This window comes from Apium graveolens, chromosome 6, assembly GCF_009905375.1.
Source record: "Apium graveolens cultivar Ventura chromosome 6, ASM990537v1, whole genome shotgun sequence".
Lineage (NCBI taxonomy): Eukaryota > Viridiplantae > Streptophyta > Magnoliopsida > Apiales > Apiaceae > Apium > Apium graveolens.
Genome location: NC_133652.1, coordinates 13,034,852 through 13,106,940, shown reverse-complemented (window position 1 = coordinate 13,106,940; position 72,089 = coordinate 13,034,852). Strand labels below are relative to the sequence as shown.

The 72,089-nt window shown below is 34.2% G+C and overlaps 2 protein-coding genes and 1 non-coding gene across 5 annotated transcripts; 1 reads left to right on the top strand and 2 right to left on the bottom strand.

Moving 5' to 3' along the window:
* The first annotated feature begins 32,540 nt into the window (after positions 1-32,540).
* TRNAD-GUC (transfer RNA aspartic acid (anticodon GUC)) lies at positions 32,541-32,612 on the top strand. Its single transcript has one exon. It is a non-coding gene; the product is annotated as a tRNA-Asp (tRNA).
* An 834-nt stretch (positions 32,613-33,446) lies between these two features.
* LOC141666410 (putative 6-phosphogluconolactonase 2) lies at positions 33,447-37,740 on the bottom strand. Of its 2 annotated transcripts, none has more exons than XM_074472397.1 (4): positions 37,594-37,740; positions 36,816-37,019; positions 36,592-36,727; positions 33,447-34,224 (listed from the first exon to the last, which is right to left on the bottom strand). In XM_074472397.1, exons 2-4 carry the CDS (start codon positions 36,986-36,988, stop codon positions 33,730-33,732), a joined length of 804 nt encoding a protein of 267 aa, XP_074328498.1. In that variant the 5' UTR covers positions 36,989-37,019; positions 37,594-37,740; the 3' UTR covers positions 33,447-33,729. The 2 variants fall into 2 exon arrangements, with proteins under 2 accessions (XP_074328498.1, XP_074328497.1); XM_074472396.1 differs by having other exon boundaries at positions 33,448-34,224; positions 36,816-37,026.
* A 1,146-nt stretch (positions 37,741-38,886) lies between these two features.
* On the bottom strand, positions 38,887-50,285 carry LOC141666409 (serine/threonine-protein kinase 1). 2 transcript variants are annotated; one of them, XM_074472394.1, is made up of 18 exons: positions 49,567-50,285; positions 48,953-49,041; positions 48,760-48,867; positions 48,538-48,645; positions 48,194-48,284; positions 46,828-46,880; positions 45,555-45,617; positions 45,275-45,319; positions 44,934-44,969; positions 44,143-44,198; positions 43,342-43,423; positions 42,201-42,335; positions 41,951-42,095; positions 40,995-41,139; positions 39,889-40,093; positions 39,461-39,655; positions 39,288-39,373; positions 38,887-39,138 (listed from the first exon to the last, which is right to left on the bottom strand). In XM_074472394.1, exons 1-18 carry the CDS (start codon positions 50,231-50,233, stop codon positions 39,039-39,041), a joined length of 2,409 nt encoding a protein of 802 aa, XP_074328495.1. In that variant the 5' UTR covers positions 50,234-50,285; the 3' UTR covers positions 38,887-39,038. The 2 variants fall into 2 exon arrangements, with proteins under 2 accessions (XP_074328495.1, XP_074328496.1); XM_074472395.1 differs by having other exon boundaries at positions 48,953-49,055; positions 49,567-49,690.
* Between the last annotated feature and the right edge of the window lie 21,804 nt (positions 50,286-72,089).

Here is a 72,089-nt window from a genome sequence, read left to right as displayed (position 1 = left end):
GCTCATTACTGTTGAACCAGCTCTCAATATCAGTCATTTGTTCAGTGTCAGGTTGCTGTGAACACATAAATATGATGATAGATTAGTACAATGGGTAAAAAACTCTCTAACTCGGTGCAGGGGCAATAAACCTAATTAGTTTACTATGCACAGGTGACCTAGTGTGAGGTGTTTTAATTGATTTCAATATTTATGTGGTAATAGATATTTAAAAAAGTATCAAACCACTGTAAGAAATTACACAAGAGTTCAAATTTTGGAGGTGGTGCAGTTAAAATGATTCACCGTCGTGTTTGAAGTAGAATCAAGTTATAATACATACCTGTGCATTCATAACTGAAGGATTCCCGGTTTGATTTGCATTGTAGACATTACTACTGCTTTGTCCACCCACATTGATTGATGGCTGGGAGTAAAAGTTATAAGGTAACGGAGCAGTACCAGATAAAGGTGCAACATTGTTGCCAAAAGGCGTGCTGCTACTCCCGACGTTTTCATTATAAGCGTTTGACATAGTAGCATTACCCAGCCCATTTAAAGTTACATTCTTAGAAGAATTTGGCCCTGTGGAAGGACAAGTATATCTTTGTAAATTACATAATTCTGAAATAAATATTGTAGTTGCTTTATGTTAATAAGTAGCTCACCAGTTCCGTTATATGGTGGCAATGGTCTGCATCGATAGGATGAGGATCCATCGGGAGCTCGAACATTAATTTTAATGTTGTGGTGCTTAGGTGATGGTAGAGGAAGGCCAGCAGCCCATTTCCCATTTCTCTGGTCTTCTCTCAGCTGATTAAGCAGCAATAAGTCTGGATTTCCCGAAACAATATCTGAGTGATAATTAAGATCTACCCAGTTGTTATAATCGAAATATGTTTTTCCATCCAAAACGTCTTGCAGGAGCTTTCGATATTTCTACAATTACATTATAACGAACCATAAGAAGTAATTCATATCTACGACAAATACTTGCAAGCAAGTTTATACTTTCATTAGAATTGATTAGCATGTAACTGTCCTAAGAAGATATAGATGTGTCAAACTTAGACTCCATATACAGGCAAAATATATAGTCAGGCCGGTAACAAAACAACATTATTAGAAACCTGTATATGACTTGCTACTTGTTCTTTAGATATTCCGGGGACGTTCATGACTTCCACAATTTTTCCAGGAATGGCTTCTGCAAAAAATTATTTTAAACATCATGTACATGACATACATATATATACATAGTTAGAAGTAGAAATTGACAAAAGAGACTAATTAAGACACATTATAGTGTTCCAATTTAAATGTTATATAGTATAGACCTGCATTTAAATAGTGCACTTGAAATAGGCATAAGAAAACTTACCATAATAACCGATAACTAAAATAGCTTCAACAAAACGGCTGTGGAGTTGAGCCGTCCAAATAAGTTTCTTCTTCCTTTTCCCTGTGTCAAAAACAACAAATCGTTGTAAATTAAATAGTAACTGTATTGTGCACTCTTACATATATATTATCATCTCTAACTGCCAAGTTCTTACCCGTTGTATCATCTGGAGGAGTACTTATACTACCAGAAGATGACGCCTCTCCATCATTAATATTATCCTGGTGGCCGTTGTGCTGATTAGCCATTTGTACATCTCCCTGAAAGCTTTCATTCCTTTCTGTGCTGATGGAAGTGACGTTTCTCTTAGTTTTCTTCCACCATAAAGCGTATTGCCATATATGTTTCAGGTCATTAGCCTCTATAGGTTTTACCAAGAAGCTTTGAGCACCCTGCGCTATTCCCGTAATTTTTGCACGGCTATCAGCAGATATCACTGCGTTTCATAAATTCAGTTTAAATTAGTACATTAACAATCAACTTAATTCAATATATAAGGACTTACAAATAACTGGCAAATGAAATTCTTGATCGATCTGTCTAAGAAGTTGAAGTCCATTGAAATCTGGCAGATGTACATCTGATACAACCAGATCATAAGATCCACTTCTGAGCATGTCTAAAGCCTCTCTTGCATGCTTGGCCGTTGTAACTGAAAATAATAACAAAAACCATTAAGGAACAGTTAACATCTATGACACAGACGATACTAATACAATTTACATTTAGACCATTCAGATTCTTACATGAGAAAATAGGTACGACACATATAAAAATTTAGATAAATTTGTCACGTGTAAATGAATTGAAGTGTTGAAGAGTTACCTTCATATATATTCCATTTTTTAAGCTGAGCTTTTAGAAGAGTGAGACATACAGCATCGTCATCAACCACCAAAACTCTATACATCTCATTTTGTGACATCCTTACTGAGATATGAGAAAACTAAATAGTAAAATTGATATTAGCTCCGAGATGTCTGAGTATGAGATGTGTGCTTTATATGAGTACAAGTTTGTTTATATATATACATACAATGATATCACAATATTAAAAAAATCTAAAGGAAATCCAAATATATTTAAATCTTTTTATTTTTTAAAGATATCTAATTGAAATCCGCATAACTTTTCAATATCTTTGCCTTAAATCTAAAAGGAATCCAAATATTTTTGTCAAATCTTTTTAATATATTCCAGTATCTTATTACATAAATTTAAAAAATATTGAAAGTCAAATCTTATATTCATGTAAAATTTCATTTGATTTAATTAGAGTAGTATTTTGACAACCTGCAGTATTCTTTTTTTTCCTAATCTATATCATGATATGAATAATGTAAAGAAAACATATCATACGCATGATGTAAAGATTATTAGAATTATATATATGATGTAAGAACGACTATTTTATAATCATATGCACGATGTAAATAATATAATAGAAATAGATTATTAAAATTATATATACATGATGTAAAGATAGGATTACTTGAACTATCATATGAAAGATGTAAATAACAGCTTCCGAGTGATATTTCAGAAGAAATTCAGTTAAATTTAACCGAATTTTTTTGGTCAAATTTAGCTAAATTTGATCAACTTTGAACTAAAATAGCTATTTTCGACCAACCAGTTGTTGGTCGAACAAAGCCTAGTCGAAAATAAGGGGTGCGGTCAGATTTAGCTATATTCGATCGTACTAAATTCGACCGAATAAATTTGACCAATTCGAACGAAATTCATTGCAAAAATTCATCCCAACATTTTTTTTTACCAAATTTCAAATTTTTGGCAAAAATTCAAAAATCCTGCCAAAGATACTAAATTCGACCAAATCTGATCGAAATTACTACGGTCGACCAAATCTGGTCGAAATAAGTATCTAAAATTCGACCAAATCTGATAGAATTTAATAGACACCAGATTTTTAAAAAACAACAGCATAATGCATTTTGTTCCCCAACAAATTTTTGGAACTTTTTACTAGGTTTGCTATTTTAACGGTCAACAAGTAGTTTCACTAGTATTTCTTACTAGTGTTTATTCCTATATTGATGTTTCAATCTTTTTAAAAAATATTTATGAATGATCCAACCATACGGATGTCAAGATCTATATATTTTGGTGATATAACAAAAGTATTAGAAAAAAATAAATTAATTTTATTTGTTATTTTAACAATCAACCAATAGTTTGAATAGTACTTCTAACTAATGTTTAGTCCCACATTGATATTTCAATTTTTTTTAAAAATACATATGAATAATCCAACCATGCGAATATCAAAATCTATATATTTTAGTGATATCACAAAATTTTTAGAAAAATACAAATTTATATGGTTTGCTATTTTAACAGTCAACCAGTAGTTTGACCAGTATTTCTTACTAGTGTTTAATCTTATATTGATATTTCGATTTTTTTAAAATATTTATGAATTATCCAATCATACAGATGTCAAGATCTATATATTTTAGTGATATGACAAAAGTTTTAGAAAAAACTTAATTGATTTTGTTTAATATTTTAACAATCAACCAATAATTTGAATAATACTTTAACTAGTGTTTAGTCCCATTTTGATGTTTCAGTTTTTTTAAAAAATATATATGAATAATCCAACCATATAGATGTTAAGATCTATATATTTTAGTGATATCACAAAAATTTTAGAAAATATAAATTTATTTGATTTACTATTTTAACAGTCAACAAATAGTTTCACTATTATTTCTTACTAGTGTTTAAACTTATATTAATGTTTCAATTTTTTAAAAAATATTTATGAATGATCCAAATATACGAATGTCAATATCTATATATTTTAGTGATATGACAAAAAATTTAGAAAAAAAAATTGATTTTGTTTGTTATTTTAATAATCAACCAATTGTTTGAATAGTATTTCCAACCAGTGTTTAGTCCCATACTGATGTTTAGATTTTTTTAAAAATACATATGAATAATCCAACCATAAGGATGTTAAGATCTATATATTTAATGATTATAAAAATATAAATTTATTTGATTTGCTATTTTAACAATCAACCAGTAATTTAACCAGTAATTCTTACTAGTGTTTAATTCTATATTAATGTTTCGATTTAAAAAAAATATTTATGAATGATACAACCGTACAGATGTCAAGATCTATATATTTTAGTAATATGATAAAAAAAATTAAAAAATAAATTGATTTTGTTTGTTATTTTAACCATTAACCACTTATTTGAATAATCCTTTTAACTAGTGTTTACTCTCATATTAATGTTTCAATTTTTTTTTAATAATATTTTGGAATGATACAATCCTTCTAATTACTATTTTTTTAAAAATATTAATTCTACCATTTTTGGTCGAATTTAGTAAAAAGGTGTTTTTTCTTTGGCGGCAAATTTGTTATTACCATTTATTTTGGAAAAAAAAAACGGAATATTTCCCGCCCAAACCATTTACTAAATTTGACCAAAAATGGATGAATTTATTTTTCAAAATTTAAGTTGTTAGCAGAAAGTTTCCCCCTTTTTTGGCAGAGTACTAAATTTGACCGAATAGAAAATCGGTCGAATTTAGTAGCTAAATTCGACCGAATAAAAAATCGGTTGAATTTAGCTGCTAAATTCGATCGGATGAAAAATTGATTGAATTTAACTACTAAATTCAACCGATTAAAAATGATTGTTCCATAATTCGACTATAAATGGTCGAATTTACCCGTACCCCATTAATTCGACAAATACGGTCAAATTTACTCGCATTAGTTTTTAGTTGGTCGAAATACCCTTTCTTATAGTGTTTAGTATTTAGTTACGATGTAAAAGTAATAAATAAAACATGTAAACAAATACATCACACTTCACTAGTCATTTAGTCATTTATGATGTAAAGGTAACCAAATTAAAATAACGACAACATAAGTTTAATTTATTCCATTAATTTTATATATTTTTTGTAAAAATATAGATATTACGAGGATTTTATAATTGTTTAACTTATTAGATTTTATTTTAAGTTCTTCCATTTACAAATTAATGTGAGAAAAAAATAAATCTGCCTTTTTAGAATGCTATTTTGTTAATTAAATCTCCTCTTGGTAAAAATTGTTACTAATTTATTTGGATTTTCTTATCCTCTCGTTATGATAGTTTTGTGTGTTTTTGGTGTGACTTAATGTCGGGTTATTAGATCTGCGGAATTTTCAAGATTTTGATTTAGTGATAAAAGTTTTTATGAGATTACAATTATGGTCGATAATTTCGTTTATATGGGATTATATTTATGGTCGATAGGTAAAACTGGATGTGACGAAACAGATAAATTTGCATATATCAACTTATAAATTATTTGATTGTATCTCCAAGATGACTGGATTAATCAACGAAATGATCCGTTTTAGATTTGTTTGACTTGATTATTTTTATAGATACTATATGACTTTTTATTTATTAAATTAATCCTTATTCTTAAAAAAAGTTAAATCATTGGTCGTTATTACATTTTAATGAGATTAATTTCAAGAATTCATTTTTTTATTAAGCTTGTTAATGTGGTTATTTTTTATCTAACATCTATAACCTATAATAAGACAGTCTTTAAATTTAATATTTTAATATTTTCAATCATTCAAGGAAAAAATTTAATATATTAACATCAATAAACTTAGTTTAAATTTTTGAGCAACTTTTCCTATCAAACTTTATAAATTAAAGAAAATGAATACTATTGAAAACAATATGAGTATATTGTTTCCTGCCAATTAGAATTACCATCACAAGGATAGACAATTTATACCGATCCGATAAATATCTAATCCATCTCAAATCGAATATGAATTTAACCAAAACCTGAAATTTATGGTCCCACGTTTGGATTTTATTTTCAAACCTGAATTGATTTCGTGTATATATAGATTTAAGAGATATGTATAGATAATTAATAACTTGAAAAATAACAGCGGAGATACATATACAACTCTTGCAAAATTTCATTAAAGATTTTTCTAGTGAATATATTTGAGGTCGGGTACATACAATCGCACCGCAGTTTTTATCTGTAACAAGATTTTTTGCGTCACTAATCTGTAGCTTTGTTTACTTTTCGTATAGTCATTCAATTTTTATTTAATTTAAGACACAATCAAATTAACCATACCATTTAACCTACCAATTTTGATAAAACAAACATCTTACCCTAGGTATATAGTTAAAAATTAACAATAATTGTCAAACATATATATATGTATAACCTAGTCTTAACTTTCTACAACTTTCTTTGCTTGTGTTGAAGGACTTCCCCTAGCAAGGTCACTTTCCCTTACCCTGTTGGAACCAAGTTTCTGCACGGACGATTTTCGATTGGACCTGCAAGGACAAGAATACGAGAGTTTATCACCTGATTCACCTCTGATGTGAAAATCAGTTTTTGGACTTTCGTGAGTAAGATGGAACATACAAGTATTGTAATTATACCAAAATAGTGTATGAATTTGTGTCCATTGTATAGAAAATATGGACCAATACTTATAGATGTTCTTCACTCTTCAGTGTTGGTTGCGAGAAACTAGCCTGGTGGACGTTTTGTTAACGTGCACCTTCTTCTTCTCCACAAGCTACGGGACGTTTAGGTTTATTTGGATTGGATCCTTGAGCCTTATTTGGACTGGCCCGAATGAGTTATATGTCCTTGGTCCAATAGACTAATTGGTCATGCAAGACGGGCCTCCAACATGTCCCTGGACTTCGTTCAGATGTCATTTGGACAAAGTTCATTACTTCGGCATGTCTTTGAGATTTCCCTAAGGGCCTGATTCTTCGGGATAACTCATTTTTGAACATCCAAAAAGTCAAATGAAAAGGAAAAGGAGCTTCCAGAAGAATGTTGTTTCGAGGTCGACTACAATCAAGTGATAGGAAGGTTCATATATATAGGGTCAAGAACCCGATTACCCGAGAGAAATTTTCGTATAAACTGCTTGAGGTCTGTTAGGAATATGTGTATTAGTTTGATGATAAGTTAAACAAAACACTTAAGTAGAAATCTAGTATTTGTAGCCTCAACGGATAAGACCATCTTGGTTATCCGTTGAAGGAGTAGCTTTACTTAGCAGTAAGTTTAGTATTGTAGCACATTTCATTCTCTGGATTCAAGTTGTAATTCTTAGATGTTGTAGGAAATTATCAGTCATGTTGACTACTAGTGGATATGCAAATAGGAGGGCTAATTGTAAATATTTCATGCCTTGTAATTTTGTATAAGTGAAGAAGTATCAACGGATATTGAAGACCTTCAACGGATAAGAAACAAATCTTCAACGGATGTCTCTAATGCTTCAACGGATAATATCCATCAACGGATAAGTGCTTCAACGGATAAAGACTTCAACTGATAATGCATCAACGGATAAAGCTTCAACGGATAAAGCCTCAACGGATAAGGCATCAACGGATGAAAGCTTCAACGGATGCTTAGTTCATTAGCAGTTAATAGTGACAATTCACAAGCTGACAGAGGCACATGGGTTGACAGAGACAAACTGGATTGTGGAAGCCTCTTGGAGGAATCAAGAAAATGCAGCATTTCCATTCTGGTGCAAACAAGGAAGTATTCAAAGATTCACAGATTATCCTAGATTGCATTGGATAGAGAAATGAAGAAGAAACATGTGAAGAACCTTTTTAATTGTATTTTACAGTTTTGTCTTCACTTGTAAACTTGGTGATATATATAAACCAAGTAGCAGCTAGTAATTAGATATGAATTTTCCAGAGCTGTTTAGAAATATCCGGAGAGAAAATCATCTAGTTTGTACTAGGAAGCAGCTGTGATTTAATTCTTTGAATCACAGATTTTCTGAAATAACACATCTCTGGTGGAACAACAAATCCACCAGAAAAGTTTTTAAGTTCTTTGTGTTCTTTACATTTGTGTTTGAATATATATCTGTCTGTATTAGCTTCAAGCAATTCACACACTTGTTCTCAAAAACACTTAGCCTTAGAAACTGCTCAAAACTTGAAAAAGTTTTGAGATTTACATTCAACCCCCCTTCTGTAAATCTCATTGTTAGTCCACTGGGAATAACAATTGGTATCAGAGCTTGCTCTTAACATACAAAGAGTTTAAAGATCTGTTTTGCTAACATCATGAGTAAGAAGGATATTGGTGTAAAGATTCCAATCCTGGAAAGAGATAACTATCATCACTGGAAGGTGAAGATGCATTTATATCTTCTCTCTCAAGATGAAAGCTACATCAATTGCATTGAAAATGGTCCTCACATCCCACACAAGGTGGCCACAGCTGCTACTGCAACAGTTGCTGTTGGACAGTCTATTCCCAAGCCAAAGGCAGAATGGACTGTTGAAGATATTGAAGAGGTCCACAAGGACAAGAAAGCCATGAATATTCTGTTTAATGGCCTGGATCAAGATATGTTTGACAATGTCATCAACAGCCAAACTGCTAAGGAAATTTGGGATACTGTGCAGCTTATCTGTGAAGGCACTGAGCAAGTTAGAGAAAACAAAATACAACTTCTCATTCAACAGTATGAATATTTTCACTTTGAAGAAGGAGAATCATTGAATGATACCTTCAACAGATTTCAGAAACTGTTGAATGGATTAAAGCTGTATGGGAGAGTGTACCAAGTTAAGGACTCAAATTTAAAATTTCTAAGGTCTCTACCAAAGGAATGGAAGCCTATGACTGTTTCTCTAAGAAATTCTCAAGATTATAAGGACTTCACACTTGAAAGATTATATGAAATTTTGAAGACATATGAACTTGAGATGGAGCAAGATGAGCTGTTGGAAAAGGGAAAGAGAAAAGGAGGATCAGTTGCACTTGTAGCTGACAGTGAGAAGGTTGAAGCCAGGAATGAGGAAAAGACAATGCCAAGTCTCAAAATTGGCACAAACAAATCAGAATCAAGCAAGGGTAAAGAGCAAGTAGCTGAGGATGAAGACAATTCCAGTCAGGATGACTCTTATGATATTGATGAACATCTGGCTTTTCTGTCCAGGAGGTTTGCAAAGATGAAGTTCAGGAAAAATACAAAATTCACTAAGCCAAACAAAAACATGGTGGACAAATCAAAGTTCAAAGGTTACAACTGTGGCATTAGTGGATACTTTGCAAGTGAGTGTAGGAAGCCAACCTTTGATAAAAAGAAATTTGAGCAAGTTGATTACAAAAAGAAGTATTTTGATTTGCTCAAACAAAAGGAAAGAGCTTTTCTCACTCAAGATGATTGGGCAGCAGATGGGGTCAATGAAGATGATGATATGGAATATGTCAACCTAGCCCTGATGGCTAATTCTGATGAAAATGAAACTAGTTCATCAAGCAACCAGGTAATTAGTACTGATCTCTCTCAGCTTTCTAAACATGAATGCAATGAAGCCATAAATGATATGTCCAATGAATTATATCATTTGCGTGTTTCCCTTAAATCACTAGCTAAAGAAAACACTAGGATCAAAGAGAATAATATGTTTTTAAGTGATAGGAATGCTGTGTTAGAGAATCAGGTAATTGAGCTTGAAAAGATTAAACTTAAATGCTTGACTGTTGAAAGTGAACTAGAAGAAGCTGTTAAGAAAGTAGAAATTCTTTCTAAACAGTTAGAAAGTGAGCAAGAGGTAATCAAGGCCTGGAAAACATCTAGGGATGTTAGTGTTCAGATTGCCAAGGTTCAGGGAATTGAATCATTCTGTGAGAATGCCTGGAAGAAAAACAAAAAAGAGTTAGAATTAATTGATGGATTGTCAACGGATGTGGAATCAACGGATGATGAAAGTTATCCGTTGAAGGAAGAAAAGGAGCATCCGTTGAAGGCTCATCAATTAAAACAGGTAAGTAATTTTAAAAATAAAAATCTCAATAAGATGGATGATTCTGAAAAGAATATGTCCTAAGTCCAATCATGTATGAGGATTTAGAAATAACTTTTATGTAATCTGTTTTGATTTCATTGATATTAATAAAAGACTTGTTTTGTTTTTATTACGGGCTTTATCTATTTAAGTGTTTAAATAAGATATACCATAGTTTAGAGTAAAGCTTTTTATGGATTATGATGAGATCATAATAGTGAGACCCAAAAAGATGATAACTCTAAACTTAAATAGTTTCTGGTCATAGGATTACTAACTGGTAATTAATAATCCCAAGAGATCGGTACATACTATGCTTGCTTCATTATGAAGGATGTCTGTTCTCATAGACATTTATGTGGTGACACTATAGCTAGTATGTAGGTGCTTATTATAGAATAAGTTCACTGAACATGACTCGCACAGCTGAACAACTGATGGAGTTCACTCACGTGTCAGTAGTTGTTCACATAGTGATAGTTGTACAAGTATCCTTAGACTTGAGATCATCATAGTCATCTTGTGTACACTGAACTATGTTTTGGTTTAGTTCTTAGTCTCCAGGGACAATTATTAGGGCTCTACTGGGTATAGGAATCTGTACACGAAGATAGTGTATGATCAATATAGGATCTACCCCTTCCAGTGAAGGAAGCGAATGTTCAAGGCTGATCCACTTATGCTAGTTCAGGAATCTCTGGCCAGAGTGAATGAAATTAGAAAGGAGTTTCTAATTTACATAGAACTACGCATAGCAAATGGTAAGCAAGTGATTGAATTAGATAGGCTTGACACGAGATCCATGTCTTGTATTTAATCAGGACATTGTAGGGTAGAAGGAGTTTATTGTACGGTAACTATTCACTGAATAGGTTCTTGGTATTCTAAGCAGTGAATTCATATTATCCGGATAGTCGCGATATGCTGAGAAGTATCCCTCACGATGTAGAACAAATGTGATTAATTAATTAATCATATTTAATAAATTAGAGAATTTATATAAATAATGATAAAATAGTTTTATTATTATTTATTTCTACTACCGGCTTAATATTGAACCTACAGGGTCACACCATAAAAAGAGAATGATTTAATGGTGGAGGAATTAATTAATAATGGCTAATAATTATTTATTTTTCAAATAAATAATTAATTGGCAAATTTAATAATTGATTAAATGAGATTTAATTGATTATAAATTAATTAAGAAAAGTTCTTAATATTATTAATTAAAGGATTTAATTTTTGGAAATTAAATCAAGAGAGAGAATTATTTCTAAAGTGTTTAGAAAAAGGATTAATAATTAAAAGGTGTTTTAATTATTAATGAGAATAATAAATGGGATAATAATAATAATATTTATGGAAAAATTTCAGCTGAAAATTTTGCCTATAAATACACTATTATAGACCCTATTTTTATTCGAACCACAAAAAACCCAAAAAAGTTTGGAAAACCCAATTCTCTCCACCTCCTTCCTCCTCCTTAACATCGTTTTCTTGGTGGATACCGGTGGAGTGCTTCACACTTGAGGAGCAACTGCTAAGGATCTCTGATCGTTGTCTCCGAATTATTTTAAAGGTTAGATTCGATCCCTCGAATTTTTATTCATGATTTATATGCTTTTATTTGGATTTTATATGTGTAAAAGTGTTTTGCCATGCCCCGCTGCGATTGAAAATCCAACAGATTCAACTTTCAAGAACTTTGTCAAAGAAGGAGCCAGCACATCCAAAGATGCCAGTAAGGTGAATATAGGACACATAACTTTAGATCAGCTGAAAAATAGGCTTAAGTTGGTTGAGGATAAGAAGGAAACTAAAAGAAAATCTAAAAGAAATGGGAAGGTAGGGATTAATAAACATAACAATTACAAACCTGATAGGTATGCTCCTAGAAAAAGCTGTGTGCATTGTAAAAGTGTTATTCACCTATCTGATAATTACAAATCTGTTAAAAATACTCCCATGCCTTCAAATCCCTCCATGCCTAACATGTCTATGTCACCTCTGCATGTCATGCCTGTTATGTCTCATCAGAATCCCCATGCACATTTTGCAAACATGCCATTTATTAATAATCCTTATTTTACTGCATTTAGTATGCCTCAAATGCCATACAATATGCCTATGTGGAATAACATGTTTGCACAATCTATGCCTTATCAAATTCAATCAAATGTGCTAAATGATTCTGTGACTAACCCTACACTTCAACCAACCACATCTGAGATCAAGGTTGACCCAAAGTTACCTAAGTCAAAAGATGCAGGAGGAATGAAGTCTAGAAAAAAGACTAACAAGGCTGGACCCAAGGAAACTTGGGTACCAAAATCAACTTGATTGATTTTGTTGTGTGCAGGGAAAAAGAAGGAATCTTTGGTACTTGGACAGTGGCTGTTCAAGACACATGACAGGAGATTTCACCCTGCTCACAGAGTTTAAGGAGAGAGCTGGCCCTAGCATAACCTTTGGAGATGACATCAAAGGATTCACTATGGGATATGGCTTGATTTCAAAAGAAAATGTCATCATTGATGAAGTTGCATTGGTTGATGGTCTCAAACATAACTTATTGAGCATCATTCAACTATGTGACAGAGGGAATACTGTTTCCTTCAATTCTGAAGCCTGTATTGTCACAAGTAAAAAGGACAATAAAGTGGTTCTAACTGGAGTCAGAAAAGGGAATGTGTACTTAGCTGACTTCAACTCTACAGATGCAGAATTCATTACTTGTCTTTTCAGCAAAGCAGGTGCAGTTGAAAGTTGGCTATGGCACAAGAAGCTGTCCCATTTGAATTTCAAGACAATTAATGATCTAGTCAAAAAGGACTTAGTTAGAGGAATGCCTCTAGTGGAATTCACAAGGGATGGACTGTGTGATGCTTGTCAGAAAGAAAAGCAAAAGAAAGTATCATTCAGTAAGAAGCTTGAATCTGCAATTGATGAACCATTACAACTGCTACACATGGATCTTTTTGGACCAATCAATGTATTGTCAATTTCAAGGAAAAGATATTGCCTAGTGATTGTTGATGATTTATCTAAGTTTTCATGGGTCTATTTTCTTGGATCAAAGGATGAAGCTAGTGAAATCATTATCAATCATATCAAGCAAGTCAACAATCATCCTGATTTCAAAGTAAGGAATATTAGGAGTGACAATGGAACTGAGTTCAAAAATTCAACCATGAAGTTGTTCTGTGAAGAAAATGGGATCATGCATGAGTTCTCAGCTCCAAGGACCCCACAACAAAATGGTGTGGTGGAAAGGAAGAACAGATCACTAATTGAAGCTGCAAGGACAATGCTTGAAGAGTCAAAACTCCCAACTTACTTTTGGGCTGAGGCTGTTAACTGTGCATGTTACACTCAGAATATTTCTCTAATCAATCAGGCAAAAGGCATGACTCCCTATCAATTATTCAAGAGAAGAAAACCAACTTTAAACTTTCTACATGTCTTTGGTTGCAAATGTTACATCTTAAGGAATCAATCTGATCACAAAGGAAAGTTTGATACAAAGGCTGATGAAGGAATATTTGTTGGTTATTCTGCTGGAAAATCATATAGGGTCTACAATTTAAGAACCAACATTGTCATGGAATCTGTGCATGTTGTGTTTGATGATAAAAAGATTGATGGACTAACAGATGAGGGACATCATGAAAGACTCAAATTTAACAACATTGAGATATATTGTGATGATAGTGAAGATGAGAATGATGAAGAAGGCATCTCAAGAAGAATTCAAAATCTGCCTTTGGATAATGCACAGAATGCTGCATCCGTTGAAAGTCATAATTCAGCTTCCGTTGAAAGAAGCAATGCAGCATCCGTTGAAAGACAAAGTGCATCATCCATTGAAGTTCATAATGAAGCATCCGTTGATCACAGTCTGTCAACGGATAATCAATTCACTTCATCAGTTGATAGAGCTCCCAATTCCTTTCAAAGTATCAACAACTCAGGGGGAGTTTCAACCAATCAACATTCTATCTCACATCATGACAATACTGAGGCAACCTCATCTAGAGCTAATCTACCACCTCAAAGGAAATGGACCAAGAATCACCCTTTTGAACTGATCATTGGTGATGCTACATCTAAAGTGCAAACTAGAAGGGCTACTCAAGATGAATGTCTGTATAGTAGCTTTCTATCACAGGAGGAACCTAAGAGAGTGGAAGAAGCTCTATTGGATCCAGATTGGATTTTAGCAATGCAAGAGGAGCTAAACCAATTTGAAAGGAACAAAGTATGGAAGCTGGTACCCAAGCCAAAGAACAAGAGTTCTATTGACATAAAATGGGTATTCAGAAACAAGATGGATGAAAATGGCATTGTCATAAGGAATAAAGCCAGATTGGTTGCTAAAGGCTATTCTCAACAAGAAGGAATAGATTTTGATGAAACATTTGCTCCAGTTGCCAGACTTGAGGCCATCAGAATCTTTCTAGCCTATGCAGCCCATACCAATTTCAAAGTCTATCAAATGGATGTCAAGAGTGCATTTCTAAATGGGGAATTGGAGGAAGAAGTTTATGTAAGCCAACCTCCAGGATTTGAAGATCCAAACTTTCCAGACTATGTGTATTATCTGTTGAAAGCGCTCTATGGACTAAAGCAAGCACCTAGAGCCTGGTATGAGACTTTGTCAAAATTCCTTCTAGATAATCACTTCACAAGAGGTACTGTTGACAAAACTCTCTTCTTTAGAAATGTTAATGGCTCTAAAATACTTGTTCAAATTTATGTAGATGATATTATATTTGGATCTACTGATGATAAGCTTTGTAAAAAGTTTGATAAGTTAATGCAAAGTAAATATGAAATGAGCATGATGGGAGAGCTAACTTATTTTCTTGGTTTACAAGTTAAACAAGTTAGTGGTGGAATTTTCATTAGTCAAACTAAATACATTTATGATCTTTTAAAGAAGTTTGACTTAATGGATTGTTCATCTGCAAAAACTCCCATGGCCACTGCCACCAAGCTTGAACTAAACAAGGCTGAAAAGTCTGTGGATATTTCAAGTTATAGAGGCATGGTTGGCTCACTTTTATATTTAACTGCTAGTAGACCTGATATAATATTTTCTACATGTCTCTGTGCTAGATTTCAAGCTGACCCTAAAGAATCTCACTTAGTGGCTATTAAAAGAATCTTCAGATATCTCAAAGGGACTCCAAATCTAGGAATTTGGTACCCTAGAGAGTCTGGTTTTGATTTAATTGGCTACTCAGATGCAGATTATGCAGGCTGTAAAATAGACAGGAAAAGCACAACTGGCACCTGTCAATTTCTAGGGAACAAGCTTGTGTCATGGTTCAGCAAGAAGCAAAATTTTGTTTCTACATCAACAGCTGAAGCTGAGTACATTGCTGCTGGTAGTTGTTGTGCACAGATACTATGGATGAGGAATCAACTATTTGACTATGGTTTGACTGTTGACAAAATTCCTATATTCTGTGACAACACAAGTGCCATTGCCATTACTGAAAATCCAGTGCAGCACTCAAGAACCAAGCACATTGACATCAAGTACCATTTCATTAGGGAACATGTGATGAAAGGTACAGTGGAACTTCATTTTATTCCAAGTGAAAAGCAGATTGCAGACATATTTACCAAGCCACTTGATGAATCATCATTCACAAGATTAGTAAGTGAGCTAGGTATGCTTAATTATTCATAAATTTATGTCCTCTATATAATCTGTCTTGAAGCCTGAAATGAATTTACTGCAAGAACAAAGTTGGCTTTAAGTAAGACTAATCCTATCAACGAATATTCCCTATCCGTTGAAAGCCAAAATTGTTCTATCAACGGATGTTCAGTATTCATTGAAAGACAAATACACTTCTGGTAATTTTATCCCTCAACGGATAAAATAGTGTTGGTCATCAACGGATAACTATTTACCTTATCCGTTGAAGTGTCACATCAGTTACTTTCAGTAAGTCACAGCCGTTGATTTCTTTACTTAACCGTTGATACAGATATACACTGTTGTATATATTTGTTTTAAAGGCAGTTTAGAATTTCTACAGTTTTATTTATTCATGAACGGCTGTAATTTACTTAAAAGTATCATTTTATTTACGTTTTAATTCAAGAAAGCATAAAATCCCATTGAACTCTTATTTTCACTTTACGCTTTCTTGCAATTTTTATTCTCCTTCTCTCCAAAATTCTCAAGTTTTTCTCTGCAACCTCTACTCACAACAATGGCACCAGTAGTCAAAATTATGTCTCAAACAGGATTTGTTTATGAAAAGAATAATTTCGTAGCCTTGGTTGAAAAGAATGAAGCCCATTCTGATTATCACAAGATGATGGACTTCATCAAAAACTGCAAACTAAGCTATGCAATGCTGGAAGCCCCAACCATCTACTGTGAGGTGATTGAGGAGATTTGGACAACTGCAGAGTTCAACTCCACAGATATGACTATTGCCTTATCTCTCAAAGGTAAGGATTATTGCATTAACTGTGATGATATACAGTCTTGCTTTAAGTTGCCTGAGAATAATGCCATGACACCACACACTGATAAAGATGTATCTGCTATGTTAGATTCCATAGGCTATGCTTTTGATTCTGCTAGTTTAGGTAGTATTAGAAAGAAAGGCCTTAGGAAAGAATGGAGTTTTCTTGGAGATGCCTTTATCAAGGTTTTCTCTGGAAAGATTAGCAATTTTGATGCCATAACTTCATCTCTTGTTAATATACTCTATATCCTAGTTTCTGATAGGTACTTTAATTTTAGCAACTGTGTCATGCTAGAATTAGGTTCTAGATTAGGTAACAAAGCTAATAGACCACATAACATCTACTATGCTAGATTCTTTATGTTATTGGCTAACCATGTTGCTGAAGGATTGGTCATATCAAATGAGAATAATAAACTCAAATGCTGGGCACAAGAGAAAAGGGTCCTTGCAGACCTTGTGAGAATGAACCTCAACAGCCAGGTGTCATTGATATATTTGCCAATCATGAATGCACCACAGGTAAGTGAGGTAAACACTTCTATAACTCCTACTATTTCCAACCCCATTGTTTATTTGCCTTCTAGTGTGGCCATGGAATCTGTGTCTTTGTCCAAACAGGTTCCTACCAAAGCCACCAAAACTAAAGTTTCAAAACTCAAGTCAAAGAAAACTACCTCTGTTGTTTCTCAAAAGACAACAGTTGTAACAACTACCATAAACCCTGAAGGGAGTGAACAGGGTGTGAGTGATGAGGGGAGGGGTGAACATCAAGAAACCCCCCAGGATAAGGTGGGAGAGGTGAGTGGTACCCAAGCCAGCCAAGCCACAGTCTCTCAAAAGACTGTGGTGGTTCAAAAGGAGTCTAACACATCCCTAGTTGCATCCTCCCAAAAGGATGTAACTATTGAAAATAGTCCCCAACCAGGGACACAGAACAAAAGAGGGAGGGACACTAAAGCCACACATTCACCAATTAAAGCCTTTTCAAGGAAGAAGAAGGCCAAGACCCTAGTTTCCATACAAGGGGCACACACAGCACAGATACATCCACCTGTATCTGAGCCTTCTCAAATTCAGCTTGATGTGATTCCAGCAAATGTGGAGTCACAGCCCCATTCTCTCATAATAGAAACACACCAATCATCAAACTCTCCATCACCCTCTCTGGATGTGGATATGATATTCACATCAATTCCTGATTCTCCCTCATTACAACTCAGGGAGGAGCCCAATCAAAACCTGATGATCATCATCTTTTAGATGATTTGTTGGATCATCAGCCAATTCTTTCAGATATAGTTGAAGAATCTGTGTCACCACACTTAAAATCAATTCACACAGATTCAACAATTATGTCACTTTCTATATCTACATCTTTTCCTTCTTCAACGGATATCTCTCATCCGTTGACAAGTGGTTGTTCTTCAACGGATAAGCTTAACAGCAGTTATCCGTTGATACCATCAGTTTCCACTTCAACGGATACTCCCTATCCGTTGATGGTCTTTACACACATAACAGAAACAATTCCAACTGTAGAGGACATGGTTACTGTACAATCACTTTTAGGTTTGAGGGAAGGGAGTGATCTTTTGAGTGAGAGGCTGGGTTGCTCCCAGGCAAAAGGAGAGGTTGAGAGTCACCATATGCATGCTATTTCTTCCAGCATGGCAAAAGTGAGTGAGGGGAGTGCCACCTTAGAAGGTAAGGGTGAGGGTGTGAGGGTGTGTGTGAGCCAGGGGGAGCCCCTGATGCAAGAAAATAGAGAAAATGAGAGAAAGACAGGTACAGAAGCTATAAGGGTGGATCCAGCCATTGCTAGTGAGTCAATGAAAGTGGATGATGCAGAAAAGGAAAGAAAATTTCAGCAACATTACAAAGTTGTAATTGATAACATTTCCTTGGATGCTGACACTTTTACTCATCATGTTTCAGCCTATCAATTATTGGCTGCTCAGGGCAATGTGGAGGCAGAACATACATTAAACATTGTACACACTTCAGATGCTCTTCTCAGAGACAAAGCTGCTGTTAACAGGCTGCCTTCTCAAGCTGGTGAGCCATCTAAAGAATTTGGAGTAAATTTTAATGATGATGACTCTGATTCTTTGGATGAGAGCATGAACTTAGGGGGAGTAGCAGGCCCAAGTTCTGTTCCAGATCTTCCTGAATGGGCATGGGAAAAAGCATCAACACCAGGAGAGTTTGGTGTCACTTTGGTCAGACAAGTCATGACAATTCAGAAGGCCCTTCAGGAGACTACAGATGCTGGTACCAAGGTAATTCTTCAAGCTCATCTGGACTCTCTGCATCTCTTGCAGTTGCAGCAATTCAAACAGAATCTAAGTATGGATGAACTCAAACAGGACATTGCTGATCTGAAATCCTACAATGCTGAGAAGTTGAATTCAGTCATACCTTATGGTACCATGCAAGATTGTTGGGGAGACTGAGGAAAGAATCTGATGCTGACAAGAGGCTGGCCAGATTGGAAACCAGAGTTCAGATCATTGAAGACTTTATGGTCACCATTCTTCAGAATCAACAAACTCAAACAAATCTACTCATGCAGCTGGCAAAAGCACAAGGCTTGACCCCTACCCTTGATGATAAGAAAAAGGGGGAGAATAAAGGGGAAGGGGAAGAAGAGCCATCAACAACAGTTCAAATATCTCAAGTGCTAGTTCCTGCCATCACCATTTCTCCAATTATTCAAATCAAAGGAAAGCTTGATGGAATTGATCTAATCCAGATAGCAGCAGCTGAATTGCAAGTCAAAGAGCAAAGGAAGAAGATTGATGAAAAGATGCAACAAATTTTCGGTTCTACAACTTCTCAATCACAATCTGTGAAGCATAGCACAAAAGTGGAATCAATTATTATGGAGCTCAAGCCAGTATGGAGGAATAAGGTTGGAGAGACTTCTTCCAAGGATCTGAAACCTATGGTTCTCAAGCCCAACAACAGATCCATTAAGGACTCTACAAAGAATCCTCTAAAAGAAGTGGATTTTCCTCTTCCAAAGGCTGATGAGGACAAGCTTTTGGGTAGAAGTATCACAAAGCTCAAAGAGACCATGGATGTGGCTGTAAGGAGGAACATGGCTATTATCTTCAGAGAGGGAAAGAGCATATGTGTGATGCAAGGACATCCCAAATTCTCAATAGCCAAGAGGGAAGAAACCAGAAGGTTGAAGGAAGAAGCCAAACAGCTAAAGGCTGACAAAAGAGCACAAGCAAAGCTTGAAAAATAGCTAAAGTCAAGTCAGGCTGAAGAACAGAAAGAAATTGAAGACAAAAGTGAAGATGAAGCTATGCGGGACATGGTTGATACTGATATGGAAGAGAGAAGTAAGGAAAGAGAAGAATGGCAGAAAGGGAACAGAAAGAAGGCCAATGCAAAGAGAAAGATGGTAGATAAGACTGAAGAAACCCAATCAAAATCCAAACCACTACCTTCTATTCCTGAACCCATTGTGCCTGACCCCTTCATGAACATTCATGGTGAAACAATCATTTCCAAGGAGGAACCAATTGATTGGGACACCATCAAATTGCCCACCTTCCTAACCTCTTCTCCACCATCAAAGAAGCAGAAAAGAAGAATCAAATCAACACCCTCTAAAGCCTCAATCAAATTCACACAGAAGCCTAAGCCTAAGCCTCAAGCCTCTAAGGATGATTATGTTCACATCTGTGATATAAAAGAATTTTCAGACATTGAACTCTATCTGGATGAGCTGGAGGAAGTAAGGGGAATAGCTGCCTACAGACAGCTACCAGAAAGACTAGTGTTCAAATACAAAGGAGATGGGGAAAGAACTTGGCCTCTTTACAGAATTCTGAATGAAGGCTACTCTACCTTTATTAGAGTCTACTCAGCCATACAAAGAGATTCTGGCTTTACCAGGACTGCCAAGACTGAGATTCTCAACAAGATTGCCAACATAAGGAAAACTTGGAGGGAGCCCAATGTCTTGCCTAGAACATTACTAATTCAAGAAAGAGGAATTACAATTCACAAATCACCTCATTGGTTGATGGAGTTTAGAGACAACAAAGGAGTCAGAAGATTTTTCAGAATTGAAGATCAGCTCAAGATTGCCAGTAATGAAACTCTCAAGGATATGCAATCTAAGTTGGACATCAATGAAGAAGATGAAGCTGAATTCTACAGACAACTTCAACTTCAAATAGATGAGAATGATAGGAGGCTAGGAAAGAAAACAAGGAATCAAAGGAAAAGAAACTAATCTGCTCAGGCTAAAGGAGCACCCTTGGAAACAATGTAATTCTTCAATTCCATCTCAGCATACACATTTTTGTAGCACTTTTGAATTTCTGCTTTATTATAGTTTATATATTTATCAAGTGTTTTGTTATCATCAAGCTAAACCCAAATTTATGCCTACAGTTCTAGTAGACATAAATAGGGGGAGATTGTTAGGAATATGTGTATTAGTTTGATGATAAGTTAAACAAAACTCTTAAGTAGAAATCTAGTGTTTGTAGTCTCAACGGATAAGACCATCTTGGCTATCCGTTGAAGGAGTAGCTTTACTTAGCAATAAGTTTAGTATTATAGCACATTTCATTCTCTGGATTCAAGTTGTAATTCTTAGATGTTGTAGAAAATTATCAGTCATGTTGACTACTAGTTGATATGCAAATAGGAGGGCTAATTGTAAATATTTCATGTCTTGTAATTTTGTATAAGTGAAGAAGTATCAACGGATATTGAAGACCTTCAACGGATAAGAAACAAAGCTTCAACGGATGTCTCTAATGCTTCAACGGATAATATCCATCAACGGATAAGTGCTTCAACGGATAAAGACTTCAACTGATAATGTATCAACGGATAAAGCTTCAACGGATAAAGCCTCAACGGATAAGGCATCAACGGATGAAAGCTTCAACGGATGCTTAGTTCATTAGCAGTTGATAGTGACAATTCACAAGCTGACAGAGGCACATGGGTTGACAGAGACAAACTGGATTGTGGAAGCCTCTTGGAGGAATCAAGAAAATGCAGTATTTCCATTCTGGTGCAAATAAGGAAGTATTCAAAGATTCACAGATTATCCTAGATTGCATTGGATAGAGAAATGAAGAAGAAATATGTGAAGAACCTTTTTAATTGTATTTTACAGTTTTGTCTTCACTTGTAAACTTGGTGATATATATAAACCAAGTAGCAGCTAGTAATTAGATATGAATTTTCCAGAGCTGTTTAGAAATATCCAGAGAGAAAATCATCTAGTTTGTACTAGGAAGCAGCTGTGATTTAATTCTTTGAATCACAGATTTTCTGAAATAACACATCTCTGGTGGAACAACAAATCCACCAGAAAAGTTTTTAAGTTCTTTGTGTTCTTTACATTTGTGTTTGAATATATATCTGTCTGTATTAGCTTCAAGCAATTCACACACTTGTTCTCAAAAATACTTAGCCTTAGAAACTGCTCAAAACTTGAAAAAGTTTTGAGATTTACATTCAACCCCCCTTCTGTAAATCTCATTGTTAGTCCACTGGGAATAACAAGGTCTCCTCGCGTTAGCTTCAGATTAATCTGATTAGTTTGCAATTTAACACTTTTCTTCAGACCTTAACTCGTGTTTGCCTTTGGGCATAGCTTATAATTATACCTCCGGGCTAAAAATTTGTCCACCTTCAGGCATAACATGATTTACCTTCGGTTTTAATAAATATTTGTCCACCTTCAAGCATAACATAATTTATCTTCGGGCTTTTATAATCATTTTGCTTCGTCCTATTTTGGCTTTATTTCGCCTTAGCATATTTTTTATGCATCTTTGGTTTTATAATTACCTTATCTTTAAACTTTGCTTGGCATAGTATTCAGTGAATCATTGTGTATCTTCAGTGATGACATTAACCTTAGCATAATTTTTTTGACTTATACATATTTGATCTATTACTTTTGCCTTGGCAGATTATATATATGTCTTCGGCCTCATCTGGCCTTAGCGTATTTTATATGTGTATTCGGCAATATTCCAAATTGTTGTTTTTCCCTTTGACTTTTTAAGGGGACTCCTTTTTTACCTTAGAATAATTTAATTTTCATGCTTCTTTGATTTTCATTGCATACTTCAATTATTTTATGCCTCTTCGATTTTAATACTTACCTTAGCGTAATTTGTTCAATTTACGCATTTTCGGTATATGTATTAGCCTTGGCATATTTTATTTAATTTACTCATCTTTGGTACTTAACCTAGCGTAATTTTTAATTTACGCATCTTCGGTATGTAACCTAGCGTAATTCTTAACTTACGCATCTTCGATATTTTACCTAGTGTAATTTACCTCATATTTGTGTCTTTGATACTTAATAGTTACCTTAGCGTAGTCAGAGTTTGTATCTACCCTCTTGACCCTGCATTTTTTAAGGGACTAAGTAGCTTTTGCTTCGAGATTTTAAGTAATTAGGTCGATTTGTTATCCCTAATCTCGAAAGAAAGATAGTTAGTGTCTTAAAGACTTGTCTGCTTCGGGGTAATTAATTCCCCTTGGATGTCTAAGTAAGTTCATATCTTCTTAGGGATACCCCCAAGATTAAGTACTTGACAATATTTAAAATGCCTCATCGGATTTTTATCTTGCCTTAGCATATTTTATATGTGTCTTTGGATTTTTATCTCACCTCGGCATATTTCAGACACGTCTTTGATGGCATTCAAGATTGCAATCCGTGTCCCCAAGTTTTCAATGGACATGACAGTTTGGATTCAGAAATTTTATTTTTAACTTAGCATAATTTATAACTTATACTTCTTTGATTTTCATTCCTTATTTAATTTATTTAATGCATCTTTGTGCCTCTTCGATTTTAATATTTACCATATCGTAAATAATTCGATTTATGCATCTTCGGTAATCTCGGCATAATTTGTTTAACTACACCTCTTTGATATTTACCTAGTATAATTAATTTATTTAACGCATCTTCGATATTTAAGCTAGCGTAGTTTGTTTTAGGTATTTAACCTAGAGTAATTAATTTAATTTACACATTTTCGGTATTTAACCTAATGTAGTTTATTCAATTGACGCATATTAGGTATTTAACCTAGCGTAATTTACTTTATTTGTGTATCTTTGGTATTCAACCTCAACAAAATTTTAAATATCTTTTGAAATTGCCTTATTTTCCCCTAAGTGTTTAAGTGAATGAACAGTTTGGATTCGAAACTTCGATTTTAAACCCAGCATAAGTTATTTTTATGAATCTTTGGTTTCTATTTCATATTTCAATTAATTTATGTTTCTCTAATTTTAACATTAACCTTAGCGTGATTTATTCAGTTGATGCATACTCGGTATGTGTATTAATCTTGACATATTTTTTTATTTTACTCATCTGGTATTTAACCTAGAGTAATTTTAATTTTTGCATCTTTGGTATTAAACTAACATAGTTTTTAATTTATGCATCTTCGGTATTTAACCTAGCAAAATTTTAACTTATGCATTTTCGTTATTTTACGTAGCGTAATTTATTTAATATATGCGTCTTGGTATATAGTAGTTACCTTGGCATATTTTCTTTAATTTTATGTTTTAACTTTATACTTCTTCGATTTCTTATTTGCCTTAGCATGACATTAATTTATCTTGGCCTTATTACGAAGTAAAATGCTTCATTCGGCCTTAATAATCCATATTTTCGGTTTAAGTTAACCATACCGAAATATTTTTCCTTAGCACATACTGGAATGCTATTTCGGCTTTAATAATATACATCTTCGAGGTCAACTCAGCATAGTTAAAGTTTGTAACTAACTTCTTTACCCCCGAGTTTTTAAGGGATCGCTAAGCAATTTTTGCTTCGGGATTTTAAGTACTTGGGTTGATTTGTTCTCCCCAATCCCGAAGAAATTATGTCCGGTGTCTTAAAGACTTATCCAGTCCCGATGTAATTATTCCTCTTAAAAGTTTAAGCAAGTGCCTATCTATTTCAGGATAAACCCCTTCACTTATTTATTTGTTTAATTAGTGTTCTAAATCCGAAGGAATTTACTAGTTTAAAGTGAACGTGCTTATAACGAAATGACATACTGAATTCGAAGAAACGTACTTAAACAAATAATGTACTGAATCCGACGGAATGTACCTTTGGTCGAATCAAGACTAGCTGTGAGAACGCGGTTGCCTTTCACTACACTTTGATCTTTCATCTCAAAACTAGCATTAGCAGATGTGGTAGGTTCCTCGGGCATGTTCCAACCATCAGAAGGGTTCCAAGCATCAGAAACGATAGGTTCAGGCATCAGAGACCCCACATTCTCAAATACTGATGAATGAGAACTCTCTTGAAGACTAGATTCTTTTCTTCCAGCAGTCTCATTTAGTGTAGTCTGACGAGCAGAAGATGATGCTGAATACGGGATGGTTCCCTGCTGAGCTACCTCTTTCACCACTAGTTTCTTTGAAACATAATTATGTTTTTCAGACCTGGATTAATATCATTCTTTATTGTCACTGCAACCAAAATATATGTTAATTTCCTGAAAGCTTCATCTGCACCCTCAAGTCTACAGTAAGAACACACTGGAACCCAGATAGTCGCATCATTCCCATGAGATCGATTAGCTTGTACAGTTCTTGAACTCCTGTGATAGAGCTCCAAATATTGTTTCTTCATTTGGATATTTTGGATCTTTTTGTAGCTTGTTTGCTCATGCTTAGAGGAGCTACTATTATCAACATGAGGAACAACTTTGACATCAATATCAGCAGCACCAACAAAATCTAGTTTCGAAACAGAAGTTCGGGGAGCAGGTGGTCCGTTCTGAGATCTCCTGATACTTAAATGCATTTCTTATTTCTGGTATGGGAGATTGCATCTGTAAACATATGCTTAACTTCGAGGCTATGAACCAATCCAGCTTGATCTTTGTCATTGCCGTTATTGATAGTTCATGCTACGAATTCATACATGCTATTTCAAGGTGATAAATAGTGTCCCTTTCTTTTGGTGATCTCCTTCTTTTTTGATTTGTGACCTTGAGGTAGAAAAACTTGTAGGTTCAGCGAATTGTCGCAAATCTGGACAGGTTGACATACCTTTACCAAAACAGTAATTAATTTATGTAGCAAATTCCTTTTAACGAAGATCTTTCCAACGCTATATAGATCGCTATCAAGAAATGCTTAGAGGAAAGCAGTTTATTTTGCAAAGTTTGACATTCAGCAGTTTCAGATTTTTCATAGTGCGTTATTCTCCTTCTTTTGGATTGTTTTTGTTGTCCCTGGTAAATCTGCAATAGATTGACAATGTTTGCTTAATACCGTTTTGAGCTTGAACAACACGAAAGGAAAGGGCCATTAAATCCCCAAAGTTTTGTGTTCCATTCTTGTCGGATCGAGGCTAGCTATCAAGTGCCCATCTTTTGACGGCGTGCACAAACTTGTCGGTAGTAAAATATTTTAGCTATCATGGAAGCCTTGTTTTAACTTTCTTATTTTTTTCAAAGAAAAAAGAATCTTAATTAGTCACAAAGATGCATCAACGTCATGGTGTATCATAACATCTGATCAAGTGTTGAAAATGCAAACTTGTAACCAAAAAAAAATCTAGTACTTCCCCGAGTGTCAGCCTTGATGCAGATATGAGAGCTTGATGTGTATCGCCAAGTCACATTGCGTCAATGTTAGGAGGGGATCTTTTTCTTGCTCCTCTCTGATTGCTTTTCTCGGCCATCCATCAGGATGTAAAGTGAAACAATGGGAGTCAAATTGTTGTCATTTGATCCATCACAGTGATTCAAGCATATGCTTCACCACCAGGTCACTACAATAACATGCTTTTATGCCAAAATTAATTGACAAGGTACAACGATAATGCAGATAAATCCAATTTGTACATAAGTGGAACAACAACAAAAATGTCAAATTTCGTTTGAATAATTTATATTTACGCCTCGGAAGAGAGTGACACTAAATAAGCGTTCTTTCATAAATTAGAAATTGGTTAAAATTGTCTGGCTAATAGTTGTTATTATCGGAGTTTGAATACGTACATGAACTACATGTATATACTATACTATTATAACTAGATAACTCTCTATTTGTTAGTTACTTGATACAGTTCTTTGGTAGTTGCTCGGTACAGTTATTTGGTACGACAAATAACAACTGTCAGATTTAAAGTCAAAAAAATGAAAACCATTGGATACAATAATAAAATATTATTATATTAATATTTAAACTGCTCTCATGGATTCAGGGTTCGAACCCCGTCAACAGCTTATTATATTTAAAATTTTATATTCTTTTTTAAACAATATATTATATTATATTATTTATTTTCAGTCAAGTCTCAAATTATTATAAACATATATTGTTATAATTTATTATATTCTTCGATTTATTTTTCAACTATTGAAAATTATATTATAAAATATATTATTAAAAACTATCGAATGTTAAAAACAATCCGTGCATCGCACGAGTTATAGGTTAGTATATGTATAATATAATACTAGCATGTAACCCGTGTTATGCAGGGGCTACCTAATCAAGGGTTAAATGGTTTATTTTTTATATATTTAATTTTTTTATTTCATCTTTCAGCTATAATGGCCTTTCGTGTTATTCTTGATTGAAAATGGATTTGAATTTCTTTTTTATTTTCCCTTTAGTTGGTATAGTTGTACAATTTATTTATATATCCCCACTTAGCAAGTGTACTCCTTTTTTTCTTTATGAACAACGGCTATGTAGACATGTCTCCGACAAAGTAAATATAGTGAAGATGTTGATAATAGTAACTTAATTTAATTATTATATATTAATTAATAACATGTGAAATATATAGTGAAGAGGTTGATAATAGTAACTTAATTCAATTATTATATATTAATTAATAACATGCGAAATATATGGAGGGTTTCTGCTAAGATTTGCATTAGTAGAGTTTTGTCTATGATGGGAATGTGTTGGTAGTTATGTAGGGTATGTAATAATTGAATTATTTTATATTAATTAATAACATGCTAAATAATATGGAGGGTTTGTGCTAAAACTTGCATTAGTAGAGTTTTGGCTATGATGGGAGTGTGCAAATGTTGGTAGTTATGTAGTATATGTAATTTTATCTTTAATTATACCGAATTAACGTGTTTCTAAATTAATTATATGTATATTTTTATTTTTCTGGAAAGTGTTAATAATCTTTTTTGGAAGGTGTTAACCAACAAACCAATTTATCCTATATTTTGCGGAGGGTTTGTGCTAAAACTTGCATTAGTAGAGTTTTGGTTATAATGGGAGTGTGCAAGTGTTGGTAGTTATGTAGTATATGTAATTTTACCTTTAATTATACGGAATTAACGTGTTTCTAAATTAATTATATGTATATTTTTATTTTTTTTTAGAAAGTGTTAATAATCTTTTTTGAAAGGTGTTAACCAACCAACCAATTTATCTTATGTTTTGCTTATAATAATATAGTATAGATGTACATATGATAAAATCACAATTGTAAAAGAAGAACTAAAGGTTGATTGACTTGGCTTCTTTTTTCCCTCAAAAGTAGATGGCCAAGTCATGTGTTGCTAGAGATGCACAAAAAGCCCGGACCCGAAAATCTGGCCCGGCCCGATCCGGTCAAATTCCGGTCAAGCCCGGCCCGGTCAAAGCCCGGCCCGGTCCCGGCCCGGGCTTCGGGCCTCGACGGGCCCTATAATTTTAGGCAAAGTTCGGCCTGGCCCGGCCCGGTTAAAAGCCCGGGTTTCGGCCCGGCCCAATTAAAAGCCCGAAAAATCCCGGTTATAATTTGATTATTCTAATATATTTTCTTATATATTTATAAATTAACATTTACTATAAATATAAATAATACTTTAAACACATATATATTTACATATTTGTGATTAATAATATTATTTATATACTTCGTTGCATAAATAATAAAAGAAGATATAATAAGTACACTATATATATTTGGATATCATTCTCATGAATATTTGGATATCATTGTTATCATAACAATGATATCTTTGTTATCATAACAATGATAAAATATATTATATAAACATGTTTATTTTTTGCCGAATTTAAATGTTTTCAACGAAGTAATGTTTTCCTAAAATATTCCATGTAAACTAATATATTTTTACGATGATCTAGTTGCTAACACATGTATTCTTCGGAATCTCTAATAATACTAGATCCGATTTAAATTAGAAAAAAGCCCGGTCCGATCCGATTCGGCCCGAAAAAGAGCCCGGTTAGGCCCGCCTCGTGGGCCCAAACGGGCTTTGACATTTCCGGAAAGCCCGGCCCGGCCCGGTCAAAGTCAAAGCCCGAAAAGACCGGTCCGGTCAAAGCCCGGGCTTTTTAAGGCCCGGTCAAAGTCCGGCCCGGTGTGTCTTTTGTGCATCTCTGTGTGTGGCCCAGCTTTTCTTCTATGACAATTCTTCGTGGTATGCTTGTACTTCATGACCACGTTCTTGAATATATCGAACTCCTTTGACTGCGATTATTGGGTTTCTGATGAGCTTATATCATGTTTAGTAGCCGCTAATTTTTTCGGAGTCAAACCTAGTTTTTAATTTTGTTATTTCTTACACAATCATTATCAAGGGAGATATAGGCATCATTTGATTTTGGTGGAAGCTTTCTTGTATCTTTCCACATCGGCACCAAATGTTGGAACCAATTTTCTGCACATACAGTTTTTGATCGGACCTTCAAAAAGAAAAATTCGAGGATTTGTCTCTCGATTCACCTCCAGCGTGAGAACCAATTGCTGATCATTAGTGAGTAAGATGGAAGGTACAAATCTACCAAAATAGTGTATGAATATGTGTCCATTGTATAGCAAACCTGGACCATGTTCTCCACTTTTTAGTATTGGTTGAGAGAACTAGCCTAATGGATGTTGTGTTAAGTGCACCTTCTTCTCCTCAAGCTACAAGACGTTTAGATTTATTTGGATAGGATCCTTGGGCCTTATTTGGACTGTCCCCGATTGGTTAAGAAGGGCCTCACACCCTCTATTTATCTCCCTACTTGTTCCTCGTCTATTACTGGTATTGGCCCTGGTCAGTGCACCTAAAAAGACACACTCGCTCCATACACAGACAGACACACAAATCGTAAACAAAAATATTTCCAGTATTATACGACAAGCTATTTTTTTGAGTTATGGATTAAGTAGTCAGAAAATGCCTCCTGGTAGCCACACCCAAACATTTTGCCTTTGTATTGATGATCTCTACACTATCTAATTGGCTTAAATCTCAAAGTAGTCATTAAACTCGGGATCATATATTAAAAATACCATTTTAGTTATCGGGAACTCGAATGTATCACTCTAGTTGAGAGTAATGATAGCTCAGTTAATTTTGATTGTTGACTTTGACTGAAATTGTGTTGACTAGCACATTATTAACAGCAGGAAAGGAAAGACATGTATTACGTGGAAGATTACAAATAATCCAACTGTACATAATAGCATTCAATCTTTTTAAAATCAAATTCTTTCTTTTTTATTTTTTTTAAATATCTTTTTAAAATCAAATTCTTTCTTTTTTATTTTTTTTAAAATATACTATACGTTTTTTTGTCAAGTAAATTTACTGATTTTTTTTCAAGATACATAATTTGGTCACCGAATTTTGCTAAACTATGTTAAAGAATTTAAACAATCTTTTTATAAATTAATAGATTCAGAATTTATATTTATGAAAACTTTTTTTTTCTTAAATCTATATCTTCATTTTTAAATATTCGCAAAACTTAATTTTATTTTAAGCTGAAGATCATCGAAATTTTAAAAAATATATTGAGAAATACATATTCTTAAAAAAAAATTGCACCACAAGTAATACATTAAAAAAATACAAAAACTACTGAAGAACAAAATGGGGGTATATATTTTAGAAATCAACAATTATATCTATAAAGAATCTTAGAAGCTATAAACATGATGGAGAAATTGCATAAGAAGATTTGCGCATCAAACCTCACTTTCAAGTTTCAATATTCATTAGGAAGATATATATATATATGTGAGTATTGATTTGGGAGTATTGGTTTGGGGTTTCAAAATGGGAGTTGTGTGTTTATAATGGAACTGAGCGTAAATTAGGTTGTGTTTCATCTTTCTATCTCTCTCTCCCCCTGTTTCTCCCCCATCATCGACCTCGGATTTTGAATCAATCCTAGGTATTGTGTGTAATTTTTTTTGTCTAAATACCTTCCCTTTATTTATATTTCAATTATCTAGTGGAAATTGAAAAAGAAAAGAAGTTTTGTCATGTAATTTATGTCTGAATATTGTATTATATATTAAATTTGCTTAGTTGGACTCCACATAATGTTACACATACTGCCACATCTTCCAGCTGTAAGCTCATTTAAAATCAAGACGTTTAACGTTAGGTCAACTACTCCGATTAACGGCAATGTCATTACTTTCAATTATAATCGTGCATTCGAGTCCCCAATAACTAGAGTGGTATTTTTGATATATGACCCCGGGTTTAGTGACTACTTTGAGATTTAAGCCCTATCTAATTTCATACTCCCTCTCTTATACATCAATTTAGATTCACCTTCTATTCAGTTAAATAAAAAATAATAATAATTTTCATATTATAAAATTAGTACACCAATTATTACCTTTTATTAATCTTTTACCTTCCTTTTATTCATCTATAATTTATCATATTTATGAAATTGAATAATTATTTTGGGATAGAGGAAAATTGTAATAATGAACAATAAAATCAAGGAGTATATAATATTTATATTATACTGTTACAAGCGAAACATTGTTTCATTTGGTTAGATGGTTAACACCTTCCAGAACAAAGTTTAAACAAATATAACTTAATTAAAAAAATCAAATTATGTATCTAATATAACTACAGACTTTATAAATTATTATCCAACTTAATTTCCAGTCGCACTCAACTTCTTTTTTACCTCTTTTGTAAGAAATCAAACACTTTCAAAATTAATTTTAATAATAATAAATTATAATAAAATAAAATAATTATAAATCAAGAAAAAAATAAAAAAATAATATTAAAAAATTAAGACCAATTCATCAACATACACCACTGATATTTAAGACTATACACATTTCTAAAAAATATGTTAACACCTTCTAAAATAAAGTTTAAACAAATATAATTTAATTAAAAAAATAAATTATGTATCTAATATAACTAAAAACTCTATGAATTATTATCCAACTTAATTTTCAATCGCATTCAACTTCTTTATTATCTCTTTGGTAAGAAATCAAACATATCCAGAATTAATTTTAATAATTCAAATTATAATATAACAAAATCAAGAAAAAATCAAGAAAAAAATTAAAAAAAAATACTATTAAAAAAATAATATCAAATTATCCGCGTACACCACTTTTGTTCAAGACTTTTCTACACCCTCACAACCAGTGACCTATAGACTATAATATGAGAGACTATAATATGAGCACTGTTGAGATTTTAATTATCTAAATTTTGAATTTTTCAATAATACAATACATACAAAATAATACGTAAATATTTTAAATATATTAATCTCAATAATATATAATTATTATTTTTTATATTTATTTTATAAAATATTAAAATAATAAAATTCCAAATATTATAATCAGCTATAGGCTGGTTATAAACTTGGATTAGACGTCTCTACCTCTACGTGTCGGAGTCCTGCATGGCCTTTGGTTAAACACGGGTCTCGCTATTAGGTTATATGATGTAATGTTGGATTTTAATCATACAAGTCGTTGTAGTATAGTGGTAAGTATTCCCGCCTGTCACGCGGGTGACCCGGGTTCGATCCCCGGCAGCGGCGATTTTTTGTTTTTTTTTAATATCTGATGCCTGGGCCATTATCAACTAAAATAGGCAGGCCGAAGCTCAACTTTGAGCTGATTGAGTAGGTCGCTAATTGGGCTCAAAATTGCATCATTCTCATAGTGGGCCAATAATGCATTTTCAGTTTTTTGAGAAGCTCTTTTGTCTCTGTAACATCACAAAGTTAAATCTTTGTCAAAAAAGCATAACACAATTTTTATTCTCTTTCTGGTCATTAAATTATTTTTATAGTCTAGGTGTGATCTCATCTACTCATTAACAATTAAAATAGTTCTTGCAAACAACATATAAACATTTACCCGAGTTGCATCAACATTTGTAGGCTCTTTTGCTTTTTTTTTAAAAGCCCATTTTGGTAATTGTTAAAGTATCTGTTCAGCAATGAGACTGATAATAATGTGAGATTTATACTTACAGTTTTGTTAGATTCAACCAATTTAGCGAATATGAGGAGGTTGACTATAAATTTAGCGCCGGATTTAAAACGGTTGAAATGTCCAAATCTATACATATAATATTAATAGTTGCCCCGTAAAATTTTAAACTAAAAATTTCTCCCATTGCTCTCATAAATTATACTAACATATGATATTTAACTTTTAATGTCTCGCGTTGGGAAGATTATTTCAATCCTCTATCAACGAAATTATCAAATTTTATATAAATTAATGATCTATGATGATCAAGTAACAATTTTAACTTATAAATTTGATGATCTTAATATAGCCATGATGATCAAGTAAGTGTATACTTAGACACTACTGGAAATGGGTGCAATCAACGCAATCAACACCAAACAATAGATGTTGGATATTCTACTTAAACAGGTACTGTTGTACTATAAGATTATGAAACTTTGATTACTACAAAACTCTACTAAAGTAAAAGCAAAGGAGATAACAACCAGGAGGAGCTAATTTCATCCAACACCAACTTAACCAAAACAAAAGATTGTAGAACATCAACCATATCCTACAAAAGCCGAAAATTTAAAGATCAGCTTAAACCAAGTTCTCAGGGTTGGTACGTTCAGAATGTGATGGGCTTGGATTGTTTCTCAGATACATACACTATATTCTACAAGGAAAATTGATCTACTCGGAATATTCTGCTATCCCATTAAGCTTTGAAGCAGCCGCGTAGTCCAAAAACCATAACAACTTACCATCGATTGGATGAATCATCTTGGCAGGTACTGATGGACATTCAGGTCCAACATCGTCAATCACCGAACGGACCATCTCTGCTTTGTTGCTCCCTGTAACAACCAGAGCTACATTGGAGGACGAGTTGATTACAGGCAGAGTGAATGTGATCCTCTCCGGTGGGGGTTTGGGTGAGTTGATAAGATAAGTTACCCACTCACTTTTCTCATCAAGTACGGAGTGGTTAGGGAATAGCGATGCAACATGACCATCCTGGCCCATTCCGAGAATGATCAAGTCGAACTTGGGACAGTCACTTATCTCCGATGCTCCAATTACACGGGTCTTTACCAGTTTTCTGATGACAAATTCATACTCACGAGCAGCCTTTTCAGAAGTCAGCGAGTCATTGATTGAATGCAAATGACCTGGAACAAAGGGAACCTGAAATGACAAACATGTATTAGCATCAATAAAATTTGGTATAATAAGCTGCTTTTAGTTTATAGATAATAAATGGTGAAACTCTTGAAATTTTGTATGAGAAAATGATCACAAACTAAAAGACTATTACAATAATTTAAATTTATACTATTGACAAACTCAGAATAGATGTCATAAAGACACGATCCAGCTCCAGGTACATAGAAGTTAGGAAGCAAAGAGTGTACACACAGAAATAGCAGAAAAACGAGAGTCGAAGTAGAGGCAACCAATAGGAAACGATATCAAAATTCACATGCTGATAGCGGAGAAGAAGCTGCTGCCCACCAATTCTCAGGTAGGCAGCAGTTTTCCAAACCGAACATTATGTAATACAGCAGAAGTCAACAGACAAAATACTTAAAAGCATGTTATATGGTGTATATTGAGAAAAGATCAAGCACACAAATTATTATAAGAGAAACACTTTTAGAAGTAGTGAGGGAGTGAAAGAGCAAGCCACTAAGGGGCAGTTATTTAATATACTTCTAGCCATAGTATAGCATAGATATTTCTGAAAATTGATATTTTAAGCTTTCTTTGTATTTAGTTGAATGAAACAGTAATACTTCACAAAGTATTTCATTAACGCTTTCCTCTTCTGCGCCTAGGTTTTTTTTTTCTATCTTTGTAAGTTTATCCCAGTGAGTTCTTAAAAAAAGTTGGAACGCACATAATTTCTCTTGTGCTGCACAAAAACTGGAAAGGGAAATAGAATAACAAGCGCCAGAAACCTTATGGTACTGTAAAACGTACAAAAAGACTGATGAACATGCTGAATGCTACCTCTGCTTACATAACAAACTACCCATGCGCAGGTAGTAATTGTTCCAACTTACATCCGATGGGGAAGACTTAGATGAATGGTTATTTGCTGTGAAACACTTAGATACATTGGTTAACCTCCTTTAAATGAATTCACTATTACTTAGAAATGCTAAGATGATATGGTTAAAAACTTAACAAGAGAAATCAGGACGTATATTACAACAAACTGATGCAAATGAACTAATTAAAATGGGGTGGCTACAGAAATAAAGGAAAAAATCGTACAGTATAAGTTAAACTTCGACAGGCGGTTTGGTTATGGACGTTAAAAATCAGTTCATTGATAGATGACCAGTCAGAACTATGCAACTAATTCCAAGAATGGTTCATAATTCAATGTTTTCTATCTAACATGCCAAATATGGCAACCTGGTTCAGCAGCTTTTCTGTTTATACAGCCCTACTTGCCTATGACACAATTTACTTGCTGGTACTCTATATCAGACAGTGGAAGAAGACCTTAGGAGTCAAAGAAGTAGAGAATAATTTTATTAATACAGGACTCTTCTGGCAGAATGCTATTCTGAGCTAAGATGTAATCATGTTGAGAAAAATAACTCTTAATTTTAACAAACAACTACCGAAGATATATTGTAGACTACCACATTGTGGCCTATGGGTATAGATGTGGAAAAAAATAAAGATCAGCAAACAATTACCAAACCAAGTTGGTCTAGTGACAACTAATTCAAACATGTTCAACAATTCACTATAGATGTGCTCATGTGCATATGCACAAAAAACTTTTTTAGAATCATTATATAAGAAAGGACTATCAGTACATATATAAAAGTAGAAAATGTTAGCAGCAGATGCACAGAAACCTGAGAAACGAAAGCCAACAATTACCAAGAATTGTCTCAGACAAATTGGAAGGCAGTCGAAAAAAATTAGACGTACATGCTGCATAGAAACTTGATAATAATAATTTTTCGGACAAATGTGTTTCCACTATATGACTAACAAATAATGAAAAGTTCCTCAAGGGTAAGCTATAAATTTTCCAGGCCTCTATAAGATGTAGTCTCGATTCTTATTCTGAATATTGATTAGATTAAATTTACTGAATTGTTGTTTTCCGGCTAAAAAGGCCCTTCCCCTACTGATCCTCAAGACCTAGTTCTGGATTATAGGTTAAATAAGTTGATGCTTCAGCTTTAAGTAGATTCACTAAATCTCGAAGAAATAAAGTGACGCGATTGTCCACGTCTAATTATAGCAAATCTAATTGCAGCACATAGAATACGTACAAACCTTCCGAATAAGGAGAAGACTACAAGCCCACAAGATTCTTACAGCATTGCTACATTGTTAAACACTAATTAGGATAACGTCACATGCATCCTTAAAAGTCGGAATTGATTGAAGAGGGTCAACGATAATTTATTTGTCCCATCTAAACCCGAGCAATACGATAACAAATCTAATATATCTATTTAACCAGTAGGAGATCTAAACATCTATCTAATGATTCCAACATACTGAAAACTATGTAGATACCTTGGACAAGAAAGTATCCTTTGCCAACTTGTAGTTGCTATCCACATGGTTTTTAGCAACCGCACGTTCATCAGCCCAGAACACATGCCAGCGTGCCCAATCAATGGTCTTGAGATAAGGTGCTTCACATAATTTCCTGCTTTCCACAAGAAATTACACACACTCATTCAGGTAACTAAATGCAGTGGACTAAAAAAACAGGAAGGGAACTAATGTACACATACCCCATCAAGCTAACAAGCGAACCACCAGATATGGCAATGCAAAAAGCACCTCGCTCTCTAATGCTTGCCTCCGACAAGTCAGATATATAATCTGCCAACTCGGTGCTAAGCTCTTCCAAAGTTTCATAAATCCTCAATTCCATTACATCTCTGTGTGCTCCAGGAAGAGCCATTTCGATTTTGCAGGCTTAAGAAGTAACAACTCTACAATCTACATACATCAACACAGCAAGAGAGTAGAGTTTAGCTCAAGTAACAATCCTAGTATGAAAAATATTGCCTCATTAACTAAAACACAACTGCAGGCACTTGACCATTGGCACAAAGACCAACATTGTAGAAAAATGTATGATACATTACATAATTTTCAGAAAAAAAAAACTTCGTTTTAAGTTGTAACAGTCCAATTAAAAAATCCAGAATTAAGTTCAAGAATTCTATACATCATACAACATCATTGAGATTGAACCATCTGAGATAACAATAAATAAACTACTATTATCTACTATTTACAACTAAATAATTAAAGAACAAGAACACAATTACAGGAAATCAAGTTGAAAAATACCCACATGCATCAAACAAACTAGCATTAACTGCATTACACAAACCCCAAATCATAAACAGAAAAATAAAAAGAATTATTAAAAAAAACATCACAAAAAAAGAAGTACTAGAAAATTACATTCTTTAAGCAGCAGAGTATGCATATAGCACTCAGAAGCATATAAAATTATACAAATAAAATAATAAAGTAAGAGAAAAAAGAGAAGCTTACACAGCAACAACAGCAGAAGAAGAAGAAGAGAGATATGGGTGGCAGAAAAGGCAGAGAGTGATGAAGTAAATAAGGATGGATATGAACAAAATCTGTTTAAAATATAGTAGATGCAAACAAGAAAATAATAAATGCTATGCACATAGAGATATACATAAACACATACGTTTGACATAGATAAACTGATCACTTTTTTGGTAAATTTGAGATGAGTTGGCAGCAACATCAAAAGGAGAAAATTTTAACTTGTGGCCTTCCACGTGCAACTCCTGATCGTGACCATATAACACATTACACATACAACTCTTCCTCTCTGGACTCTGTGGCCCCCCTACCTCTTTATGCTCCATGGCAATTCAAATAAAAATGCTCTAAGATTAGATCATCTCCACCGTAACTCTAAAAATGTTGTAAGCTCAAGTTATCTAGCTCAGTATTTATTTTTTTTAGTTATGTATTTTTTATTATTAAATAATTAGACTTATATAGCTTATAAAATAATTATACTTATATATCTTATAAATGTGTAATTAAATTCTTAACAAATTTTGGAGGTGAACCAGAACTCTCAGTTAAGTTTCTATCTTTTTTACGGGAGTTAATTACATACTTCCCAAATCTTGAAATTAGTGGACAAAAACATGTAGTAATACTTTATTGAATCTAAACCTTTCACTAAAATGAAACAGAACTCATCACTAAAATATTCAACGTAGCTAATGTTTAGAAGGCAATAAAAATTAATCTCGGTGTTTGCATGAGTAAAGGGAAAATAATGGCTGTAGACTGTTTCAAGTAGCATCACCAGTTCACCGTGATTCAAAAGGTAGCAAGTAGCAACTCGCTAGTTGTGGTAATTAAATATGGAGTTCTCAAATACAAAGGGAAAATGTCTAAATCACATCAAAGATTGGATTTATTACCCTGCTCCACTGCTATAGCCTACGGGAACTTGTCTTTTCAATGACGTACCTGTTAAAACGTGTAGGAAAATTCTAGTTACAGAGATTTTAATCTTTTTAACCATTTTTAATGTGTCGATGGTGCACTTGAATTTAATTACCCACATATATTTCCCCACATGGATCAATTCATCACCCCATTAGGCCGCATCTAAATCTTATGTATTAAAGTGGATGCACTTGTCTACTGGAATTAGATCTAGTATTTGGCATCTATCCCATTTGCGGGTCTTGAAATGGTTTGGTGTTTTGTGTATTTGTGCATGCTACACTTAATAATCACCTGTCTTGTTACAATTTACAATTACAGAATAAATGTACAGATCACACATGGATAAACAGCAACTGCAGACCCCCGAGTGAATAAAAAACAAGATAAGGGACATACATACACAACCCCCGTAAAGGGAATGGGAAGGAAGAAGGAATGACAAAATTTTAAAATAAATAATTATACACATTTCTTGACGGCTATATTGTTCACTATAATCTTAAAATAGTTCTAAGCGTATCAGAAAGGTTTTGTATGGTTTGCTGCTCTTGATTTGCTTGCAGGTCCTGAAGTGGCATCTCTTCATAGCACCTGTGCATCAAAATTATTGAGAATTTAATACCAGATAACAGCCTATGTTGGCACAAAGGTAAGTTCCACATTTAGCCGTACTAACAACTTGGCTTTCATTGTAAAGATAAAAACATGTTTGGAAACAGTTACAGGGAAATTGGAATTACATCTTGTGGTAAGCTAAAGCCTGGGCAAGGTTCATTAGAGTAGGGCTTGAAGTGAGTCTTTGATACACACTTGGAGGAAGGGGAACCTGAACAGTATAAACAATGTAAATAAAAGATCAAAACTAATTAACTGCAAACCATGCACATGGATATAATCAGAGACAGAAAATGACCTCATTTTGTCGGCTCCTTCCCTTTTTAGATTGCCCATCACCTGCAAAGAGCTCCTGCATGGTTTCCACAGCAATATTCCCACCACTATCACAGCATCCAAGCACATTGTTCGACAACAATGCAATGGGTGATATGTCAGTTGCCCTTAAAAATGGGATGGGTACTGTATTTCCGGCAGCATAAATGGACCAAAGCTGCAATGACACAATCTCCAATTAAAATGCCAAATAAAAGTACAATTGCAAACATAAGCAACTAGATTTTTTTCCCCGGCTATGACTAGCGTGCATCACCTGGAGAGGGAGGGGCTGAAATAGTTAGCAACGTTCTCAGCAGTATTTATTGATGGTTCTTTTCACAAAGAATTTGCACAATGGGTGGTTGACTGACAAATCACTTGAAAAATTTATGGGGAGATGCAAATTACCTTATCTAATGCTTTTCTGCTGACAGTTTCATTCCTTGCGGTGCCACTGCCTCCACTACCAACATTTGCCTGGGAAATGCCATTTTGCTTTAGTTTCTGATCAGGGGTAAGAGATACTGAAGGACTGGTTGCTTGCAGAGCATCTGCAGCATGTGCACCTAAATTCTTGAGGGTATCTGTCGAAACTTGAACCGTATCTCCAACCCTAAAAGATTAATAGAAAATCATTTAAGCAGGCTTTTTAGAATGACTTAATTCATTAAATGTAATTATGACAACAATGATACATAAATAGTCAATATTGTACACCAACTCATACTGTAATGTTTTTATCATGCCCAACCTTGTGCAAGCTATATAGCATGGTCAGTATGCAGAAAACTACATGCCTCAATTTCAAAACAGTACCTATGTTACTCGGACTCTTCATTTTACCTTCAAGTACCCGTGTCGGACACTCGACACTCGGACATGGACACTTGGATTTGGATAGTTATTTTAGAATAAAAACATGTATATTTTTCAAAATATTGTCAAGTCCGATACTTGGACACATATCCATGTCGGACACTTTTAGCCGAATCCGAGTAACATACAACAGTAACACTAGTTCTTGACAAATCTATTCAGCAGATAAATTGATAATATAGCTTTTTGTGACTTTTACCTATATTTGGACATCACCCTAAAAAATATTATATAAGCAAAAATTAGCATAGGTATGCCCGAAAGTGTTTTTTTTTAAAACTAGGCGACTGCTATAAATGACAGCAGATAAACCACGTTTAGCATCTCCTCGTGAATTAAAGAGAGAAAGACATCTCAACTTTTTCCCAAATGGCATATACAACATTGCTAGGCGTGGAAAATCGCATTTAGGGAGCAAGTAAAACAAGTCGTTAATCATCACGCAAAACAGTAAGGTACTTCATTTCATGCAAATGACACTTGGCAAAACTTCAAGATATTGTGACTGAGATGGCATACAAAGTCTGTTCACGTGTTATAAAAAGGAAACTGACATTACTGTTTGGCTTTATGTGAATGTTAAAATTGATCCTTCACCAGCCATGTGAAAAGTAAGAAATATCTGGTAAAGGAAGTACCAGGGTTCAACTGATTTAGATACTGTGCCACTTGTTAAGGTACTTCCAATACGGCCCAGAGCAGGTGAATGATCTTTAACCTTCGGCCCTTCTATTGTTTTGTCCATATCGACAGCACCGCAAACTATCATAGTCCCAAAGTCACCTAGGAAACACAGGACCCACAACAATGATCAAAACCATGAGTTTCTCCGCTTTCTTCATTCAAATTAAAAAAACAATAGGAAAGATGTTTTATCTATTTGGTCTTTCAAATTGTTGAATGAACATCATTTTCTTCTGTGTTTGAACAATGAAAATAATTAAGCTTACACTTAAATTACATCAAATTGTTTCCCAGTACAACTGTAGCCTCGCTAATAATTATTTTTTGAATAAGATGACCATAACACCAAGAAACTGCAAAATATTGGACACAAACTGAAGCGCTAAACTAGAAAACTGAATACATTTATATTATAACTAATATTTTGTTAGAAGTTTAAAGCACAATTATTATTATTATTATTATTATGTTCATATTTCTTCAAAAAATTTGTACCCCACCCAGTGAATCCTAACTGCTTCCCTGCTTGAAAAACTTCCTAAATCCAGGAGTCCATAAAGTCAAACAACTTCTCAGAGATTCAAAACGGATTTCATTCAGCTGCTTTAGGATGCTCCTAAAGTTTGCAGTACATCATTTAAGAATTTCCAACTGGAATTGTATTTAATAGCTATATCAATCCGTAAATAGTACAGATGTCAAACTAAGAACAGAATATTGGTAGACAGTTCACTATTTAGCTGGATCACAAATATCATGTATTCTTCAATTAATGGTCCACCTTTGCAAATATAGGAGATAGCCATATCACAAAATTCACATTCCCATACGATCTGACTTAGGCGAGAACACAATAATAATGACCAACTAATAGGAATAACTCACATAACATAAATTGAATGTATTATACCTTCTTCAGTCTGTTCAGCAACCTGAGGTGCAGTTCCAGGTTTACTTCCAACTTGTAACACGTTGGGAACCAGAAGAGCACCATCCTGAGGCTTGGATGGGACAGTATCTCCATAGTCTTCATTCACTTTAGGGCCTCCCACTGACTATACATATGGAAGCTGTAATTATGATGGCTGATATTTCAAGGGAAAAATCGATACTAGTGAAAAACTAGAATATAATGCTACTGAAAGTATTGAGAATCATACATCATCTCCAGGTACAAAAGTTCCTGATGCGATAGTTTGTGCTTCCAAAACCATTAATGCCCTCACTTGCTTTGCTTTCTCCAACTTGGGCAACATTATGGAAGCTCCAATTTTGCATTTCTCAATGAATTTATGCTGATATTCGATCCAGGGCCACAAACTTAAGTTAGATTAGTATGTGCAAATACATATTAAAGTATGTTCTAATATATACGACTTCAGGTCAGCATAGGAAGCTCGATTGTGGATATTATAAACATAGTTACAGTAAAACCAGTTCATGTCCATATACCTAGAATAAGTTGACACTATATTTAATTTTTAGAAAACATCAAACAAGTCTAGTTCAAAACTTCAAAATATATTTTTACTAGTTCAAATGCTATTTTGTAATCCCGAATAAAGTTCAACTTCAACATAAACCAAACAAATAAGACCCAGTTACCCCGCTCGTAAGGCAGGGTCAAAGATGTATGTTACGTAATACAAAATATACTAATTTCAATCAAATACAAAATATGAAGTTCACTTTATTCACCATAATATTTTAGTTAAAAGATGGTTCGTTATCAAAAATTAAGAGTGAGAAGCTTTAAATGTAGGCTAAAGAACTACAGTTTTACAAAATAAACTCCTACATAGTTATCATGGCACCAGTAATGTCACTGTAACAGTAAGTGTCACCTAGGAGTCCAGGCGGTAAGCTACAATAAAATCTCACCTTACTGGAAGTCTGGAACCTAGACAGTTGCCTAGGCAGTGAGGAATTTTGATCGTTCCTTACCTCACGTAGAAACCATGACAACAGTCTGAATGTACATAGCTTATGGGGTTCATACATTTGGCAATTGCAAGTTAAATAATTAAAGAAGAAGTAAAAAAACATTTTGACAGATTACCAATATCCCTTCCTGTGCTAGTCTGATAAAAGCTAATCCAAATTACTATGACATCACAGGACAATTATAAAATAGTTGGAGTAAAATGTAATGCTACAACTTCAAAGTCTTAATATTAAGTTTTTTAAAAGAATGGCATCATTTAACCTTTAATATGCCCCAGTTTTCTTACTCAATTCTATGAGGTAAGTTGTAAGAAGGAAAGCAGGTGCTGATAGTAAAATATGTCGAATATGATATACCTTTAACATCTCAGTTGCAGTAGGACGAAGACGAGGCTCTTTTGTAAGGCACTTTGCAATGAAATCATGAAATACAAGGGACCTGCAAATGCAAATTACAATTAACCTCGATAAATTATCAACCTCGGGACCGGTGAATTTTATTAGGTTTTCTAGTGTATTAATTCTTTGAAGGAATAAATACATTGACTCTTTATTTTTGGGACTAACAAATGCATATTAAAAATTCAATTTATAGCGGGGTAGAATTTATTGAGGTTCTACCTGTACTTGGAGTGGTCCTAAAATTTTAGAAGGCAATAAGACTAGTAATGATGGCTATGATAAAATGGTGATTAGAAGAGAGCCCAGACACACATTCATTTAACACTGTTTTTGTTACTCTATGCATATGTACATGAGACTAGGAGTTTAATATTTCTGAACATGGCCCTTCAAGAAGCAGAATCCGACATTGGCTCTTAATATAAATTCTCTGATCACCTCTGAATAAAACTTTGACCAGCAATAATGGTCAATCCAGAGAATCTGTTTCATTGGACTACTAATTGTTGACTGTAGTAAAGTGGATTGCCAAATTGATTTATCAAGGTATAGGGACCACTAGTTTAAATTTCAAAGATACCTCTGCCATCTAACTCTTTAAAAAGATCATGTCACACTGATAGCAATTACACAATATACAAACACGGGAATGACGGGACTAACAAAACAAGCGAGGGACTTGAAACACAAGCTTCCAAGACCAACATACTAATCCAGCACCAAACTTATAACTAATTAAAAAGATTGAGCAAATACCATTTCTCTTTATCCTCAAGCATTGGAGCTGGCTCAATGGATATCATGAACAATACCTACAACAAATGAAGTACATAATTAGGGCTGGGTAGGGAGGTTGGATTAGCATTTCCATGCCCTTTACTTAAGGCCTACTATGATGTGTGTTGTGTTCATTTAATAGTCAAGTTCCATGCCGGGTACCAAAATGATGATTTGTATCAATGCTAATTATGGATTTACAATAGCCCCAAGTAATTTAAATTTTCACATAACTCAAACATAACCAGATTTTCTGAAGTTGAAAACCTTAATCATATCTTTTTTGCGATACACTTGACTTTGACCAAAATTCAGGGGAGAAATCAGAATAATGTAACTGACCCAATTGCTCCAGATTTCCAACTTTACTGAGCATCCTAATTTCAATTTTCATGGTCCTTCATCCCTAGATTCTCTTTCCAGTACGGAACGCAACTCTAACATACCTTCTAGTACCATCGACTCAGACTGATTAACCATGTACATTGTCATTGTCGACTAAGAAATTGAGAATGTGTTATTGCAAAGGGCAGGTCGTAGCTAATAGCATTCCTAGGTAAGGATGATTCTTAGGAATTTAGAAGTAACTATTAAGCAAAATAGTAGATCAGATATGCATAGATAAAAATTAAAATAACAAAACCGGGTTCACGTTCGAAGAAGATATGTAATGGATGTATGATGAGCAGTTTGACATTGTGAGCAATAAATATCGTTATCTGTTAAGCGACATACAGAAGTGTAAATTCTTTGGTTATTCATGTACTAACCCTCATGGGATGCACTGATGATCTTGGAGGAAGACCCTGAAACACAAAACATTAATTCAGAAATAAATTCTACACGTAATGAAGAATTGTATATAAATTAAAGTGAGCCTAAATTATAACTACATTTAAAAAAAAATCTCAATTACAGCTCTAATTTCCCTTTCAAATCCTAAATAGAAACAGCAAGCTCATACATGTCTAAATGATAAACTAGCTTAAAAAAATTGCCAGTTGTAATTTCATTAATCAATGAAACCCAACACATCCAGCAAGAGATTTTGAGACTAATTGAAACCATTTAGGATTTTGATGGAAAACAGAATTAAAAACTGTAAATATACCTCGGCCATTTCAATCGCAGACACTCCAAGGGCCCAGACATCCACCTGAGATGCATGACATAGTTTAAAAAAATTAAGATCTAGTCTCCCCATTCTTGTATATCAAAACTTGTAACTGCTTGTTAACATCAAAGATAAGGGAAATTGTTATTCTACAAGATTTCTCATCCAAATCTCAAACTAAGCCTACTCAAATTAGAATAAGATACAACCCTTTTTTTGCATAATGTGATTAATGAGCCAGTAAAGGTAGAAATTTATTCTAAAAGTTTTTATATACCTTTCCATCATATCTGCTCTCCTGAATGACTTCTGGAGCCATCCAATGGGGAGTTCCAATAAACTGAGAGCAAGCAAGAACAATAAATACAAAGATTAACAAATGACGGAGTCAAAGGAGTCATTATAGCAGGAACAATCTGTTACGAACATACAATTGCATAAAAATATATAGAGGCAAAGGAATCATTAACTTTCACAAAAAAAATGTGCTTAGTACAAAACTACACTTAAATGAGTAATTTGCGCACTAGAAGGGTTCATAGTAATTGTCTTGAAAGCATGCCTTGTGAAAAACAACCACTGAATGACTCTTACTTAACTCTCTATTTCCATAGACGTCATTCGCGCTTAAGATGAAAATTATGTCTTTCACTTTCCTAGTAGATTATGCAAACCTGAAATTATTACATCGATCTTGGTAATATGTACAAATCTAGCTTTATGGGATGAGGGGTGTGAAACCAAAAACCTGTGATGCCACTAGTACTACCATGCGGGAGATCACAAACTTATATAAATTGTTAGAAAAAAAAATTAAAGTGAGAAACCTGACCCATCACTCAAACGAATTAGATGACAATACTAACCAAGTCTTTCATATGACAAGATCATAACAGTGCTATTGAATTGGCAATATGAAAAAACACTAATTTGATTATATTTTCATATCAACCAGGCTGGCATCAATATTTCTGTAAATGTTTAAACTCAATATTAGTCTTTTAAATAATGTACCTGCAATACTTATAAAATTGAGGAAATGAGTTCAATTTAATCTCCACAGAAACACCAATAAAAGCCTGTATCAACATGTAAAATGTAGCACTATATGAATTTACTTATTAAAGCACTTAACCATATGTTCGTATGTTACATGATATGTTCATTTTTCAGTGGCTTTTCAAACACCCTGAGGTTTTGAGGGAGCTGATCATCCAACAAGATATTAAAGCTTGTTATGATACCCCCAAAATTCACACATTTATATTGGCAACCTTACCGTTACCCCCTTAATGGGTACCTTGTGCCCCTTTAGTGGGTTATGTATGGTGATCCAATTTTACCCGTATCGGGCTTCACATCAGGCAAGGTGTTCACTAAAAATATCCTTCATTAAAAATTCTCCAAAAAAGTATCGAGGGAGTTGGTCATTTAACGCTTAGGCTTTAGCCACATGATATATAATCGGATAATTGAATATACAACTTATAATGGGTAAATTTACAGTGTCAGAGCTACAAGTACTTTAAATTATATAAGGCAAGGTTTACCGTGTTACGCTTAGACATTGTTCTAGTCAGTTGTGCAGCAACACCGAAATCACCTGCAAATGCAAAGATTTTCAATTAGTATGATAATTTATTTTGAGGATATGTCATACCAAAACATTAATCTCGACGCTAGAGTGAACTGATAACTCAATCACTACAAGTATCCACAATATATAACTACAGATGTATAATAAAATGCTCTTACCAATTTAAACAAGAAACTATCACATAAAATTGACAACCTTGTTTGGAAAAAGAATGATACGTATCTACTCAAAATCATGAAGAACCAAAGATCCAGTAAAAATAATTAGCAAGGACGGGAGAAGCAGGGGAGACGGCCTTCAAATCAAGTCTCCATAAAAAATTTAAATACTATACATGCAAAAATTAAAATTATATTGAAAGATTTTCATAAATCTACATAATATTTTTATTCGAGCAGTATTGAATATGTTTAAATAAACTGTAATTAAGGTTATGTTTGTGATGACACCCCTTCCACAAACACTCTGCATCCTTCTTGTCCCTACTTCTCCCTTAAGAACCTTTATAAATGGATTAGATATAGATTTGCTTATTCAAGTGGTCTTCAAATATCACCTTTTTCACAATTGTAAAAAGGGTATCATCTAACTTAATATAGTGAATATAAATCTGACTCATTAACTTCCAAAAAAACATATGAACGGAACATCTTAGCATGTACCAGTAAGTATATATTACAGAATTCCCCCATCTCTTGCTATAGAATATGTACTGTATTTTTTTTATAATTCCTCCACATAAATATACATGTATATGAACAAGTCAGCACACACATATATAAATATATATTCAAAAATGGGTCTGCTGTTTAGGATTTACATCTTTCATTCTTCTGGCATTGCTGTAGCCGTGTAAATCCAAAGGTTTAAGGAAAAAGATAGGTTTTGCTTGAGATGACAATATAAAAAAATTAATGCATACCAACTTCGAACAAAATAGTTTCTCGAAACGATTAATTTGATATTCATGCCAGTTTTTAGACTATTAAGACTAGAGTGAGCACATTAAATATCCAACCCCCTTCCAAATAAGGTTGCTTCTTACATTAAAAATCAGCCATTCTGAGGTTTCTTTATATTTAGCAGAGTAAAACTAATTAACATACACAATGCCATGTGAAATTTTATGTATTGCCGTGTGCATGATTATTCTTATCATATGTTCTCTCTCTTCTTTATTAGTGCATGCTTGTGTTGATTAATTTGAATATTTGTTACATGACAAGACGAATAAACTATTTAAACGAAATTGCGAAAAAATAGTTCACTACTTTCAAGTTGTGGAAACTTTTATAAATATTAAGCAGTAAAAAACTTACCCAACTTGACTTCTCCTTGTTCAGTCAATAGTATGTTTCCTCCTTTAATATCTCTATGTACCTTGAAAATTGAGTGCAAGTACGACAAACCCTACATGAAACAGATAGTTGTCGTCCTTAGCTGAACTAATAATAGGGAAATGTACAAAATTCAGCAATCTTCTAGAAATCAAATGATCCTTGACCAACCATATAGGAATTGTTTATCATATGTGCTGGAATAGTCAAATTAAGGTCATATATTAACTTTATCCTGAGACCTGACGTTTCAACAGATTCCCACCAATGCCATTCAATTAGCCAAAATGACTTGTATTGTCAAAACAAAAGAACTTTTTTCTTACCTTTAACGCCTCCTTACAGATATAAGCTATCTGGTATTCCTCTAAGGGCTCATCTGTAATATTCATCAAATCAGCAACACTACCACCGCCACAGTACTCCATGACAATCTGATATGCATAACAGAAAAGGACAATGCCAATGAACAATTACTCCTTCACATATAGAGAAGATAACATGTCCCGATTTAACTCTATTAAAAGCCGATGATTGCATATTCATACCCACAGATATTCTTCTCCCTGATAACTCCCTAGGTAGCGAACAACATTAGGATGACTACATTGCTGCAACATCTCAATTTCCCCTCGTATTTCTTCATACCCTTCTTCCTGTAAAATTAAATAGGAGATGGTGTTATTAATCCAATAATAAACGTGACTCTGCATCTCTACCACATATAATGATCCATCATACCCCTTCACTTAACGAAATCACTTTGATAGCAACCATCTCCGAAGTTCTCAAGTCACGTGCTTTGTAAACCGCACCATACGAACCCTTCCCTGCCACATCCAGACTTCCCAAACATCAAATCCAGTAAATTAAGCAACCATCATTCTAACATAATTAAACTATTACATCAAAACATTTAAGCTCAATCACATAGTAATTAACTCAACAACAGAATACACTAAACTCTTAGGGTCTAGACTTTCAAAGTATTAGCAGCTAAATTATTTCAATCACATAGTAATTAACTCAGGACATGTAAAACTCTTAGGGTTTCAACTTTCATAGTATTAGCAGCTAAATTATTTCAATCACATAGTAATTAACTCAACAACAAAATACGTAAAATGCTTAGGGTTTCGACAGCTAAATTATTTCAATCATGTGGTAATTAACTCAACAACAAAATATGTAAAATGCTTAGGGTTTTGACTTTCAAGGTATTGGCAGCTAAATTATTTCAATCACATTGTAATTAACTCAGCACGAAAATACTTAAATCGCTTAGGATTTCGACATAAGCATTATCAACTAAATTATTCAAAATTCACAACGGAAACCAAATAAGCAACAATTACCTAATTCATGTAACAACTCATACTTAGTAGAAGGATCCTCTCTAGTAACACTATCCGGAATCGAGCTCGTCGACACTTTACTACTCGTCTGTTTCCTCAACTTCCTCTCCTCCTCTTGCAAATTCGCCGCTTGCATACTCGCAACCGCCTTACTCATCGTACTACCACCTCCTCCACCACTCCGCTTCACAAACGTTCCACCAATTGTCTCCGAAACAGACGCCTGTCTCTCTCGCTCCTTCTTCGCACTAGATCTCACCACGAAAGTAGAAAAATCACTCTCATTCTCGTCATCCTCCTCCTCATCCTCATCGTCATCATCTTCATATGGCTTACGCATATACGACGGAGATGACTTGTGATTGCGATTGGATTTGACGATCATAGTGCCGGAGATGTTGGCGTCGTCATCGTAGTCGTTGTCGAAGTTAATTGCGGCGGCATCGAAGTCTTTAGGGATGCGTTTGAGGAGAGGCGGGAGAGATTCGTCGTCGTCGTCGGAGTTTGAGGCGGTGTCAGTCGGGTCGGGTTTGCGGAGCATAGTGGCGAAGAGGTTCGGGTCGTCGGTAGAATCTTCGTCGTCTTTGTGGATGACGAATGTGGAGTAAATGTCGGAGGATTTCGCCGGAGATTTCCGGTTCCGGCGATCGCCGGGAGAGAGATTCATTACTGTGTATATATGTAGGTAATGATTTTTACTATACTAGTACTTCACTAAGAATATTTTTTTTAGAAAGGAACTTTACTAGTGCGTAAATATTAGTATGCAAGTAGAGTAGTAAAAAATAACAGAAAAAATAAATTAATTAAAGAGTGATAAAAGTATATTTTAAAAAAAAGGTTAAGAGAAATTTGTAATTTGTTTCGTATTTGGCTGTTTTTATGCATGAAATATGCATTTCTCGGTATTTTAGAAATGATATTATTTGTTTTTATGTAAAAAAATAATTAAGAGAGTTAAATTTTATTGACATGTAGATCACAGAAATATAAATATAACAATCAATTACGGAAGGCAATTAAAGGTCACGTTACATATATAACCTATTTTTCTATTCAATTTGGGTAGTCTAGGAACTATTTTGCTATTCAATTTGGGGTAATTTATTGTAAATTGTAATCCAACTAATTTCAATTTTAACAACTTAACAAATGTAATCTACTATATTATCTTTTTTTGTTATGATAATCTATGTTAGGTAATGAATACAACAAATGGGTGAGTGTGTTTTAGACAATTTTAAACTTTTTTTGTGAACTATTTTTGGATGGTGAACAAAGTAATCTAACTTGTACAGATAATATATTTCAACAGTAATAATAAAACATGCACAGAAACACACTATCTTTCAAAACTCACTTAATTTTATATTAAAATCAAGTATGTGTTTTGCTACAAATTTCTGGGTTCTTGTTATGTTAAGAACTCAGCTTCTCTATTGAGAGTTACAAGAATTTAGATCTAGTTGTTACACTTAAAACAAAGCATCCAGTGTTTACTTTATAGAACAGTAATCACTGGTTTTACACGGCATGCAATAGCATGTGCTAAATCTTACTTTAAGTTAACTAAAACTTTATATTTCCGGCTTAGTGTATCTTTGCAAATCGTGCATGTCTGTGACTTTACTTTGTCAGTTAATCTTGGCCTTTGATCTTGTACTCCTCAAGCTGCTTTTGTAGACTTTTCAAATCATTGATTGATTTGTTTGTTGATTGATAATCTTGGATATTTAACTGGTCTGCACTTTGTACTCTAACTTTTATCTCGAGATCTCCAGTTTGGTATATAGAGAACTAGACATCTCGATAAGTATAATGGCTTATCGAGATCTCTTATTACTCTATAGTTGATATAACTTATCGAAGTCTTTGAGTTCTTTAATGTGAAATTGACTTGTTGAAATCTCTCAGTTCTCGAGTATAATCTTGACTTATCGAGATCTCTGAGTTCTCGAGTGTAGCTTTGATTAATCGAGATCACTGAGTCCTCTAGTGAACTTGACTTATCGAGGTCTCTGAGTTCTCGAGTGTAGCTTTGACTTATCAAGATCTCTGAGTCCTCGAGTGTAGCTTTGACTTATCGAGGACTCTGGGTCCTCGAGTGAACTTGACTTGTCGATATCTCAGAGTCTTCTAGTAAAGAAATGACTTGTCGATATCTCCAATCTTCATGTCTTCAATTTGGCTTGTCGATATCTTTGAGACTTCTCTATAAGCTTTTCTTGACTTCTCGATAAGTCATTATGGAGTTATCGGATGACTTCTCTATAACACTTAATATGTGACTTGTAGATTTCTTGACTTGGAATATTTTTCCCAAAACAGATTTATTCAACTCCAAACTTCTTCACACTTTCTCTGAGGTATGATCTTCATGATCTTCTTCCAGAGTTTATTCTTAGGCTTGAGACTGTTTACAGAAAAATACTCCAGTCTAATCTATTTTCATTTTTACAGACTTAAGTGAATGTACATCTTCAGATTTTTGATTGTACATCTCGATCTCCTCATCATACTTTCTCTTCCTCTCCTCACTTTCAGCCTTGTTTCTTGCTCTTCTTTCTTCCCTTTCTATTAACCATTCAGCTAAAACATATCTCCATGCCTTAGTTGCAGTATCTTTATCCTTCAGTAAGCTTATCACTCTCTTGATTTATGTGGGAGAGAAGGTGTCCATTAAGTTACTGCCAAGAAATGTGAAGGACCCATCCTTATAGTAGATTCTTACTTCTCTTAGTGTTACAACCCAAACTCAGACCATTTCTTCAGCTAATTGTTGAAAGTAGTTTTCATCTGAGATGCACCAGTTTAGAGGTAGAAAATCACTTTGAGATGCATCAGTAACCTGCATTTTCTTAGATTTTCTCCCAACAGACTTGTAGTGAATTTTGGTTGATGGCTTAACAAAAGGTAGGTTTGAGATTTTCTTGAGAAATGTTTGATTTAATGTGATTGATATTTTCAGAAAGGTGTTAGCAGTTTGTTTGTACAAGTATTTAGGCTTTGAGGTTTGAGGTGGTTTAGTGTTTGAGCTAGAGGGTTGAGCTTGGTTAATTTGGATTTTTAGGGTCTGTTGTGGTTCTGAGTCATCTTGCATTTTCTTGCTTCTCCTTTCTTCTCCTCTTTTCTTGTCATCACCTTTCTTCTCTTCTTACTTCTTGTCATTGCTGTCAGTTGCCTTTGAAGATTGACTTGGATTTGAGCAAGAAGGTTTTTGCTCATCATGCTTCTGCTCATCATCATCCTTGTCATCTTTTGAGTTGTTGAACTTTTGATTTGGCAACATGGTGTCAGGATTTACAAGATATCTTTCAATAATTTTTATCATCTCAACATCCTCGGCCTTTTTGCTCTTTTTGTGCTTGAGATCATACTGAAGAGTCATGATCAGCCTCATATTAGATCTTACACAATTTCTTAGAACAATGAACTGTTTGCACTCCCTGGTTCTTGGACAGATGTAAGCCACCCCTATATTTGGATATAGATAAGCTTCAGGAAAGGCTGCAAACTTTGCATTTTTTAGCTCTTTCAGTAGCTGGGTGTCCTCTGAAATAACTGAATTTACTCTCTCAATCATTACATCCAGCTTAGATACTCTTATAATTTTAAGATTTGGAAGAGACACCTGTAGACATCTGTCAATTACCCCATCATTGATGTTCACAATAATTCTTTTCTCCAAGAAATTGTCAATCTTCACAACCACTGCCCTCATGAAGTTGATGTTCTTGGCCAATGCTCTTTTGTAGGAAATGTAGTTATTTTGAAGAGACGTCCTCAAGACTGCAAGAAGCTCACTGAATTCTTGATCTTGATTTGGTCCTTCTGCAGCCTTGGTGAGTCTGTCCTTTCCCACATCTTTTGATAACTGAGCTTATGAAGAACTTTGTCCAATTGATGAGATAGGCTTCTTAGACTTAGATTTACCAATATCCTTGGATTGTTGAATCCTAGCTTTAATCTCTCCCTTAGTCTTGGAAACAGGCATGATGAGGGGAGTTGGTAATTCTGGCCTCACAGACTCAGGAAGTGCATGAAATGGAATAATGAGCTTGCACATGATGGCTCCCAATGCAACATAATTTTGCATTTGTAAGTGCTTGTGGGAGTCCACCAAAGCTTTAATGTCTGCCTGTTGACTCTGTACTAGTGTAGTGAGAGCTTGCACTTGAGCTGTTAGATTGGTGTTGGAGGTTTGCAGAGTGGAGACTTGATCTTGAAGAGCCTGAATTTGAAGATTTGTAGATGTGGAAGTAGGTGGTTGAGAGCTTGAAGCTACAGAAGATCCGAAGGTTTCTTCCACGGCTTGTTTGATACCCTCCATTAGCAGTGTAGAAGGCTCATATCTGCTTTGGTAAAGCTGGTTCAATTTGAGCTTTGTGTCATTTGAACTTGTGATTTGTTGTTGAACCACTTCATGGAGAGCAATGAAGGATTTTCTGAGATTTTTGACATCTTTTTCCACAGAAATTTAGCCTTGCCATTTGGTCAGCAAAATATTTGAACTTTGAGGTGATCTTGACTTGAGAAGGTATGATCTCATCCATCTTCTCTTTCACTAGCTTCCTTACCTTTTCTTCATGACCAGTCATCTTTAGTTCTAGAGCTTTACCAAATAGGTGAAAGCCTTGAGTTGAGCTTTGTAAACTTCAATGACTGCATCATAGACATCTTGTGGAGTCAAGGCCTTGGCATTACTTCTCAGAATGGTGACATATTCATCCCTAAATCTAGCCAAGACCTGATCCATCTGCAAAACAAAATCCTTGGACAAGCATGCATCTATATTCCCATCTTGTTTTGCATCATTTACAATTTTCTCATTCTGTTTTTGAACTTCTTCATTGTATGTTAGCAGAATGGCTTGATAATCATGGTTGCTCATGTCTGAAGTAAGTAGATATTGTGAACTGTTGGCAAGTCCAGAAATCTGCTCAACAAGAAGATCATCCACAGTTAGAGGTTGAGAATCAGTTGTCTGTAGTCATTGTGAAATGAGATGTGGTTGTTAAGGTTGAGAAGTTGAAGGTTGATGTGTAGGATCAGAACCACCTATGACAGGAGTCACAGTTTGACTCACAGATTTCTCTGTATTTATGACAGTGTGTTGTCCTCCACTTGTAGTGGGAACCTCCAATTGAATTGGAGGGGATTTGGCTGGGTTACCGTCATTTACACCAGCCTCAAACCCTTGTGCTTCTTGCAAAGCATTGTCACATGAATTTGATATACTTGCCTCTACCATAGCAGGGTCATTGGAAATTGTACTCCCAACTTCAATTGTTAAGACAATTTCAGCCAGGGTTTTGAGCGGAGTTGTTCCTGGAACGGGAACCTCCAATTAAATTGGAGAGGATTTAGATAGCTCCCCCTCAGGAGTACTACCCTCAAACCTAACAGCCTGTGAAGGCTGATTTGCACATGAAGGTGTATTTGTGATCACCATGGGGTCTTCAGTAAAAACTGATGAATCCCCCATGTTTGTGATGGTGTCATCAAGGTCTACCCCAGCTAATAGCCTCTCACCATCTAAATTTGGTATCTGGGTGGTGAGCAAGGTTTCTTGAACCATGTCACTTGAGTGAGTTTGCACTTGAGGATTGAGTTCAAGTGCAATGCATGAAGAAGAAATTTGAGAGACTAAGAGTTGTTGTTCAGTAGTGAATGTTGGCTGCTCCCCCTGAGTAGATGAGGGAACTTCAATTGATGTGCTCTCATGGTGTGTGCCATCCTTGTTTCTCCTTTCATACACTTGAACTTTGTCAAGTGCAGGTGCAGACTCTGTACAAGGTGCATTTAGGAGAATGCTCTTTTCAATAGAGACACCCTGTTGAGAGGATGCCCCTAGAATCTGTTCAAGTCCTTTGTTTACAACTATATCCTTTTTAGAGGATGCAGAGGTTCCTTGAGTGGTCAACTCAGTTTTCTTTTACTTCTTTGTTCTTTTGACCAAGGGTGACTCGGGTTGTGTTTGTTCCTCACCACTCTCATTTAATATAGTAAGGGTTACCTCATTTCTTTTCTCTTTACTCACTTCACCCTTTTGAGAGGATGAAGTGGTTGGTTTCCTAGCAGCTATAGATTTTGAAGAGGTAGGCTCAACAAGGGAAGGTCCCTGTGGGTGTGCCTGTGTTTGTGCTTCCACGGGCTCAGGAACCATTGTTGCACTAGATTGAACTTCATTTATCCTCATGTCAGGCATAAGGAAATGATAGGTCCTAAATCTTTCAATCATGAAAGGTGTTAACCTAAGACCCACCTATACCTTATTCTTAGTAGTAAGTGATCCAAATAAGATTTTGTACACTTGCTTACAGTTACCTATTAATGACATATCTACATCTTCAAGCATATGTATGTCATTTACTTTATAATTTATGATTTAAAGCAGACATAATGAATCTAGGAAGGAAAATTTCTTTACCTCTTGAGGTTAATGATATGATGAGCCTGGTGCTCAGTTCCTCCAGAATGTAGTGTCTTACATTAATCTTTTTGTTATGAGCCATTGAGTAGACCGGCTTTTGAATAATACTAGAAATGTTGTCAAATCCTGATTTCCTGCATGTGAAAGCCCTCACCACAGAATCAAACAGAAAGGACCACTCCCTCCTTAGATTTTTCTTGTTCAAGCTATCCAAGTTGATCTTCTTAGAGTAGTTGATAAAGTCCACAAATTCATACAGCTCCTCCTGAGTTGGAATTTCTACTACCTTGTCAGTTGGAATGTTCAAGGCCAAATTTATATCAGCTTCAGTTATCTCAACCTGTTGTCCTTTGATTTGACATTTAACTACTAAAGTTGAAGATTGGTCTTCATGCACAACTGTCCTAGCTACAGCCGTGTTCTAGAAATCCCCCAATACATCCAGATAGAGAATTGGATTAGTTGTAAGAGCTCTAACAAAGTAAGTTTCAGATAGGAACTTGACAAAGCTTTTGAAAGCATCAGGGGCTTGATTGGCATCTAGGAATGCAAGGAAGTTGGTTTCCTTTGGAATGAAGGGTATAATAGTGTTTGATGCCATTGTTGTGTATGTGAAGATTAATGGGTAAAAAAAATTAGAGAGAAAGGATTTAAAACAAGAGAGAAATCGGTTTGGAATTGAAAACATAGGTCACTGAGATCTCGAAGGCGTAAGTATATGTATGTCAAGATGTCTGGGTATTTATAGTAAAAGCAAATGAGTTGTCGAGAACTCAAAAATAGACGTTTGTAATTTTTTCTATCAAGAAGTCATTTTGAAAAGTGAAAAATATATCGATAAGTCATTTTGTTTATTCTTGTAGAGAACTAAAAAATAAACTTATCGAGATGTCAAATAAATACCCAGTTTGTCTAAAATGGACTGAATTATTTCCAATTTTTATTTGAATAAATCAAAATAAAATAAGAATAATTTTGCCAAAAGTATTTTACCAAAATAATTTATTGGATTAAATTATTTTAGTTCTGAGTTATTCATAAGTCTAAAATTATGCTTGTAGAGAACTCTACAATGACTTATCGATAAGTCATAATAAAGCTTATCAAGAAATCACTTGAGAAGTCGGAAGATTGACTTATCGAGAACTCACTCGAGAAGTCTTAAAATGACTTGTCGATAAGTCAATTAGACTTATCGAGAACTCAGTTCTCTAAGTACTTTTGATAACTTGGATTCTGTTTTGTGCTAATTTTACTTATTGAAAATGCAAACCAACATTTGGACAGTTTACTTAGAATTTGAAAAATTCCAAGCCAATTTTTGAATTTTGAAAAATAAATATGCAGAGATTTCTGAAATATTTATAATTCATATTTCAGTTAATTTCCAATTAATCAAATGAATTTTGATTTACTAGAATTTAATCTGTTACAAAATATTAGCTGAGTTCTTGCCTTAGGATGAAGAATTAAGCATTCCAATTTCACCTACAAGTCTGGTGAAAGTTGCTTCATCCAAAGGTTTAGTAAAAATGTCAGTTAATTATTTTTCTGTTGGAACAAAAATAAGCTCAATGGTACCATTTGTAGCATGTTCTCTAATGAAATGGTACCTTACATTAATGTGCTTTGTTCTAGAATGATTAACTGGATTAGCCACAATAGATATAGCACTAGTATTGTCACACATAATTGGAATTTTTTGTAATACTAGACCATAATCCATTAGCTGATTTCTAATCCAAAGCACTTGAGTACAGTAACTTCCAGCAGCTATGTATCCAGTCTCAGCTGTGGAAGTTGATATAGATTGTTGTTTCTTGCTATACCAAGATACAATTCTTTGTCCAAGAAACTGACAGCTTCCACTAGTACTCTTTATGTCAACCCTGCATCCAGCAAAATCTGCATCTGTGTATCCAACAGCTTCAAAACCAGTTCCCTTGGGATACCATAATCCCTAGTTTGGAGTCCCCTTCAAGTATCTAAAAATTCTCTTCACAACCATCAAATGTGATTCTTTTGGATTGGCTTAAAATCTTGCACACAGACATGTTACAAACATGATGTCTGGTCTACTTGTAGTTAAGTAAAGCAATGATCTAATCATTCCTCTATAGCCTGAAATATCTACACTCTTGACCTTTTTATTTTCATCTAACTTTTTAGCTGTAGACATAGGTGTATATGCAGGTGAACAATCAACAATACCAAACTTCTTCAATAAATCTTTGACATACTTAGTTTGGCTGATGAAGATTCCATTACTTCTTTGGCTGACTTAAAGTCCAAGAAAGTAGCTTAATTCTCCCATCATACTCATTTCATATTCACTCTGCATTAGCTTAGAGAACCTTTGACAAAGTAATATCATCCACGTAGATCTGAACTAGGACCATATAGTTACCATATTTCTTATAGAAGATAGTTTTGTCAATAGTACCTCTAGTGAATCCATGCTTAATCAAAAATTATGACGGTGTATCATACCAAGCTCTAGGTGCTTGTTTAAGTCCATAGAGAGCCTTGAGTAACTTGTATACAAAATTTGGAAATTCTGGATTTTCAAAGCAAGGTGGTTGTTGCACATAAATCTCTTCTTCCAACTCACCATTAAGGAATGCACTCTTCACATCCATTTGATATACCTTGAAATTTGAATGTGCAGCAAATGCAAGAAAAATCCTTATTACTTCTAGTCTTGCAACTGGAGAAAAAATTTCATCAAAATCAATACTTTCCTCCTGTGAGTAGCCTTTTGCAAACAACCTTGCTTTATTTCTGGTGACAATTCCATTTTCATCCATCTTGTTCTTGAACACCCACTTTGTTCCAATAATACTTTTATTCTTTGGTGCAGGAACTAATTTCCATACTTTGTTTCTGTCAAACTGATTTAGCTCTTCTTGCATATCAGATATCCAATCAGGATCAAGAAGGGTTTTCTCAGTTTTCTTTTGCTCAACTTGTGACAGAAAACATGCATGAAGGCATTCATTTGCAGTTGCACTTCTAGTCCTCACTCCAGTAGTTGGATCACCAATAATTACTTCTCTAGTGTGACTTCTATCCCACTTTCTGGCGTAAAATTGTTGTCTATAACTTTCTGTGTTTTCTCTACCATTGGCATGACTTGCAGAACCTTCCTCTCTTTCTCCCCCGAGTTTGTGCTATCAAATTCAGGTTCATGAGATGAGCTTCTATTCTCATGATTCACTTGGTCATTGGACTCTTCATCAACTCTATGATTTGTGTTAATCTCAGCCTCATCATCAGAATCACTATCAATGTTGAGATTTTCAAACTTGAGGACTTGAGCTTCATTTTCATTAAGGCATTCCTATCCTGGACATTTTTCATCATCAAAAGTAACATTTGTGCTTTCCATTATCTTCTTTTGTTCAATCACATAGACTTTATATACAGTTCTTTCCAATGAATATCCCAGAAAAATTACCTCAAAAACACTACCACATAAATGGTCTACAACAACATCCAAAAATGATGTTGCCAAGAAAAATATTGGCTTAGTTGGCTTAAAATTGAAAAGGATGATGTATGGCAACATCATTACCAAATATTGCTATGCGTGTTGCCTTAATTGTTCTATGCCAACATATTTCTTTGTGTTGCCGTAGAAAGTGAAAAAATGTAGAAAAAAAGCGGGGAAACATCCCGCTCTGTGAAATATTTGCTTCTGTGAAAGATCCCGCACAAAATAAAATAAATATTAAACAAATAAAACAATACAATACACTTATTTCAGACATTCACTCACTCATCTCACAAACACGCACTCACTCACTACAAACACACACTCACTCACAGATCATCTCACTCACTCATCCTTCGAAGCTCAGCATCTCGAAGCTCCGTAGCTCGAAGCTCCGTTCTGAAGGCTCCGTTTCAAGTTTCGTTTCAAGCTTCGTTTCAAGCTCCGTTACAAATTAAAGGTACAAACCCTAATTATAATATGTTAATAAACCCTAATTTTGTTTTTTTTTTATATTTTGTTTGTAAACCCTAATTTTTTGGGGGTTATAATTTATTAATTTTGGGGATTTTGAAACGCTAATTGGGTGGGGGGTTAATTTGTTAATTTTGGGGGGTTTTGAAACGCTAATTGGGCGGGTTAATTTGTTAATTTTGGCGATTTTAAAACCCTAATTTTTGGGGGTTTCAATTTGTTGAATTTTAGGGGTTTTGAAACCCTAATTGTTGAATTTATTTATTTTGGGGATTTATGGATGTTTCTATGTTTGTAGACTATGTTTCTCTACTTTTGAAAGATAGTAGATTGATGTTTTTTGGTGCATACTTACATTATTTAATTATACAGAGGATATGATAAGTCTAGTTCCCAACAAAGTTTTCATTTGTTATTGATTCAGAACATTACATAATTTGCAGTGTGTATGTAATATAACATAAAGTTTTTCTATGATTTATTGAGTCTGTGTACATATATAGTAAAACGCAAGCGCATGACTTTGTAGACGATCCTGAGCCTTAATAGTTTTAATAATGTAAGCGAAGTACAATCTGATTTTGTATATTATATACGTTAATTAAAAAGAGTCAAAGGCACCTGATTAGTTTTAGTGCCATTACTTTAAATATAATTTATCTATATAATACATTAAGAACTTAACCTAGTTTAATTAAGAAATGATGTTAGTTGAACATACGACTTTGGCTAGTCATATGAGAATTTTAGTTAATATTATTTTTGCAGATTATGGATATTTATTCATAAATAATTAGAGATATGATTATGATGAATGATTTATAAGTTTGGTTATGATTAGATAATATAGTATAGGTAAGTGTAAATATATTTATATGTATATATATATATATATGTTTGTTACGTATGAAATTAACAACTAAAGATAGTAAATGTTTCACCTGTAGTAATGAGTGAGAATATGGATAAATCTGATGAGATCAAGTGAAGAGTATACTAATGAGGTCAAAAATTTTGTCAAAAATGTGATGGCTAAATATGCAGTCGGAGCCGAATTGAAGTGTCCTTGTAGTAATTGTAACGGTAAGATGTGGTGGGCTCCAGATGTTGTCTATAATCACCTTATTTGCAAGGGTCCTTCCCTGGATGTTGTAAAGTGGATTTACGACCTCTCGAATTTGGGTGTTACTGATTTGAGGGATTGTGAAGCAAATATAGGGTTTGAAGATGATCTTAATCAGATATTAAACCTTACTTACACTAATAGGGAACCTAATTTAGATGCAAGGAAATTTTATCGCCTTGTCGAAGACGGGAAGAAGCCCTTGTATCATGGTTCTAAAAAAAATTCTCGATTAAGTTTTCTTGTTAGGATGTACCACTGGAAGTGTCTTAATGGGGTTATGCAAACTACATTTGGTGAAATATTACAATTATTAAAAGAGGCATTTCCTGATGTTGCGATACCTACTTCTTTTAATTCCGCTAAAAACGTAATTAGGGATTTAGGACTTGACTACCAAAAAATACATGCATCTCCTAATGACTGCCTGTTATATTGGGGTAAAAATCAGAATGAAGTTTCATGCAAAACCTGTGGTATCACCAGGTGGAGGGATACGGAAGAAGAAGATAAGAAGAACAAGATACCGGTTATGAGATATTTTCCTTTAAAACCTAGGCTCGAGAGGATGTATATGTGTAAAGATTTCGCAAAATTAATGACCTGGCATGCAGTAGATTGAAAGAAGGATGGAATGTTACGGCATCCGGCTGATGGTGTAGCTTGGAAGACAATGGATGCCAAATATTCAACTTTTTCATCAGAAAATTGAAACATCAGATTAGGTATAGCTTCTGATGGATTCAATCCATTTGGTACAATGAGTGGCAGTCATAGCACCTGGCCAGTTGTTGTGGTGAACAACAACTTACCTCCCTGGCTAAATATGAAACCGGAGAATTTGATTCTATCCACACTTATACCAGGTCCAACTGATCCCGGAAATAGTATCGACGTCTATTTGCAGCCTTTGATGGATGAGCTGAAAGAGTTATGGGATGTAGGTGTAACAACTTTTGATGCAACTATAAATCAGAATTTTATATTAAGGGCAAGTGTATTGTGGACAATAAACGACTTTCCCGGTTACGCAATGTTATCGGGATGGAGTACTAAAGGATATCTGGATTGCCCTGTATGCAATTACGAGACATCGTCAATTTACTTGAAACATAGTAGAAAGGTGTGTTATACGAACCATCGATGATTTCTAGATTTCAATCATAAGCGGAGATCAGATAAAAAAGGATTTAATGGCCAGGTTGAAGTTGGGCAGGCCCCTGCACTTTAATCAGGAAGGATGATCAAGAGGTTATTGGATGGTTACAAGAATACTTTTGGTAAGGTGAAGGGGAAACGGAAAGTCAGTTGTGACGTTAATCCTTGGAATAAGAAGTCGATATTTTTTGACTTACCTTATTGGAGTGAAAATTCAATATGACATAATCTCGACGTCATGCATATAGAAAAGAATATATGTGATAGTATTCTTGGTACTATATTAAATATTAGTGGTAAGACAGCAGATCGTGTAAATGCTCGATTAGATTTGCAAGAATTGGGTATAAGGAAGATCCTGCTTTCAACCACCTCTACTGATGGGAACTACCTTGAAATCATGCTGCAAACTTCGACATGACAAATAAAGAGAAAGACGTATTTTGTTCAGTTTTGGAAAATATGAAATTCCCACACGGTTTCGCTTCCAATATTAGTAAATGTGTCCAAGATAGGAAAGTTATCGGGTATAAGAGTCATGATGCACATATCATTATGCAATATTTGTTACAAATCGCTGTGAAAAAAACATTGAAGCCTGAAGTTGCAATTCCGTTAATAAGACTTGGTGAGTTTTTTAGAGGTATATGTTCGAAGGTAATTAAGGTGGATGATGTAAAGAAGCTGCAGAAGGAAATTATTGAAATATTATTGCCGACTTGAAATTAATTTCCCACCTGCCTTCTTCGACATCATGGTGCATTTACCAGATCATTTATGTAATGAAATTGAACTTGGTGGTCCAATCCACCAGAGATGGATGTACTCAATTGAGAGGTACCTAGTTAAATTAAAACGATATGTTCGTAATAAGAGTCAGCTAGAAGGGTCAATAGCGGAAGGATACTTGGAAGAAGAATGTGTAACATTTTGTGCAAGATTTATAGGCGATAACGAAATCAGTTCATCGAATGAGTTTGGCATCAGAAATCATGAAACCAGTGGATATCCAATTCTTTCAGGGAGGAACCATAAAGGGAAAGCTTTTCAATTGCCTGATGATATATGGACTGCAGCTTATCGATACATATTGTTTAACTATGATGACAAGGAAGTAGAGGCGCTAATTGAGTAAGTCCTAAAATCCTAGTTAAATTCTGTTAGTTTAAATATTTATTACTAACTTAATTTAAATAATAACATACTATATATTTCTATATTGTAGGAAACATCATTCGTTATTTGACATAAATGCAAAGTTGAACAAGTACAAAAGAGCAAGAACAAATACAGATGAAGTATGCGAGTGGTTCAAGACTGAAAATGGAAAAAAACAGAATGTTTCGAGGGAAATTGCGTCATTGGCGATAGGTCCTAAACGAGTAGTTAAACGGTTCAGAGGTTATGTAGTAAATGGGTATAAATTCCATACGAAAAGTAGAGATAATAAGTGCATAACACAAAATAGCGGCGTTTATCTAACAACCTTAACCACCAGTTTCACAAGTGCAAAGGACCAAAAACCAACAACCGGGGATGTTACTTATTATGGTTCGATTGAGGAAATAATTGAGGTTGACTACTGGGGTTGTTTTAATATTGTTTTGTTTAGGTGTACCTGGTATGCTGGTGAGAAGGATTCTTTAGGTTTTACTCGAGTAAACTTTAACAGGGCTTGTCAAAAAAAAGACCCTTATGTCATGTCAACACAAGTCCATCAAGTGTTTTACATTCAAGATCCTGTTGAAAATCATATTCATTATCCTATTAAGAAGCTGTCAACAGAGTTCGATGATTTACACGACGAGAAAAGTGCAAGTGAAGATGACATAAATGGGCAGTTTACACATGATATGAGCTTTCCAATTGTTAAAAACCAAGATGATGAAGCGAGCTGGTTCAGGGATGATGTACCAATAAAACAAATTCCGATCGAAGAATTCCAGAAGTAAAAATTAACATATATTATCTTGTAAAATTTAGGGTTTTTTACCTGAATTGTTTATTCTAAGGATTGTGCTTGGATTCAAATGGATTTTTTCCCTGTTTTTTCAATTGATGATCTTTATTTTTGTATAATTTAAGAATTGTGCTTGATTCCAATTGGTCATTGTTATTTTGTTTAATTTTCTTGCTCACTGTTTTAATAATTTATTTAATTTTCTTGCTCACTGTTTTAATAATTTGTTTAATTTTCTTGCTCACTGTTTTAATATTTTGTTTAATTTTCTTTCTCATTGTTTTAATAATTTGTTTAATTTTCTTGCTCACTGTTTTAATATTTTGTTTAATTTTCTTGCTCACTGTTTTAATATTTTGTTTAATGTTCTTGCTCATTGTTTTAATATTTTGTTTAATGTTCTTGCTCACTATTTTAATAATTTGTTTAATTTTCTTGCTCACTGTTTTAATATTTTGTTTAATTTTCTTACTCCCTATTTTTTTGAGTAAATTAGATTACAAGTTTAGTATGTGCGATAAACTAATCGTTTTTGGAATTTTATAATTGCAGGATGGGAGGTGACTTTATGACCTTTCATTTGCATTGCAAGGGTGAGTTCCACAAACACAAGTATGTTTGCGGGTTAGTAAAGACAGTGAAGGACTTCGAGGTTGATGTCTTCTCATATTCGGAACTGATGGAGTGGGTCAACCAATTTGGCTATAAAGAAATTGGAGGAATATATGTGCGAAAAGAGGAAAATAATGATGGTTGGGAATTGATTACTGATGACGCTATTTTAAATGAATATACTGTAAAAAGCAAGGCTTCTGAACTGGACTTGTTTATCGACTGCAATGTTGATAACAATGTACCGGCAATGCGTCAAATGCAACCTCATGTCATTGTAAGGCCAAAAAGAACCCCTGTTAAACCAAAAGAGGGACATCCTAAAATGCGTCAGTTTGTGACATTAAAGGATATCAATGAAGAGAAGACCAGGAAAATGAACAAGTCACGAAAGAAAACAAAATCTACTGACAAAGTTTCGAAAGCAGTTGTGACAGAGAGGGAAGCTGAATCTGAACTGATGGGAATGGCAGAATATATGAAAAGATTCGAAATTCCTAATATGAATACGAATTTGGGGGAAGAAGCTGGTGAAGTTCAACAGAGTGGATTAAATGCTTATGAAATGCGAAGAAATAAAAATGTTGAGGAAAATAAGAAGAAAAAAAAGGAACTTGGGATAACCCGGTTGACTGGAAAACCGATGAACAAGAAAAATATGAGGCCCAAGATACAAAGTGATGAAGATGAAAGCGAATATTGCTGCCCAGAAAATGATTTGGACCAAGAAAGTAATGGGGAAGAGCATATTGTTAAGCCAAAGGTATAATTGTAATAAAATATAGTCTGATTACATGTGCATTGAATTCAGAATTAATTACATATATGTTGAATTCAGAATTAGCATGTATAATTACAAATATACTATTAAAATATAATTTTTTAGGGTAAGAAAAAGGCTGACAAGGTCGTGGTTGGGACTGATGGCCCAAAAACTCGTTCTCGGACATCTAAAATGTCATTTTCATGTGACAAGCAGGTGAACACAGTAGAGGCTCAGGTGAACACAGTAGAGGCTGAGGTAAACTGTTTGGAAAGTGAATTTATTTACCTCTTTTGTAAAATAAAAAATTAAACTTATAACCAATGTCTTTTTCAGGCGAATGATGCTTCAGAAGTTCCTATTCTGGAGAAGTTGAAGCAATTCAAAAATCGCGGTCTTGGTACAATGGAGAGGTACTTAGAGTTACGTGAGCGTGAAAAGGAGGCTGAAATGGAGGGTCAAATAGAGTCCCTTCATGATATTTTTCAGTCTCAACAAGCTCATGGTAATATTCACTATTTCGAAACATATGAAGTGCTTCATATTTCGTATGTACGCCATGGTAATTAATTGTATGTTTACGATTTACTTAATTTTTAGCAGATGCACCTGCAAAAAAAATTAGAAAGACTCGAGGGAAGTAAAAAATGAATCATGTCCATACACGAGGTGAGAAGAGAGAGAGAGATCATACTGTCAAAGTTGGGCCAACCAATATCAGATGATGATCGCTTGCTATCTGAGTTCAGCAATTTTTAGGGAACAACGGTAAGGGAGTTTGTTTCTCTAACATATCGTAGTTGGACTGAAGTTCCTGATAAAGATATCTTATGGCAATATGTCAAGGTAATTATTATATTATATGTTTATTAGACTTTCCTATTACTGTGAAATTTTTCGATGATTATGATAAGTTAATTTGCGTGTACACCATTTTTGGTCTTGGGGTTTCCTCCAAATAAAAGTAAAAATTAAAGAGAGGACGCCAAATTTATGTCGGGATTTTCTTTTTATAATTTGTACAACTTTCTCTTTTTCTAATTTATACCACTAGTAGACACAGCAGCAGTAGTAGTTTAATTAATCACGAGTTTGTACTATTTGACAATACTTTGCAATTTGCACAGTGGCCTACGATAAATATTTTCCATATTTATCTATGATGAAATTCAAGTTCACATTACGTGTATTAGAGCAAAACTAATAGTGGTTTGAGTAGCCACTAATAGTCTATTAGAATTAAAATTTCACACATCTTATTATATTTTGAGTTAAGAGCTCAAATAGAGAGTTTGTTGAATTTGTTATTAAAATTATTATAATTCAAATAAGTTGGGACTATCTTAATAATACCATAGAGAGTTTAATGATTTAGTGCCAAAAACTCTGACTCAATCTGCATCCGTTTGCTTCCATTTGTTACTTGTCGAGTTAGTATACGAATTCTGAGAGGTGTTTTCAGCTTAGTTAAATGTTAAATTTAACTGATCTATGTTTAAATGTTACTCTAGTTTCTTTGATTATCTATTCGCAATCTATCTTGAAGTTGAGGATTGGTACTGAGCTATTCAATAATGGTTTAAAATTTAGTAACATGAGTAATATAAGATAAAAATAAATTTGTATAAGATAGGGTAGATGAACCCCAATTAAAATAATTTGTATCTATTAAATAACTAAGAAGGTTGAAAATAAAAATCGGAAATTCATAAAATGGCCGATATAGATATTATTTGTGTGTTTTGTTTGTATATATGTTTAGAAATGATAGTTTCGTTTTAGGAGTAACTTTTAATTAGGGGTTATGTTTTTTTAAATATTAAATCAATTATTTTCCTGTTGATTGGTATTTAAAATATACTTGATTTGTTTCATGTTTATGACAAGTACACCATTTATGAGGAGGGGTATCAATATTTAATGACAACGATGTGTGATCAGTTTAGGGGGTATAAAGTTTCCATCAAGAAAGATCATTACAGTAAGTATGATATTGATGAGTTAAGGCTGCAAAACAGGCCTAGGGAGGTTCCTTTGAAAGATTTTAAGACACTTTTAAATTATTGGGGTGATGAAAAAGTCCAGGTAACAAATCTATTCATCCAACCTCTATCATCACATTCCTGATATTTTCAAGATATTTTCTTAGATTTTTCGTGTAATTAATCAAATCATCCGATTAAATTTGTTATTGTGTTATATATAGGAAACGGCCAGAAAAAATGCAGATGCACGAAACAAGATAACAGAAACACATAATGTTGGGCCTAGGAGTTTCGCCCAAGTCTGCCATAAAATGGTAGGTCAAAATATTTGTTTCATTACTGGATCAGTTAACGTAGATCTTATGCTAGTAATAATTTCGATTACTATGAACTTTTTCGATGATTATGATAAGTCAATATAGAAGGTTGTATATATGTTGGTTAGACTGGATCAATGGTAATTTAGATATGTCAATATTTGAAGCCAATAAATAATTTGTATTTATTAATAATTTGTATCAATTTCCCGTCAATAGTTGTTTCCACAGTTTATTAAAATTTCCGCCATTTTTAAATCAAATTTTTTCTTATATATGCAAGGAAATTGAGAGGGAGCTCCTTGCTAAACCTGATGAACCAGTGGTACCAATATCAGATGCTGATGTTTACGTTAAAACACGCAAAAGAGATGTCAAACAAGAATATAAGTTACCTACTGATGTGATTGAAAAGAAGATTGTAAGTTGCCAAACGAGAATATATTTAATTTTCAGTAATTAAATATATTTGCTGCAATTTTTATATATTATTGTTTTAACTTTTCTTATTGCAGGATGATGTTAAGAAAATTCTCAAGAATGACAATATTGATGCTGCTAATGAAATTGTTTGTGGTGGTAAGGAACACAGCCGCTCTTATTTAGTAGGGAGACTTATTCGAAAAAAGGAGCCAAAGGGTAATTCCATATCACGTGCATCAGCTATCTCAGATCAGTACTTGTCAAGTTTAACTCAAAAGATCAGGGATGAAGTAAAGCAGGAGATGGAAGAGAAAATGGATCGAAATGTTCGAGAGGTCCGAGAGCTTCGAGACAGTATCAAGGCAGTGATGTCCAAGTTGGCGGAAAAGAATCTGGAGCTGCAGATTGATATTGAAGAGCTGAGCAAGCAGCCACCAAGTGATGCAACTGGAGCAAGCAATTCCAGTCCTTGATCCTGCATATCGTAGTTATAAAGAAATCTTTTGAGATATTAGAACCATATGTGGTACTTTTTAAATATGTTTATGTGTGGCCGTAGAATTAACTTGAAGCATGTACTTTTATTTAAGTAGAATCAAGTTGGAAGGCATGAAACGTTATGTCGTGTTTGTATGACTTGAAACATCTTTATTTAACTTAATTGACTTGCATCTGATGGTATTTTTGGGTGATTATTGATGGTTGGTTTGTTGTTTTTGTTAAATTTGATTAATATTGGGATGTTTAATTTAGGTAAGAAGCTGTTCAAAATTTATCACTAAAAATGTTGTCTTATCCTGATATCGTGTTGGCAAAAATTAATCAAATGATGTTGTTATAGCAAGATAAGTGTTGGCAAAGAAAAGAAATGGTAATCAACTGGTGTTGCTATAGACAGAGAAAGGTGTTGCCATAAGAATTAAGGCAACATCAATGTTGTGTTGTTATTAACTACAGGGTGTTGCCATAACATTAAAGCCAACACCATTTCTGGTGTTGCTATTGAAAGAATAATGTTGCCGTATACATTTAGAGCAACAAATTTCAGGTGTGGGCATAGTCTCACAAAAAGAGTTGGTATAACATCAAAGGCCACATGCAAATTTCCAACACTCTCTAAATTGACCAAAGTGTTGCCTTACGCTTTATGGCAACATTTTTTTTAGCATTTTCCATATTTTTTTTGAATGTTGCTGTAGACCATTTATGTGGTAGTGTTAGAGTCAAATTTTCCCACATATTCAGAGTTATCCTTCAATACATAACACTTGCTTCCAAACACATGAAGATTCTTCACATTAGGCTTCCTCTTAGATAAGATTGAGTAGGGTGATTTTCCAAGATTCTTGTTAATGAGATATTTATTTTGAGTATAGCATGCAGTGTTCACAACTTCTTCCCAAAAACTAGTTGGCAACTTTGCATTTTGCAACATTGTTCTAGCAGCCTCTACCAGTGTTCTATTCTTTCTCTCAACTACCCCATTTTGTTGAGGTGTTCTAGCAGCTAAGAACTCTTAAACAATACCCTTGTCTTTGCAGAATTCAGTTAGAGTTGCATTCCTGATCACTCCTCAATCTTTTCACACAATTCTGATCTTCAACCTGCTTCTCAATCTTCTTAATGTGCTCAATTATGATGTGTGGAGTTTCATCTTTAGAGTACATAAATTCTACCCATGTATACCTTGAGTAGTCATCCACCATCACAAGTGCATATCTTTTTCTTGAAATTGACTGCATATTTACTGGTCCAAATAAGTCCATGTGAATGAGTTCCAAATGTGCACTTATAAAATTCACAATTTTACTTTTGTGACTTAATCTTTTCATTTTTTCTTTTTGACAAGCATCACAAACTTCATCTTGAGCAAATTCTAGATTAGGCATGTCTCTTACTAACTCCTTTTTAACTAGAGTATTGATTGCTTTAAAATTCAAATGAGACAACTTCTTATGCCATAATTTGCTTTGCTCTACAGATGCTTTGGTGTGAAAGCAACAAATTTCATCCTCATTTGCTGAGTCCAAGTCTGCAACAAATAAACTTCCTTTCCTTGCTCCTTTCAGAGCAACTTCACCAGTTTTCTTGCTGATAAAAGTGAATTATTCTTTGTTAAATAAAACCTTTGTCTGCAAATTGGGTAACACTTAGAAGATTCACTTCAAGACCAGCTACCAGTGTTATATCATCAATGACAACATTTCCAGAAATCAATTTTTCATATCCCATTGTGAAACCTTTGTTGTTGTCTTCAAAAGTCACTAATGGGACAACTATTTCCTCAAACTGTGATAGCAGATCCATATCACTTGTCATATTCTTGAGCACCCACTGTCTATGATCCATATGACTTTCTTCTTTTTTCCCTGCACACAATGAGTTTAAGTGTGTTTAGCAACCCAAGAAGTGTTGGGTACTTTCTTTTTGTTAACAGAGTGAGCAGAATCAGAATGAGTTGTTTCAGATAAAATAGATTTCATTAACTGTTGTGCATTTTTCCTTTTTGATGTAGACCCAATTTTTACTTCTTTGAGGTCTACTCTCAGCTTGTGGCAACTTTTCATCACTTTCAAGTTGCAAGGGATGCAATCAAACTTGTCACAGAATGAGTAGGGATTATTTATATTTGCTTCATTGTACTTGCATGCTCCTTCTACTGGCTTGCTAACAACCTTTTTACAAAGGTGAATTAGATGATTCACAGAGCCATATTTTTGACATTGTTTTCATGGAGCATCTATAACATAAGCAAAATTCACTACCACATAAATGGTCTTCAGCAACATAAAAAAAATGTTAAAAATGCTGAAAAATGTAGCTATAGGGCGTAAGGAAACACTTTAATCAATTTTGTGGGTGTTGGAAATTTGCATGTGGCCTTTGATGTTATGCCAACACATTTTAGAAAACAATGGCAACATCCATATTATGTTGCTTTAGGGTCCTATAGCAACATTTTTTACTTAATAGCAACACCAATACTGGTGTTAGTTTTACCTTTATGGCAACACCCTCTAGTCAATAGCAACACAATATTGATGTTGACTTAATTGTTATTGCAACATCTTTCTTCATCTTTAGCAACACTGCTCGATTAACATTTCTTATTTTGCCAACACCTCATCATGTTATAGCAACACCAATTGAATTATTATTGCCAACACTTTATAAGACAAAGGCAACATTTTTAGTGGTATTTTTTGAATAGCTTGTTACTTAAAAAGACCTCCTAGTTTTAATCAATTTCATCCAAAGAAATCAAAATAATATACAAACCAGTTCCAACTAAGATATGCAATGCCAAATTAATTCGAATATAAACTTTAAACTCATACTTGAATAAACTTTAAAGTCATACAATTCCAACTATTTCGACCTAAAAGCTTATGATACAAGATAAGATTACATGTTTCTGTAAAAATCAGAAGCTCATTTTCTATGACTTTCGGCTCATATGAAATTGCATCAGAAGAATTTAATTTATCCTGACTTTAAGTTTAGGATATGCATCCACAAAGCTCTCATGATTTGGTGTTGTTTCAGCTACTGTGTTTTCTGCAGGAAGATCTTGATCTTGTTGAGGAGTCATGATATCAGAAGGATCTTGCTCATTGACCAATTTTGAACAGCCCATTGCTTATACATGTAATTCATGTTCCACCTTTACACTAGTATCCTTACTTTCTGAGGCTAGTACTGTGTCAGGGAAAGATTCCCGGGGAGAACTTTCTTTAATAGTTTCCGCACTTTCCATCAAACAGAAGGCTTATTGCTGAAAG

Coding starts and splice junctions, on each gene's coding strand:
- LOC141666410 (XM_074472397.1), bottom strand. CDS start 36,988: ATGGCTCTTCCTGGAGCACACAGAGATGTAATGGAATTGAGGATTTAT. Junction 36,728..36,815: donor TCGCTTGTTAGCTTGATGGG/GTATGTGTACAT, acceptor TGTGGAAAGCAG/GAAATTATGTGAAGCACCTT. Junction 34,225..36,591: donor AGGATACTTTCTTGTCCAAG/GTATCTACATAG, acceptor TTGTCATTTCAG/GTTCCCTTTGTTCCAGGTCA.
- LOC141666409 (XM_074472394.1), bottom strand. CDS start 50,233: ATGAATCTCTCTCCCGGCGATCGCCGGAACCGGAAATCTCCGGCGAAA. Junction 43,424..44,142: donor CTTGAGGATAAAGAGAAATG/GTATTTGCTCAA, acceptor TTGCATTTGCAG/GTCCCTTGTATTTCATGATT. Junction 39,656..39,888: donor GCAGAAAAGCATTAGATAAG/GTAATTTGCATC, acceptor GTGTCATTGCAG/CTTTGGTCCATTTATGCTGC.